Source organism: Thunnus maccoyii, chromosome 15 (genome assembly GCF_910596095.1).
Source record: "Thunnus maccoyii chromosome 15, fThuMac1.1, whole genome shotgun sequence".
In the NCBI taxonomy this organism is placed as follows: Eukaryota; Metazoa; Chordata; class Actinopteri; order Scombriformes; family Scombridae; genus Thunnus; species Thunnus maccoyii.
Window position 1 is genome coordinate 24,044,361 of NC_056547.1, and position 61,998 is coordinate 24,106,358.

The 61,998-nt window shown below is 39.8% G+C and overlaps 4 protein-coding genes across 6 annotated transcripts; 2 read left to right on the plus strand and 2 right to left on the minus strand.

Moving 5' to 3' along the window:
• Nucleotides 1-11,646: 11,646 nt before the first annotated feature.
• Nucleotides 11,647-19,901, minus strand: e2f3 (E2F transcription factor 3). The gene is made up of 8 exons (XM_042436185.1): nt 19,892-19,901; nt 19,177-19,193; nt 17,693-17,798; nt 16,654-16,894; nt 16,063-16,194; nt 15,449-15,563; nt 15,035-15,209; nt 11,647-14,838 (listed from the first exon to the last, which is right to left on the minus strand). The coding sequence occupies exons 1-8, from the start codon at nt 19,899-19,901 to the stop codon at nt 14,558-14,560; spliced, it is 1,077 nt and encodes a 358-aa protein (XP_042292119.1). The 3' UTR covers nt 11,647-14,557.
• Nucleotides 19,902-20,573: 672 nt separating this feature from the next.
• Nucleotides 20,574-23,528, minus strand: srfbp1 (serum response factor binding protein 1). The gene is made up of 3 exons (XM_042435115.1): nt 23,425-23,528; nt 22,465-22,893; nt 20,574-22,317 (listed from the first exon to the last, which is right to left on the minus strand). Exons 2-3 carry the CDS (start codon nt 22,891-22,893, stop codon nt 21,025-21,027), a joined length of 1,722 nt encoding a protein of 573 aa, XP_042291049.1. The 5' UTR covers nt 23,425-23,528; the 3' UTR covers nt 20,574-21,024.
• A 62-nt stretch (nt 23,529-23,590) lies between these two features.
• On the plus strand, nt 23,591-31,026 carry maco1a (macoilin 1a). Of its 3 annotated transcripts, XM_042435113.1 has the most exons (12): nt 23,853-24,153; nt 24,392-24,436; nt 24,831-24,972; nt 25,481-25,607; nt 25,727-25,850; nt 25,967-26,145; nt 27,232-27,775; nt 27,893-28,051; nt 28,395-28,577; nt 28,710-28,830; nt 29,008-29,182; nt 30,695-31,026. In XM_042435113.1, exons 1-12 carry the CDS (start codon nt 24,122-24,124, stop codon nt 30,895-30,897), a joined length of 2,034 nt encoding a protein of 677 aa, XP_042291047.1. In that variant the 5' UTR covers nt 23,853-24,121; the 3' UTR covers nt 30,898-31,026. The 3 variants fall into 3 exon arrangements, with proteins under 3 accessions (XP_042291046.1, XP_042291047.1, XP_042291048.1); XM_042435112.1 differs by lacking the exons at nt 23,853-24,153; nt 24,392-24,436 and adding an exon at nt 23,591-23,803; XM_042435114.1 differs by lacking the exons at nt 23,853-24,153; nt 24,392-24,436 and adding an exon at nt 24,562-24,623.
• A 3,321-nt stretch (nt 31,027-34,347) lies between these two features.
• Nucleotides 34,348-54,265, plus strand: ldlrap1a (low density lipoprotein receptor adaptor protein 1a). The gene is made up of 9 exons (XM_042435802.1): nt 34,348-34,557; nt 43,861-44,003; nt 44,653-44,765; nt 44,947-45,061; nt 48,452-48,524; nt 48,771-48,866; nt 50,833-50,960; nt 51,198-51,232; nt 53,261-54,265. Exons 1-9 carry the CDS (start codon nt 34,473-34,475, stop codon nt 53,403-53,405), a joined length of 933 nt encoding a protein of 310 aa, XP_042291736.1. The 5' UTR covers nt 34,348-34,472; the 3' UTR covers nt 53,406-54,265.
• Nucleotides 54,266-61,998: the final 7,733 nt, after the last annotated feature.

Consider the following 61,998-nt stretch of genomic DNA (forward strand, 5'->3'; position numbering starts at 1 on the left):
CACACACGTGTAGGCTTATTTATGCAAAGACATGCATGCATACACAAAGTCAGTAGAGGAGAAAGGAAATCTTGTGTACACAGACAAAACAAACTCATCCGCCTCATCCGTGCTTCTTAATCAATGTCTTTCCTCTTCTATCATCCCTCTTTCTATCTATCCCCTTTTTTTTTTCTTTTGACGGGATGGTGATGGTGGTTAGAGCTTGTCTATGCTGTCGGCCTGAGTTATCCTTGTAAAGCTCTGGGCCTGATTATCCTGCGATGACTCATCCAGGGAGAGGGAGAGGTGAACTCAGTGCACAAGAACCCAACAACCAGGCCACTGGTTACATAGCTATAAACAGAGAGAGAGAGAGAGAGAGAACTAAGAGAACTGGGCCTCAAAAGCCATCAAATAGTGCAATCCCAAACCCGTGCATGTGAGAACTCAACTAGAATGAGGGCAAGTTTTCGTCACTGCAGACACACAGACAGACAGACGTCTGTCATTTAACCGGCTTCTTCTTCTCTGCTTGTTTATCTTAGCCGAGCAAGACGGGCTCTCTGGCTATCGAGCGCCGGCGTTCTCGACGCGGTTCTCACCAAGAGGTACATGTCAGGTCATATAATTAACTTGCTAATGTAGTCGGTAATCACAGAGAGAGAGGAAAATAACAAAAACAACAGGCTGCTGCGGACAGATCTGCAGCCTGCAGGCTTTGTTGACGCCGTGAGAGCTGCAGTCGTCGGGATAAAGTTGCATAACATCCCCCCGCACAGCGTGAAGGGGGGGGGGGGGGGGGCTGACATTTAGGATCGGCCAGACGGGGGGGTCCGGAGTGGTGACAAACACATGTTGACACGCACACACATGCCTGTGCACAGACAAGCATTCCTGCTTTTTTAAAAATAATGTTCCTTTGATTAATTGTATTTGAATAAAATTGGAGTATTTGGACTATTTCTGGAGAACTCTCCAATTTTGCACATGAACACACACACATATATAATTTCATACAAGCTCTAAGACTTCTGCACTCTTGCACTTTAGTGAAGGGTTTATAAGTTGAGTGGGTTTTGTCTGCACTTGCCACTCGTAGCCTATATACTCACCAACATGTGCACACACCCTGAAGAATGTGCAAAGAAAGCATGTTCAAAATGTCAGGTTCCTTTTATTTAACTTTAAAGACTTCTGTTCTGTGTCTCCCTTAAACTTTTAAGTATTTTTTACTTGATGAGGTTCTTATGTTTTACTTTCTCCCAGGAGCACTTGCACTTCTGGTCAACTTATATTTCACTAAAGTAATATTTACTCTATTTGAGCTGAATATTTCAGGAGGCCTTCCGCTAATGCACATGAACAAACAAGCACACGCACACACACACACATATATATCTCTTGAGCCTGATGGAACGGGACTGGGCGGTGTTCTCACAGCACTAACTGTCACCACAGTGAGAGGTCAAACAGAAACAGTAACACAGCTTATATAAGTCATAATAACAGGAGCAGGAGGGAGAGAGGGCCAGAGGTGTGTGTGTGTGTGTGTGTGTGTGTGTGTGTGTGTGTGTGTGTGGGAGGGGGGGGGCAACAGATTTAGTTTGTTTAATATTATTTTTTGTTATGTTTCTTTATAATTTTCTCAATAATCCAAGAAAGCAGTGACTTTTTACACCATGACACTCATATTGCCTCACCAATGACTGATGGTCACATCATCTTTTATTCAAAAAAATACTTAAGATATTACTGTACTCTCTCAAATCAAACTGAAATTTAAAATTTTCTGTATTTTTTCTGAGAGGAAATATAAACTATTATTATACTACAGCTGTTGAGATGTGTGGACAGTGTCTAAGCTTCGAGCCTCTCGGTGGGCATTTCACACAACTGACATTCCAGGCACTGTCAACTTTTGTGATGTGCTACTGGACTACATGAAAGCCCAATACTACAACACTATACTACTGTTTTTACCCTTTTTTCAACAAGCCCATATAGTATTGGTCATGTATCATTGTTAAAGACATCTGTCCCATTCAACCTTCAACATCTGGGAGGACCCATCTTGATGGTAAATTTGTATTTCACCCAGAAACTACCAAACAAGCTAGCTAATAAGCTTCCACTTTGTGGGTGGAAGTATGTGTATTGACTGGAACCAAAACTTAACACCGGATAACACTAATGTGGGGTCACAATCACTGCAGAAACAGAAATAAAACTTAAAATTTCTTCTTTTTGGTAATTACAATTTTGACCAAATATGTACACAAGACAAGTCAAAACAAACACCAAAGTTCTCAGCACTCATTTACTCAGTAAGATCAATGAATTTTAATTTAGAGAAAATGTACTTTATCACCACATATCATCCAAGCTGTTGGACTAAATCTAACTAATTAGTAGCTGTTAAATAATTTCTGACATTACATTTTTAAAATGTCATAATACTGATCACTGGGAAAAGTAAGACCACTATCAAACTGACAGAGAAGGATGTACAGACAAGAAATTCTAATTCTTAGCGTGATATAAGAAACCCAGATTTGTGTTGCAAGAAAGGTGTTATGAAAGAGCAAAAAAAAAACAGAATCTGGAAGGTCCAAGAATGATTTAGAGAGACAGTTTACAAGGGAGGAGAAGAGGGTGAAACATCACATCACAAGAGGACAGAAGGCCAACAGAGGGAGAGCGAGGAAGAGGTGTAGGGAGAGAGAGAGAGAGAGAGCGAGAGAGGGAGGGACGTTTTCTATAAGCAGAAGCTAAAGAGGTCAGACTGCTAGTTTCTGGGTCAGAGCGCATTAAACAAGCAGCCGTGCTGAGCCGTCGTCCTCGGCCCCGTGGCGACGCAGCAATGTGGACGGGCCTCTACCAACTGTGACCACACATTAGGCACTTACTGCCAGCCATACAGACACTGCTCAGGGCGTCAACACATAAAGTTGCCCTTTATTCTAATCCACAGCATATAGGGAAACGCACAGACCTACATCTAAGAAGCCGGCAGCCAGCGTGGGGGGGTATATGTGTGTGTGCGTGTGTGCTGACTGGCACGAATGTTAACCTTAACTCTCATCAGTAATGGTCCCAGGAACACAGCTGAAGGCGTAAACATTGGGAGGTAACACATACAGGACATGGTATGGAATATATATGAGATGAGTGATTTGAAAATGATTGAGTTGTCAGCAGGGTGTACCGTATGTAGTTTATTGTAATGTTACATTTCGTAAGTTGTTTAGCCTGTGATTAGTCTGAGAAGCATTTTGGAACTTTGCCATTCAGTCTTCGTTGGTAACATTTTGCCCAACTACTGCTAATGCTCAGTGAGCAGCAATCACGCAGGAAAGAATTATACATTGAAGGTTCTTGACGAACCATCCGCTGTTAACATGAAACAAAGTGGTGTTGATGAGTTAGAGGGGTATTCCATAGATGTAGACTTCTGTAAAGTTGGGGGACTTGTGAAAAAGAACGACGAAATTCAAACAGTGGAGGCCAAGACATCTTAATCGTTAGTCCCTAGTAGGGGTCAAGCTCTGAAAATGGCTGATCCTATACTTACCATAGTGCTTTGTGTTCAAAATGTGTCTCTAAGATCAAGCTCAGATACCTTGAGTCATTTTGTCAGACATTTTTGTCAGACAAAGCTCCTCTAGAGCCACAGAAGACATTATACATACATATACATTTTCACAGGCTGAAGAGTTCTACCTGCCAATCATCTTTTAAAACTGCTTAGGGCATCCTCACACATCATCAAGCCCTCGTTGCACAATACAACAATGAGTGTGCACAATTATGATGGGAGGTTGAACCTGGAGGTTGGGTGTAAACTGATGGATATTTGTACAAACAGTCTGGGTAATTGTTGTCTAGTTTACCATTGTTTTCTCTTCCAAATGCATTTGGCCAATCAGGGGGGTTCGTTTCAAACCTGTTTGCTCTTCTGACCCTTTGCATTTCTTTCCCTCTTGATACTATTTGTAACTATGTTGTTTGTTTCCAAGATCTTAGCAATTACTTCAGCGAGTAACATGTCATCATAACAGATGAAACCAACAGCTAGAGCTATAAAGCTATTCTTGATAAAAAAAAAAAGAGCTTGTTTGCAATCATCCGCGAAAGCATTGGCAAAACAACCGTAAACAAGTCCCGGATTCAAATATGTCATCAGCGGAGTCTTGTGATCGGTTCGCACGCTCAATGTGAAAGCATCTTTCGTCAGACGGACGTAACCCTTTACGTGCCCTGCAATGTTACTGCTTTCATTCACAACACAGCTGTACCGGCATTTTCCCTGAAATGTTACTAAGGTCTTGAGGTGGGAAACTGGCGGGACGGATTTCCCTGATTATCGATCCCTGTTCCGATTCACACATGACCCCATGCAGGAAATGTTCCTGAACATTTCAGGGATAGAATGCATGTGTGAAAGGGACTTAAGTTACATCTATAGTACCTGCAGTCAAGGTTTTCTTTTCTGTGGTGATACAGGCTAATACAGGTGATATATTTTTTTTCCCATTCAAGCTTTCTCAAGTAGTGTTTTCTGTTGACTTCATGTGATTAAACCAAATTGTAATGGCACAAATGCCTCTTTGACTACTCCTGAAAGACTCCCAGTCACTTACCTTCACTGTCAGGCTAAATGTGACAGATGTTTGAGAGGCAACTACAAGAGAACTAAACATTTCACTTTCACCTCATCCATAAACTAAGCTGTGGGTAAAGAGCCAAAATATGATGATTGGGAAAAAGAAGAGAAATAATCTTTCAAGGGCAAATAATAGACCCAACTGAACTGAAAGCAGCCATTAGACAAAAGAGACAAGAGAGAGCAAGTGAAAGAGGCAAATATCTTTCCAATTATCAGCTCTGGAGCATGTTCTTAAGAACGAGCTGAAAGGGCAGGTTATTAAGCTTTAATGCATCACAGCATAGGAACCATTCAAGGCCTTCTCCCTCATTAGACCTACCACCAGCCTCGCAGCGTGTGTGCGTACGTATGCACGCACGTGCGAGTACGTGTTCACGGATAAGCACCTCACACAACACTAAACACTTAAACACTGGTAATGAGAGTGTGAGTGCTAGCTAGTCCGCTTACAGGAGGAATAATTGCAGATTTAGCCAACAAGGGCATTTTCATTCCCCTGTATAGATGGGATTAGTGCATATACAGAAGTAGGAGTCACATTTTCCTAATAAAACCACTCAACAGGAGAGAAAATGCTGTTGGAGCCATGCCCAAAGAGTGTATACAATATGTATGAAAGCATTTGATAAATCCTTGAGCAAAAGAGGAACAAAAGATTTAATCACATTTTTTCTGGATGTAACATTCTTTTCATGAAAAAAAAGGAGGTGGAACTGGAGGCAATGCTTATAGAAAAATACCTCTGAGCAACGGTGGAACAATTCCTCATGGAATATGGGCCTGATTTCTGACTTCCATTCCTTGCCTTTTCTTTTAAAGAGCAAACAAACAACATGATGAAATTTCTGTGGATGATATATTGCCCCGGTTGATGTCTGTGTATTAGTGTGTAGTGTGGGTTGATCCTGCAAACAAAGCTAGAATTGATTCTCCTTATTGAAATCCACCACATAATATCTGAGGGAATCCATCTGCCCGTAAAGCTTTCTTACCCTGCATAAATAAAAGGAACAAAAATCAGGATGGAAGTGGACATTGGGAGAAAGGAAGAAGAAAAACAGGAGCCTCTCTGGAAAAGAAGGCACCATTTGGCCCACGTGTGAAGCTACTTGGTGTGCTGGGACTATTCTCAGCCAGGCGCCACCATATGAACACATTAGCAGGACAAAACACCGTCTAACATCCAGTCCAAGTCCCTAGGATCAATGAAGAAGTATTGGCTGTGGTGCTTCTGCTCAGTCAGCCACTAACTCTCCTTCTGTCCATTCCTGCATCCAGTGATCATCACCACGTGTGCACACTGTGGCCCCGAATCTGATGAGGATGATTTTCCGTAGATGGGATGATTAATGTCCCTGCTCTAAGATGCTGAGTGAGATTGATGCTGCCCGCTATCCCCTCCATGCATAATCTTTCATCCTTACAGTAAATATGACACAATGTCCATATGCACGCGAAAACAGCCTGATTACAAACAGCTTGCAAGCCCTAGTCCCTTTTAATGATTACATCCAAAGGCACTCTCTCAGTCAAACGGCTGTTTCCCTTAATGAAATTAGCCGTTCTCACTATCTGCCTCCTCTGCGCGCGAGGTAAGGAGTTTCCACAAGGGTCAGTCGGCTAAGTAACCCTCGTTAAGCAACTCTAATGCAAATGAGATGCAAATCTGGCTAAAACGGAACACTGGTTAATTTGGCCTCCTGACATTGCAAACAGTCATGGGGGGATCTAATGCAAATTACATGCAAATGACAACTGACGGTCTTTGTCTCTATTGGCTAAAGGGTAGGAGCCTATGGGTTCGGGTTCACGTCTGGTTTTGTCTATGCAAATATTTGATGTATCCAAGTGGAACTAAAGAAGGTAAATACCCACTGGAGAGGGGTGGAGTGGCAGGGAAAGGTTCACAACAGGTCATGAGGCTGTCATCACAACAGCTGAAGCATTATACACCCACACCATGCAGCCTGGTTCAAGAGAGGAAAAATACAAACCTCAAACCAGAGAACAAGAGGGAAGTAGAAATTACATTCCAACCGCTCCACATTTACCAAAGCCAGGACCCAGCTGTGTGTGATCCAGCCAACTCCTACATCATCTGGAGCGAGGCCTCATATATTCACTTCTAAGATCGAGCCCTGTAAAGCCCACATATAAATATGGCAATCTGACCAGAGTCGCATTAGCACTTGACAGAGGGTGAATCTAAAGCCAAAGCCTCCTGTGAAGAGGTCAAACCTTTGTACAGACAAGCCCCTAAAGACCATGTGACACGGGAGAATCATTTTCTTTAATGCTCAGTCCATACGCTGACCTACATTATGGATTCCTGCAGGCAGGAGCAGTTCATTGATCCCTCACCATCCAGAGGTGGAAAGTAACGAGTGGCAGCTTCTGCTTTGTACATTTTCACAGCAACTACTGTTTTTCTCCTTTGCTGTCTACACTAAAATACTTTATTTTACTTGAACTTTGAGCACCTTCTCAAAGTTTTACTTACTTAATTTTACTAACATTTTATTTAATTGCCGTTCCATTCCTTCAAACTCTACATCTTAACAGTAAATATCCAACAACATGTCAACAACCTCACCCTTATCCGACAGCACTCCGCTGCAGCCCTCGATTGCCTGAATTTGAAGGACACAAGCACTGTGTCCTCCATATTCATCTGCAGTGTTCAGCATTCCAAAGTCCACAGCGCATTGGTCAACTTTTTCTGTGATGTCAGGGGAGCTTTAAGTGACATGACAGTGAATCCTCTGTGAACTGTCTCCTTGAGGGAGGAGGAGCAGTGTCAGCCTCCTAGCCTTTAGTTCTCTGAAGGCTACCCTTTTAAAAGTGGCACAGCTAAAGAATGAGTCATGTTACCTCAGATAACTTGTACTATACTAAACTTTGTTGATGTTCATACTACAAAGGCAAAATCCACAAACATGGGCCTGCGGTGAGCTAAATTATCCCTCAAAAGAGTATCAGTGACAGCATTCAAATTATATGATTTCAGAGGAAAATACTGAAGAAAAACTGAAATATTTTCTTTTAGAACTGTGTAGTTTTCTATGACTTTTATTTGGAGCATATCGTCCTCTTAGATCTTACATCTGTGCAATTTTTTCTTGTCAACTTTACTGAACTTGATCATGCAAATTTGCGCCGTTGGTCGACAGCAAACTGCCTCGACAGTGTCCAAAATGGAGGAAGAACCAGGCATGCCACAACCACATGGCATGTGCCCTTGACCACCAGACCACAGGAACGCCTCACCTAGAGAGCAACTAAACAACCCGTTTAAGCATCAACATCTGGCATTTACATATTTAAAAAATGCTAATAAAAAAAAAACCTTCCGCCTCCACAGATATGCGAGGATGACTAACAATCCCGCACAGCTCTTCAGAGCTGCAGTGTTGCTTTCTCAAATTTGCACAATTGGCCAGTCGTTGCATGAAATGAGTGTGCTTGTAGGATTGTCTGTTTCAGGAAGTTATAAAAATGACCAGATGCAGCAACCACCAGTAATGACATTGGGAAAGGTGTGTGTGTGTGTGTGGTTCAAAAGCTGTTCAACGACCCAAAAAGTACTTGGATTGAGGCACACTGACCCCCTTAGTTCAACACTGTAAAGTACTAACTCACCACTCTACTGTATGCTAATTTACGCCACACACTCTTGATCTCTGCCAGTTACAACTAAAAACTCTCCACACCGCAGAGTAGATAAGTGTTAGTTGTCTTGATAGAGGACTGTTGCCCAGATCGGGGAGAGAACTTCACATTGCCTTGTACATTTTGGGTGTGGAGTACAAGGCAATGCCACAGAATTTTTTTTTTTTGTCTAAAGAACATCAACACGCTTTTTTCCGGGGGAAAAAAAGCTAAGTCTAGCATTGCAATTAACATCATAAATCCAAACTAAAAAAAGAATCAATTGATATGACTGTACATAGTTTACCAACTCAAAAAAGTCTCCCTAATTACTTGCAACTTGAGACCAAGACTAAAGAAACATCTCTCCTACATCCCAGTCCATCAGTACTGATCAGGCTTCCACTGAAATATCTACCGTTTAGACTGCAGTTACTTATAAGATACTAAACAAATGTAGAGGCGTGCCTGCAAGTGCTTTTTTGCATGTTCTGTACATATATACCCAGAGGCCATCTTAGTGAGACTGCACAGCAAACAAGTGCACCTATCTCTTTTTGATATACTCTACACACCATGAGCTACGGGTGATGAATCAAACTACTCCTGTCCTACTCTCTCACTATTCATTTCATTCATAAACCCAAAATATTGCAGAGGCAACCGATTGGCCGGTAGCGCGGTACGCAAAAAGACGGCGTGCTCTCGGCAGCCAATGAGAGGCGAGTAGTACGCTCTCTTCCCTCTCTCTCTCTCTCTCTTGCTTTCATGCTCCCTCTTTAACCCTCTCTCATTTTTTGCTCTCTGTCTCACTCCCTGCCTCAGTGCATTACAGCAGTCAAAACAACAGGCTGGCTGAGGAGAGCGCAGCGTAGAAACAAGTGCTATGTTTTGGGGGAGAGCGGACAGCTGGACAAGCCTATCAGCCTACACTTTCAGAGTGGATTGCACTTGTTTCTAGTCACTCCGAAACCCCCCCTGAGAGACTGGGTCTTAAGTGGTGACTTAGTCCTATGTCGCCCTTTAAAACCAGCCATCTGTGTATTTTGTTCAGCGGTTTAAAACTGCCTACTGTACGTCATTTGATTGGAGGTGACAAGGAAAAGCACTCTAAAAATGAAACTTCATTGACCGATTGATCGGCTGATTGACAGCTATATTGACTGATCTTTAACTGAGCCCTCTTGAGACAAGAGGGAGTTGACGTCAGGCCTAATTCAATATGACCCAATTCAATATTCACTTTGTTGTTGTTGTTTTTTTTTCCATTTGCAAATCTTTGTGGCACAGAGAGGACAAAAAAAACAACAGAAACGCACATGAATCAATAATATCAGTGATCCAGTGACTCCATGAACTCAAAGTGTGTGTGCCAGTGTTTGTGGGGAACTGGGTTGATAGGGTCTAAATGGGAGTTTGAGGTACAACACTGCCATCTATGGACAGGTCTGGATGCTGCAGGCTTTCCACCACCCCCCCAATGGATTACATCATCATGTTGAGAGCGCTGATGTGTTTTTATAAGATGCTGTGGCTCAGACAAAGAGAAGCAGGGACGGAGATGGTTGGATTTCTTTTCTGGGTGGATGTAAGAGAAAGTTTTAAATTAACATATGAATACACTTAGAGCAAAAAGACAGCGGAAAGTTCACATAAAGCTTTTTTCTTATACATTTTAAGTACATTTCCCATCTATGACCTCTCAAAATACCAATGGATCAATCATCAACTGCATCAGAAGTGTGTAAGAGTAGAGGAATACTTTCCTTAAACCCTTGCTGAAAATGTTAAACACACACTGATCTTCTCTTTACTAGTGTGTCATCTGGGAGTCTTTTATGTCTGTGTGCTGAATGTTCATAAATTTGAATGTTAGTAAGATGGATACAGTCAAATTATAGTAACCAATCAAGTATTTTTCACATTATTTGTCAAAACAAGGATGCTGTCCAGGCAACAACCAAGCTTTTCACCCAACTAGTCTCTTGTTTAACATCGACTGTATGCAGATGACCTGAAGGTAAACAGGTCAGCAGATCCAATGATGTTAATAAAACTTGTGTTTTTAACTTCTTCACTGTTCTAAATAGGTGATGATGCAAATAAAAGGAATCAAAAGGTATGTGACTTGCTCTCTTTTCTAAAATACGTTTTCATTCAGTAAACTGAGCTGGTCTTATAATTTGAAAGGTTCCCTCGTCAGCCCTAATGTCAGTCACATTTTATGTCTTCTGCGACTTCATTTTAATGAGCGGACTAGCCGTCACACCACCATGTGAGCTAGCGTGTGCCCTGCTGAAGTGATGATGATGATGATGAATACACTGAAGCTCATAAGGTGAAGTCTTATAACTGAAACACCACCCTGCATGTGGGCGTTCAATTTTAGGGAAGTTCCAAGAAAAATGAGCACAAAAAGCCTTTTGACAACTTTGACATGACTGAATGAACGTATCTTTACTGTTACTTACATGATTGATGTTAAATTCATAAAAGTCAATTCCCAGAAAGAGACCGGTGACACCTTGTTTCAAAACATCACAACCATGTGATGATACAGTTTATCAGGGATGCTGTGGGATCACACTGCCTCCTAGTGTCTCTACATATATTGCACTAAGGTCAGCAGGATATCACTGCATGCAAGATAGGAATGAAAGTTGTAGAACACTTTAAGATGCTATTTTTTTTTTTTTTTATGTGAATTTTACTGAATTAGCACTGCATAGCAAACACACTATTTCGGTGAGCACCAAAGTGAAGCACAGAGCATGTAGCAAGCCAGAGAGCATGGAGCTGTCAAGCTGCTACATCTTGGCATGCAATTTGGAACACAAATAGACAACACAGATTGGTGCTGTAACAAAGCAAGGCAACGGATCTCTCCCAGCTGTAATCTAGTCATGTCATATGATTCGACACATTCATATAGTCTTATTCTGCAATGTCTCCAATCTCAATTCTGCAAATGTAATTTGGAAGGTTATACTGTAAATCTGTTACTTGCTACTGACTTCTTGAAACAAAAGTGGTCCAACTGATAATGGTACGGAATATGTCAATTAGCTTTGAGATTACTATCTGAACATAAACCAACATCTATAAGTCATTATCATTTACAACAAGCCAAGTATGAGACCATGAAATACATTTTGTATGTTGAACTGTCACCGATATTAACTACCAAACTTCAATTTGCCTTATTTGAGTGTTCCAAATAATCACCCATTTGTCAACAACTCATTGTAATGATTTACAGCTACTATGTAATGACAATAATGTTAGATCAACCCATTATAAGTTTGCCTATTTACAAAGTAAAATGAACATTTGCAAGTGAAAGCAACACATTCTTGTTTGGTGGATTTATTTTTTTCTTACCATATTAAGTAAGACATTTCTGAAGTTTTGATGGACATTTGTCACAACATTGAACATTTTTGCAAGTAAACTATTAAAAAAAAAAACAAAGCAAAGTAACCCCACACCCTTGTATTGCAGTAGTAGTCAAAAGTTTGGACACAACTTCCTGTTCCCTTGAATGAGAGAGTGTGTCCGGACTTTTGACTGGTACTGTACGTCAGTTAATCACATCTGATGAAAACAATGCTGGATAAACTTTACCACACGCGTATCTTCCTAGATGTTTTCCACTTACAGTATTGTTCAAAGATCTCATCACACAGAGCTGTAAGGCCTTTAGAGTAGACTGAAGAACACAACTAGCTTAATGAACAAGGATGTCCATATCTCAGAAAGATAAACAGGGACCGAGTGGTGACTGGTCTAAGACGTAGAGTATTGCAGCCTTACAGATCAATGCAGTATGATCAAATACTGCATTAATACTGCAATACGAGAGTAGTGAAAATCCTAGCTTTATGGGAATTTCAAAGTACCAGTGACAGACCAAAGGACAAAATGAGTAACAGTGAGTGAATATGTCTGAGTTCACGAGACCATGGCAAGCCTCCTGGTATTGCAGTTTGATACTCAGTACTTACTTTCAGCAGAACCAAGGAGATAAGTTACACAGAAGCCATTTAGCCCTCAGGATCTTCTAAGTGGAAAAGGTGCATAAGGCACAAATTTGGAGCAAAGCCACATCCATTTAGATACACAGAACTACAATACTTAGACCAAGAGGAAGTCAAGTAAGTATGAATCTGGTACCTAATTGGTTTCACATTTTTAAGAATGCTCACAGTTTTTATGCATTAGTTTTGAAAATAATGTTACCCCAGTACTTCAGAGTTATGCATATTCATAACTTACCTATCTCTTCAAGACATTATGGACCTTTTCTCTCAACCTGTTCAGTTATTTGTGGCCTAATACCATACTGGGGTAGATGAAGCAATGGTTTCAACAGCTGTTAGCTGTTCATGGCCATGGTCGATAATAATTACTGAGGAGGGCAAACATGGCAGAAATACTCATGTGTAAGGCTAGCATTTTAGACCTGGTGCTGTCTTCATTTGGTTTTGAGGAGGAATGAGTGACAGAGAGTTGTGACTGGTATTAATTCAAAGATAAGAGCTTTTTTTCCCCCCTCAGCTTTACAGTAGTTTCCTAAACACTGACTGTCACTCAATCTTCGGTACTCATTTCAACTGCTTAGCTGAACATGGAAGTTAACATATATAAAATCATGTTGGTCAATTTACAAACATGAGTCATTACATCCTCCAATTCTGATGACAAAGTACATGTTCACAACACATGTCCTCAATATTACACCTAACTAATTTGACACCGTCACAGCTGTGCTCACCTCACAAAGACTGCCATAGTTTAACAGTTCTCTGAGAATGATGTTTGTATATTTGTAACAGTTTAGCAGTACTGCAGAGAAAAGGCAAGTCAACATTTTCAGAAGTTCAGTGTATCATCACTTGACATTTTTATGCTGCTTCCGAGCAGCATTAAAGAGTCAGAAGACAGCGTGTTCGTACCTGAGCAGATTACTTTCTGAGATGTTTGGCATCTCTTCTTTTTTTCTAATTATATAATGGAGTATTGCCACAATATTTTAGATAAAGCACTGCTATCAATTTAGAGATTAGAATGGTAAAATGTAGAACTATGGGGACATTCATGAATCATATGGTGGCCCTTAAGGACAAAACACATACAAAAGCAAAAGCACAAACATTAAAAAAATGCCCTCCAAATAAAAAAAAACTACAAATACTAAAACACATACAAAAGTGAAAACACATTAAGTTTTTTTTGTAGTATTTTTCCTTTTGTATGCAGTTTGTTACTTGCAGCTGTTTCTTGTTTTGGGTGCATTTCCCCGAATGTTTGTGATTTATTTTATGTATGTTTTGGTATTTGTTGCTTTTCTTTTAATGTTTGTGTTTTCAATTTTGTATGCATTTTACATGTCGTAGCATTAATGGATTCTGAGCGCATCTCCTTTCGCTTTTTTACGGGTTTTGTCCTTAAGGGCCACCACAGAGTCAACACTTCATATAATATATAAAACTAAACTTCTAGTAAATGTCTCTAGAGCCTTGAGAAAACTATATGTGGCGCAAAGCCTGGATTCTGACAGACTGATTTATGAGCTGTAAGTAGCAGCAGCAACAAGACATTTCGGTTTTTGCATATCTTTGCAAGGTGATAACTCACCCTCTGTAACGAGGTATAAACTTTATCCAATATTCATATCTTCAATGACGCAAGGAAACTAAGACACAGCATTACATCATCCGCTGTTGTACCAGTTCCCGTAAGCACAACACAAGCAGAACAGTGTCAAGGACGACTTTGAACCAGCTTTTAATGCAGGGAACATCGAATACATCTAAATGCTAAATGAGCATAAATCTTCAGGCTCTGTCGTGATGGTTCCTTTATGATTACAATAAAAAAATAATCCATTTCATCTTTCCAGACCATTACCAGAGGATGTTGTGACATTACTGACACAACACTGTTGGGTCAAGAATAAGTCCTGTGTTGAGACACGGACTTTGGAGAAGGACACTTAATCCCACAAGGACTTCCAGACATGTAACACCTTAAAGCTCTGACAAGATCTCTTTCAAAATAGCAATTCCAATAACCCTACTAAGTGATGCTTCTAGGTAACAACGTCCTCCACATACCTGAGCGTCAGTAAATCCCAGTCACATCTTCCAGGATAGGCAAATGCAAATATAAAAAAATGTCTGTATTATAAAATATCCAATGTATCCATTTGCGTCACGATGGTCATTGCCTCCAAAATGGCTGAATTTCCGAAACACCTTTTCAGAGAAGGGGCATGTCCATGGGCAAATGGCCAAGGTCAACAGAGGAGAAGAGGTCAGTGATGCCCTCATCCTCAGCCAAGCTCAGGACGTACTCTTCTCCATCAAGAGAAAAGGCCAGAGGTGGAGTGAGGGTAACAAAGCTCTGCTGGTCTTCAGAGGGGGATTGGAGGGAGGTGGGCAGGGGAGACACAGGGGTGACAGTAACCGGTGATGAGTGTTGTGTCAGCTGGGAAAGCGGACTGGAGATACTATTTACATCCGAAGTATGGTTAGCATAGTCTGGAAAGATAACGGGAGACCATTGGTAAAGTGGAAAGATGAGTGAATGTAGGCCTTAAAACACTAAACAATACTGTGCCAACAATCTAATAGTAAGGTTAGAGAACTGTCATTATAGGAGTCCTATTCTGTGGCAGCAAAACATCCCTTTTCATGCATGACTTGTCTTCAATGGATCCTTAATAACGAGGCTCACCTTTGGAAGACACTTGGACAAACGAGGGGGATACAGAGTTGTTCCCATTGGTGGACGAATTAGACTGGCTGTCATTGGCCACAGAGCCATCTGTGGCCTCCATAGGGATGGGGTCATCAGAGCAGAGGAACACCTCAATTGGCCCCTGAGTGCTGCTGAGGTGGACCTGGAGGCTCTGAACATAGGGCAGGTAGTGTTTTTATTCAATGATCTCTGAGCATGAGCTAACAGCAGACATTTACAGAAAACTGTTTCTTGATAGAAGGAAGCAACAACAGGCTTTCATTTCAGCCAATGTTGGACCAGTGCGTCCAAAGCAATTAACCTCTCTGAAGTTTGACCGAGATTTCAAGATATAATATTGAGTTTCATTACCAAAAAAAAGATGTCAATTAATAGTATGTTAAAACATACCTCTCCTGGGTGTGGCACCTCCAGTTTCGTCTCTGCTGGGGCTTTGATCACAATCACAGTCTGTTCTTTCAAGCTGGGAATTGTTTGAACATCCTCGTAGGTCAAATAGGCAAATGTGATCCACAAGGTCAAGGAAGATAATCAACCTTGATCTAGAGTGTTTGTGTTCAACTGGGGATTAACTCAATGACTTATCACAACAGTAACACCAAAAGCTACACATCAGCACCTGACTGCCACAGGAGGCATTAATCTGTCCACTTCACATCGACTCCAGCCTCTGTGATGGTTGACACTACTGTCCTGAGAACCAGACATTCTTTTACAACTTAGTGCTTGAGCTGGTCAAAGGACACTGGCCTGCCAGTTTGTCTTACCAATACCAGCAAAACTACTGGAATACAATAAGAGAATGGGTGCATTTTTATTGATTCACCACAAACCAAAGCTTTATATGCCCAAACTGAAAAGCTCATATCAAAAATGCTTGAAAAGTGATCATTTGGGAAATACACTGAGTTCTCATATAATCCAGCTAACCCAGCAAAATGAAATCATGAGTTAGAAAAGGAAAAAAAGAAGAAAATAAAGATGAAATTCCAAAAAAAGGATATCTGCGACTGTGGCGGTCTTCACACATCTGGTGAACCTGCCACTTACAACTTTGGATCAACTCATCCAGCTTCCTCTCCTCTTCTATGAGAGCTGTTAGCTCTTGATCTCCGGGTACATTAATTTGACCACCCCTGTGCACACACACATCCAAACAGCCAAAACAGGATCAAAACAATAGCAAACATTGCTCAAGACATGCACAAATTAGGAGTGGACTAGAGGAGATCAAACTTTACAGATTACCATTTAGACATTTGATGATGCCTTAATCTGAATAATAAGACAAATGGAAGAACTAAAGAGAACAATAATACTAACTGCACATAAAATGATACAATTAAAATTAAGTCTGAGAGCCAGCGGCTGAGGGAGAATACCAAGTACCCATCAAAAGCTGTTACCATTATGGCTAACAAATAAAAAGATGCATCCAAGTGTGCAAATATCGTTCCGCATCATCAAAAATATTTCAAACGTAGTATAAACTGCTATTGAATTATAACCTAAACATAGTAAGTAAGATAAAACAGTCACAATGTGGGCTCCTTTCTGAAATGCAAACACTACTGACAACGCCAACTTATACTTACAACCACTCAATGTAGTTTTTAGACTTCTTTTTGATGAGCTGGATCCCCTCCAGGACATTAGTGACATCGTAGACGCGTCTCTTGGGAGCATTGAGCTCCTGGGCCGCTACGTTTAGGTCCAACACCCCGTTAGCAGATCGGCTAAGCAGTTCCGCAAACCTCTGCGTCAAGAACCCGAGCGAGGTGTCATAGCGCGACCTCTCGAACAGGGACTTACGCGCTATGGAATTGGGGGCGGAAGCTGTAAAAACAGGCGGGGATTGAAAATGTTTCATTTGTGATTGTTTCTATCAAGATTCTTTAATTATTCCTGTATCTATTCTAATATGCCATGCTGTAGTGTGTATATTTTGATTATATCTCTTCTACCATTTGCCATTCTTTGGTTGCCACCATCTCTTCACCATAAACTCCCTAAATTGATTTTAAACGTATTTTTCATGGAGAACATGGTGTAGTTTGGAGTTTCTATTTAGGTGAAAGTGTCATGTAGCAGCAAAGATTTTGGAGGAAAGACTTAAGTAAAAGTTAGGAAACTAAATAGGAACCATACTCCAGCTGTCCATCAAAGAGGCTAATGTTTAAATGGAAATATGGCTCTCAAATGAAAAAGAAAACATAAATAGAAGAACTCTTGGAAGGAATGTGAAGTATTTCAAGAACAACACTGAGAAATGGTGCATATATAGTGAATTTCAATATACTGGATTCAGCCATGGAAAACAATTCAGCTAACCAGGCCGTTCAGTTCAGCCACCATATTTTGAGGATATGTGTGAGGCGCCACCAACCACCACTCGCTATCACAACTTCTCACCAATGCTTACACACTGTTGTCGCAAATACGACAACTGTCACTACTGCAATGCAGTGTGTTTGCTGCTTGTGAACTCTCAACATTTGTTTACATCATGGTCCAACAGTTTGATACTAAAAACTGTGGAGGCGCAGACTGGTTCATGGCAAAATTGACCATTCTCACTGGCACGTTTGACTACTGAAAGACCGTATTCCAAGTCATTACATTACAAAGTCTTACTCTTTCCTCCTGTGTGGGACAGAGAGGGCTTCTTGGCTTTGGCGGTCTTGCCACCATCCTGAAGTTCCTGGGGGTCACCGGCTTCCAGCTCCAGCCTTCTCTTTGCCTGAGAGAAAAGAATTTTGCACAACTTGTTAGATAGCAGTGTGTAAAACACTTCACATGTCAACATCATGCAACTCAAGACTTTTAGTTGGGAATTATCTCACTTAATTCTGTGGCTCAGTGGGCAGCCATTTTGGGCACTAAAGTTGTCATGTTTTCATTGTATTAACTTGTGACTTGTAATTAGCAGCAGTGAATATGTATCTACATGATATACTACGTTTATCTTGTCATCTGGAGCTCGTTATTCATAGTTATTGAGGATTGGAAAAGAAGCTAGCTTCCCTCCCCCCTGTGTTTAGCTAGTTGGAGCAACATCTCCCCATCCCCCTCCCCTGCACACCCAAGGCCTACACAGCAGTTTGCTTCTGACGAGAATGAACACATCACAGCTTGCAGTCAACTGCTTACCAACGTGTTTTCACAGAAACTCCGCTGTTAAAGAGCGCTGTCAACGTGTGTGCCGCTCCAATATCAAAGTGTGCAAAAGTAGGTCCCGACAAGGCGCGGCGTGATGATGCCTCAGCTCAAGGTAAAACACGAGGAAAGTCACCGGAAATACACAGATGTAATTCACCTTCAAAATAAAAGCATGTAATTAGCGTTTACTTGTCTTATTTCCAAACAAGTATAATAACACAATAACAAGTATTTACTACAGTAAAAGTACCAATACAGCAGTGTGAACATATTCCATTACAAGTTAAAGTCCTGCATGAAAAATCCTACTTAAGTAAAAGTACATAAGTATTATCAGCTTGATGTAGTTAAAGTATTGCAGTAAAACTAGTGGTTTGGGCCCTCTGCTTGATATGTTGTTATATTTTAGATTATTAATAGTGAAGCATCAGTGTTAGAGCAGCATGTTACTGTTGTAGCTGCTGGAGGTGGAGCTAGTTTAAACTACTTTATATACAGTTAGCTAGTTTAGTCCAGTGGTTCCCAACCTAGGGGTCGGGCCCTTCCAAAGGGTCACCAGATAAATCTGAGGGCTCGTGAGATGATTAATGGGAGAGGAGAGAAGAAAAAACAAAGTTCTGATACACAAAACTGTTTTCAGTTTTTGGACTTTTTCTCTAATCTTTGATTTTTGGTGAAATATTGGATCATTTGAACATTAATGAAATGATAATTACAATATTTCCTTCTGAAATGTAGTGGAGTGGAAGTATAAAACAGCATCAAATGAAAATACTCAAGTAAAGTACAAGTACATCAAAATTGTACTTAAGTACAATACTTGATTAAATGTACTTAGTTACTTTCCACCACTGAATACAACCCCCATGAGGACATCATTATACCTGTAGAATAAAACTTATAAATAACAGAAAACAGTGAATTATTGTAACACTGTATCAATTAACAATAAGACATACCTTTTTCTGACCTAATTCTAGGTAACAGCAAGATGACACATTTTGACATGGTTCAATTTTTTGTATTATTTAAATCAGCATGGTGTTGTTTTTCACTCTGCAGAGTATCTGTCATACAATTATCATACAAACTACCTTATTGTTACATAAGGATATATGTGAGGCCTAAAAGAAGTCGTTTTTCTATGTTCCAAGCCCACTAATACAAAATATCTGTAGTATTACCAACTTTCCATCCGTTTAAACTAAATCAAAATCATATTTGTTCCCTCTGTCTACTTTGATTGACATGCTTTTATTCTGAAAACAAATCGGGCGCTTCCGTTATATCCTCGGTAACCTCCGGCCACATGACTGAAGTTTCTCCATACCACTGGTGCTAAATGTCTCTGAGGGAATACAATGTCCTCATGTATGTGACCGGGTGGATAATTTAATCATACCCACACGTTGATATCTGCTATCAAGCATCCAACACAATCTGAATAATGAACCTATCGAACTTGCTCTGTAATGTCAATTATAAAGAGGTGTTGTCAGAAAACGTTGTTTACAGTCGCATTAACTGTAAGAATCCAGGTTAAATAGCTGTTGTTATGTGTACATTAACAGTTTGTCATTGACAGTTGTATGGTAAAGGGCTTCAACGACCACCTGACATGTCTACATTTTTAATTATTAAGTAAATATTTAGCATCGGGTTAATTTAGTTTACCTGAGCTCATTCGCGGTTAGATCTCTGGCCGGTCCCGGTCGGCTCGGAGAACCGGACGGTCTGGTTCAGGTAGGCCGAGGAGCTGACGGTCCGGACGGTCGAGCTGTTCTCGGAACAAGCTGCGGTATTATCGACAGAGCTCTACAAAGAAAACCTTCTTCTCACCTTGTCCCGCAGGCTCGACTGCTGTTACTCTGCCAGTTTGTCATTTACAGCTTGTGGAATATGTTCAGGGCCGTTTCCATCTCTGTTTTATTCATATTATGTCCATCAATAGCGCAGATGATGAACATGATCATTTCACGTGACAGGTAGCCACAGCTGGTACAGAGGATATTCTACGCGCGAAACTCGGATGTCGCGGGATCATTTTAAACCTGATTTGCATGTAAACCACTATTCGCCAGTGCTTCTGTACGCAACAGTGTGTACGTGTTGACGTAGCTGTAGCCGACCAATGGCCATAGAGCTCTGCAACAAAGTCATGAGCAGTATTTGTTTCTTTTCAACTATGTGCTGCATTTCTGTTTTACCTGACTGAAATAAAAACATGTATTATGCAATTATGGATAAACTTTTTTCTGAGAATAAAAAGGCAGGAAAGAGCAATATAAGCCGTTACTATAATATACATTTTATAGAATTTAAATAACTAATAATGAAACGACGAAATCAAAAACAATGAAAAGTCATCTGGTTTTTAAGGATAGTCATCTGTATCACTGTACATGAATTACATAGAATGTATACAGTAACTCGGCCCTAGTTAACATTATAAGCATTAGAAGAATACATGGATTATGACAAGTAGCACAACTGTGAACAGGTTAAAACATTAAATAAATCAAACAGTATTACTTCCCAAATCCACACTTACAAAATTTCAATATCACTATAGCACATCCACATTACTTGTTTCTTAAACTGTTGTTAACTCATAAACCTATATAGTAAAAAGTTTATATGACTTGATGATGCATTTCACAGTTTAGAATTTAATTGTTTGACATTTTTCTATTGACGTTTCATATAAAAATCTCAGCTGTTTACTCCCTACAAAACACTGGCACAAGCTTTAAGTCACTCAACCACATGTATGTACATGACATTAATAAGCAAACAAAAAAGTAGGTTCAGTCATCATCGTCAAACTTGATCTTCTTCCCTTGGAAGGCCAGAATTTGTCCTTGCTGCTCCTTTCTTTTCTTACTGGCCTCCCAGGATGGATGCAGTGCCTGTTGTGGTGCTTGTTGGGAAAAGACACCTCCACCCCTACGATCATTCTGTCTTGTACCATCACCTCGCCCTCGCCCCCTACCTCGCCCCCTCCCTCTGCCGGCCGAGGCGAAGCCCCTCTCCTGCGACTCATGACGTCCACCTAAATCTCCTGCTGTACCGTCATCCTGCTTTTGGAACTTGGATTGTTTGCTAAAATCTCTATTTAGACCACTGCCAGGCTTCTGTTTCCCTTGGCCCCTAAATTTATCCCCACCTCTGCCTGCACCTCCACCCCTACTGGACTTAGATTTAGACAAGGAAGAACAGAAAACAGACTGAAGCTTGGTCGCTTTAGACTTCAGCCTGGCCTCGAGCTCATCGAGTTCGCTCTGGACCTGGTCTGAAGCTTTCAGTTTTTCTGTTGAAAGCTCTTTCACTTCATGCTTCTTCTCCTCCCCTTCTACACTTTTCTTCTTTTTCTTGAATTTGCTCACTTTTCCCAAAAAGAAGTCATCATCGCCGTCGCTCTCCTCTGACTGGGACGACTGCTTGTGGAAACGTTCCTCTGTGCTGTCATCAAAGTACTCTTTCTCTTCATCGTCTGACTCCTCTAAATCACTCTCTTCCTCATCTTTCTTTGTCTGAAGCACCTCAGGACTCAGATTGGGTTTCTTTTCTGCAGTTTGACTTTGTGGGTTATTTTTCTCAACATCCTTTACTTGACTATTTTTTGCTGATGCTGGTCTCTCACTCTTAGTCTCTAGCATTTTTTTCTTTTGATCATCACCAGCATCAGCTGAAGGAGTTTTTTTCCCCATGTCTTTTGCAGGTTTAGCAATAGTTATATCTTTTGAGTTTTTGAGAGGGCCATCTCCTTCCTCACTGTCTGCCATTTCCTTCTGCTCCACTGCGCTGTCCTCCTCCTCCTCCTCCTCCTCCTCCTCCTCCTCTCTCTTTCTTCCTCCCCTGACTGGTGACTGCAAAGTCATTTTTCCATCTTGATTTTGCACCCTCTTTATATCTCCCTGATTTAGTTCCTTCATTCTCTCCTCTTTGAAGGCGTTCACAGCAGCCTTGATGTCCTCAATCTTCTTGCTGAACTGAGGGTGGGTGGCGATGCGTGCTACAGCCCGGTCAGAGATAGTTGACTTGGGGTTTTTACACACCTGTTCAAAGTTGAGATTCTTCTGTAAGGCGGTCTTGGTCACCTGCAAATGGGGGAAAAAAAATCTGAATCATTTTTATCCAATTAGACATTTCATGTGTTTCCCTATTTTCGAAATCTGGAAAAACTTTTTCAGTCATTTGAATATGTATTGATATTTGCAGAGAAGAAAACAGAACTTATCAAGTACCAGGTCTGGTGAGAGAGTCTTCATCGCATGGATCTCCTCCAGCAGTCTGGCAGCTCTCCTCTGGTTCCTCTCAATATCCGTCTCTTTCCCCTTCTTCTTCTTCAGGGCAGCAATCTGACGTGTCAGCTTCCTGCTGGTCAGAGCCCTCAGCCTCTTCACTTCTTTTCTCATCTTCACCACCTCATTGTTGAGGTTCAGGACCCCGGTCTGCTTTTTGTCTTTAGGTTGAACAGGCAACGGAGTCTTTTTCTCAGTTTTATCTGCGGTCTGTGGCATTGCTTCTTCTTCTTTTTCCTCATTATCCCCGCTTTCTGCTTCTTTGTCACTTCCATCTTCCTCTTCTTCTGCTTCTTCTTCCTCCACCTCTTCCACCTCTTCTTCCTCAGCTAACGACAGCATTTTCTCTACCTTGTCCATGGTATATATCATCTGTTCAAACAAACCCATTGTAGATCAGCAAACATGGTACAATTAGCCTAACTATAACTCAGTTTGATCAAGGATGCTGGAAATCACAACATTAATTAACATATTAAAAAATAAAGCTTTGTGGCTTTTATCGCATATAAATCCGTATTATCCTTATTCTAAAATCAATCCTCTTATTACTGCTAGGAAATAAAACTAACATCCACACTGCTCTGTCTGCATTTTCCCCATTCAAAACCCCAAAATACATCTGTCAACCGACGGACTACATTTTCGAAATGTTATGACATTCTGTAAAGTGATGTCGCAGATGAATACACTTGAGACGAAATACATGTCTGCCAAGGGAGCAAAACTTTAAATACCTGTTCGAAACTGCAAAAACAAACGTGGTTGAGTAAGCATGGACAACTCTGACCATGTAAAGTTATGTCTAAATAGGTTTATTTTACGCTCCAGCAACGGTAAAGTAACAAATTCCAGACCGTTAAGTAAAATAAGAGCTTTATATCACGTTATATTCGCACTTACCGTTATTGAGTCGGTATTAAACAGAAAGAAAGAAATAAACGACTCCACTCGCAGTGAGCAGCCATGTTTCGTACGCCTCCTAGGACGGCGTCATGACGTCAGACGTTGGCAAGGGGACGCAGCGTGTCGTGAGAAAGGGGAGGGCCTTCCGCGGACTGTTTTTATTTATTTCTTTGTTTCATGTGCATAAAACAACAACAATGGTGGATAATTGAAGAAGTGTGAATATTAGGATGAGCGAATGACATTTCCCGACACAACTACCAGACCGATATTACAAGTGAATCAACAGGGGGAGGATGAAGCGGCGCAATGCGGACTGCAGCAAACTCCGACGGCCGTTAAAACGGAACCGAATCACCGAGGGTATATATAGCAGGTACAGACGGGCTGGAGGGACGGTGTTGTGTAACAATGGCGCCTCTCTGCATATGTCAAGACAGGGCTGCTAGCCTTTGAAACATTCATATTTATGCACGTTTTGCTTTTGAGCTACATAATCAGCTAAATGAACATGCCCGCATATTGTTAAAATTACAGGCCTAACGTTACTTATGTGGCATCTCATACATGATTTGTTCCTTGCTAGCTAGTTCAATTCAAATTCTGGCTAAATTCAAATGAAAGGTCTCAGTGAGATTCTGTGAGCGTCCAGTATGAATTGTACACACATTGAACACATTTCGGTGGAGTGGATATGCCTGCAGATAAAAGAGACGATATTAACTTGTGAGAATAATATTGTTCAAGCTTGAAATGACAACAGCAACGTTAGAGGCGCTCGTTTTGAAGTCCGGGGTGACGCCGACGGCGGGGCTCTCACCTGTGCTTTGTCTGGCAGAAGTCTGAATATGAACACGCCAGAGAAAAATAATTATCACCTAAGTGGTCGGGTCTAATTGGAACATGTAAAGCGCTCATATATTTGTGGAGATTAAATATTAAAATAGCACACCTGTTTCTACAGACTGATTGATGGCAAGTCAGAAAAAGGAAACCAGCTGTGCACAAAGTAACATGTCCAGACATGACACTGTACATTTTTCTGTCTTTCTCCTTTAGATGTTCAAGATGAAACCATTCTATATATTCAGTTTCTTTAAAAGTAGCAACATAGTGTAAGACTTGTTAGGAATACCTAGACTGAAATTCATGCTCACTGCTATGTTCATCTGCCTTAGTCCTTGTAGGAACTTGAGGTGACACTTTCTGTATGTCACACTGGAGATATGATTCTTATAAACACCAGACTGTTTTATAAACCTTTTGTCCAAATTCCTGCCATGATACCATCCTAAATCCATGATAATCCCTGTCTACTAGTAGCGTTTTTGTCTCCTTCTGGTGTCTCTGTGTTTTTAACGTTTCTCTCCATATTTTCCTCTCTGTCTTGTCCTTTCCTGCAGTACGTTCCTGTACCTGAAGTTCCTGGTAGTGTGGGTGTTGGTTCTCTTGGCTGACTTTGTGTTGGAGTTCAGGTTTGAGTACCTGTGGCCCTTCTGGCTTTTCATTCGAAGTGTCTACGACTCCTTCAGATATCAAGGACTGGTAAGATCCTGTGTGTACATGTATACATGACTTTGATGCTGCTTTCTGCCTGACATTAAGTTGCACTCTGGCCTGGATGGCTGGGAGTTTTCTGATAGAAGGGAACACTTGAAATATACAAAACTGGGATGTTACACCCTAAGCTGGAGGTAGTCAAGAGCACATTTGGATATTAAATACAGTGCATCTCTAATCCACATGACAAATATTCAGTAGCCTATGTTCTGTAGCCTATGGATGCTACAAAGAAACACTCAAAATCAAATAGTACACAAGTAGCTAAGGTAGTTTCATACTTGTCAAACATGGATAGTCATGGTAATGGTGGATGAGGAACAGACAGACAAGGTTTGAGTGTGTTTGACAAGTTTTTGAGTGAGTGTGTATGCATGTTAGTGTGTAAGTGTGATACAGCCATGTGTGTATGTGCACGTTTTCCAGACCAAAAACACTTTATTTCTGCACATTTGTTGCAGCATATTTCCTCTTTTCTCTCTCCAACACTCAGGCATTCTCAGTCTTCTTCGTATGTGTGGCGTTTACATCAGACATCATCTGCCTCCTCTTCATCCCCGTCCAATGGCTGTTTTTCGCTGCCAGCACCTACGTATGGGTCCAGTATGTCTGGCACACAGGTTAGTCCAAGCTTTGAGTGGATTCATTTTATGTCTGCCAGCCAAATGGCCCCTTTCACCTCCAAAAACTGCTGATTTTTTGATTTTTTAAATTTTTTTTTTGTGTGTCTTTCACACAGAGAGAGGAGTCTGTCTTCCTACTGTATCGCTGTGGATCCTCTTTGTGTACATCGAAGCTGCCATCCGCTTCAAAGATCTGAAGAACTTTCATGTAGACCTGTGCCGACCTTTTGCTGCTCACTGGTAAAAGTCATTTGTTGTCATTTATAGTCTTTTACTATCCCTTTTATTCCGATATACTTCTATTTTTATTGCCTAAAAAAATAAGTTTACTCTCAGTGCTTCTCTTCACCTCTCAGTATCGGCTATCCAGTGGTGACTCTGGGCTTCGGCTTTAAGAGCTACGTCAGCTACAAGATGCGACTGAGGAAACAGAAAGAAGTGCAAAAGGAGAATGAATTCTACATGCAGCTTCTACAACAGGCTCTACCACCAGAGCAACAGATGCTGCAGAGACAGGAGAGGGAGGCAGAGGAGGGTGAGACTCACACACACATAAAATACAACATTTATTTCAATGCTTTTTGAGAAGTAAGTACATTTTTTGAAAGTAAAACATTCAACAAATATTCTGTAGAACGAAGAAGTAGCAATGACGATAGAAATAGTCCATAAAAACTATGAATACTCACGGACAGGGAACAAGGATGACAGTGGTGTTACTGTCTGTATGATGGGATGTAAATATTAACAGATGAGGTAACATGTGCTGGAATTTGCATTTATTGATTTAATTTAATCAATTCAGTGGACACATTTCTACTGCAACATACAATCTGTGTTCTCAACCTTCTCCTGTCTGACATGTGATACAATAGGTAAAGATGTATTTGTGTAAGTTATATTTTTCCTTTTTGAGTATATTATAATGAAGGTTTGCAAAATGATTTATAATTTTTTTGTAGTTAGGTTCATTTGGCATAGACCACGGTTAAAAAAAAAAAAAAAAAAAAAAAAAAAAAAGCTACATTATTGCGTTTTAGTTCTGGTCAGGTTTGTGTTCACACTGATTTATTACAAATGAACCAAAAGTTGTAAACATGAAGTCAGCTGGACAGGTAGGACACATTTATTGGACAATATTAGTGACTGTCCAGTAAATGAATAGTTGTCCTGCTCTACATGGATGCATGCTAGGAAATCAAATTCTGGTAACTGACAGCAAGACATGCAGGATTTTAATGAACCTTATGTGTTTATTTATCTTCTCTGGTGTCACAAAGACATGATTGATTATGAGCATTAATAGTATAAACTGACTGGAATCTCATAATAAAGGTAAACAGTGAAGTGTCTTGAATTGTAAGATTTTTGGGGGGGTTAGGTCTGAAGATTTTGTTTTTTTATGTCGTTAATAGAAAACAGGGAATTATTTATTTAACAGCCTGCTGGCACAAGGTTGTTTATGTACCCTGTCAGGGTTATTCTCTGTTTTGTATCAGTGGCCATCATTCAATCTTTGTTTATGCTCAAATATGTTTTTAGTTTGTTTTGGAATTTGGTTAATTCTGTCTTGTATATTTCTGTATATCCTCTAATGCTGCCTTTGTTTGTTTTCTTCCAGCTGCTTTAGCTAAAGGGATCTCAGAGGTCGAACCCTCAGTAATATCCCAAAACGGAGCGCCTCCTGGCAAGAAAAGCACTTCAGTCCCGTTACCAGAACTGGAGTACCGGGAAAAAGGGAAGGACAGTACCGCGAAAGAGCGCGAGGGCAAAAAACAAAACACAATCGGAATCAATAACAACAGTATTATACACGCACTGGACTCCAAACTACAGGAGACAGAGTATATTGAGAACTACGTCGGGACAAAGAGACTGAATAACGACCTGGCAGGAGAAAACACACACGCCGATACCAACACACACTCTGCTTCTAAAGAGGAAATGGGGGGAACGGGAAAGAACTACAAAAATGCCAGCGGAGGTGGTGGCAACATTTCCAACTCATCTCCGCGCAATCACAGTTCCACAAACGGGAGCGTCCCGCCAGGTTCCTCAAGCAGTAAGAATGAGAAAAAGCAGAAGGGGGCAGGGAAGGGTCAGAAGGACCCAGTGGAGAACTGCATCCCCAACAACCAGCTGGGCAAGCCGGACGCTTTAGTACGGTAAGAGACACACATTGTCATAGTGTGTCAAACACCTCTCTAACTCTTGCGCTCATCCCCTTCCATAGTGTAATGGAATAACTGTTATCATGGCCCTTTCTTCTTCTTTCGTCAAAGGCTGGAGCAGGACGTGAAGCGTCTGAAGGCAGATCTTCAGGCTAACAGACAGTTGGAGTCAGAGTTGCGGAGTCAGCTTTCTTCTCTGAGCAGCCAGGACCGCAGCCTTCGCTCTGAACTGGGCCAGCTCCGCCAGGACAACGAGCTGCTACAGAACAAGTGAGTACATGTGAACAGTGAAAAGATTGGACATCACACAGTGACACTGACAAACGTGTTATAATAAAGGATGTTGAGGTAGATAGCTTGTTATTGAGGAACCGTGTGATGCTTTGTAGGTCTGTGAGAGGCGTAAATGCTCCCCGTGCATCCCAAAACCCTTCCTGTCTGGCAAAAAAAAACCTCAAGCTGTGGATGTGTAAATTGCATTAAACTGGAAATATAAAAGCAGGACTCAATCTCATTTAAGGAAACAATCCAAAAGCTCAATGTTCTGTCCCATATTCAGTGCGAAATGTGTTCATCTTATGATCCAGCCTTGTCGATTACAAATATATTTTAGGCTCCACAGTGCCGTCCAGGCCAAGCAGAAGGATAAGCAGACCATCTCCCAGCTGGAGAAGAGGCTAAAGGCTGAGCAGGAGGCTCGGGCCTTGGCTGAGAAACAGCTGGCTGAGGAGAGGAAGAGGAAGAAGATGGAGGAGGCCACTGCTGCCAGAGCCGTAGCTTTAGCTGCTGCCACAAGGTATTTATTAGACGGTTATCAGGAAGTTTACCTCTCCTAAATAAATACAGTTTGAGTGAATTAATGTATTTCAGTGGTGGTTGACATTTTTTTCTTTTTCAATTTTAAAAGTTGATCTCTTCTCTCTAACAGAGTGGAGTCCACTGATTCCCTGCGTGGTCGTATCAGAGAGCTGGAGACAGAGTGCAAGAAGCTCAGCATGGACATGAAACTTAAGGAGGAACAGATTAGGGATCTAGAGGGCAAGTGTCAGGTAAGACTGAATAGCACAACTCATTTTTTTAATGAGATAAAGCTTTGGGTTTGTGATTTTAAGCTCTCACGCTTATAATAACTTTTGGTTAGTTTAAAATATACACAGGAAGCTGGGGGGGCGGGGATGTATCTCATGTCTCATTCATCTTCTTTTTTCCTATGCTGTCACACGTAGGAGCTGCGGAAATATAAAGAAAACGAGAAGGACACAGAGGTGTTGATGTCTGCGCTGTCAGCCATGCAGGAGAAGACACAGCACCTGGAGAACAGCCTGAGTGCCGAGACCAGGATCAAACTGGACCTCTTCTCTGCACTGGGGGACGCCAAGAGGCAGCTGGAGATAGCACAAGGTACATGCTGACTGTAGGGATGCAGTGATTCACTGATGTCACAATGTCTCACTCTTAAAACATCCTTTAATGCACTTTAATGCAAGTACTTGAATATTGAAATGACTTAAAATGCCCATCCCTAGTTTATAGTCCAAAGCTCTTCAATGAAGCACGTGAAGCAAATTTACTTGTGCACAACAGAAGAAATTATTCATTTAAATACAAACCTAATGTCTGTCTGAAAATGCCCTTAGTGTGCAAATGTTTTGGTTACACAAAAATGGCGAGAGGGTTGTTGAGAATTGGTTTCTTATCTATTCTTGGCAGCCATGTACCTTTCAGGCTGTTTTCCATGCCACATCCCCATGGGATCATGATTACTATTCACTACCTTTTGTCCCACCACATTCAAAATGATTTAAATATGGATGACGGCTGCTTGTTTTGTCTGCTTTGTTCACACAAAAGCTGTGAGAAAAAAATGAAATTATTATATTAAATTAAGAGTCTCCAGCCACGCGAGAGGTAAATTCATGTGATAATTCCACAGGGTGAACACTTCACTGCTAACAAACGCTGAATATAAATATGCTTCTTTTTTTTTTTTTTAATATTGACTATGAATCATTCCATCTTAGACATACAGTTTCACACATCTCCCTCAGCCCTCTTCACATATTCAGAAGATACACTGCAAGAAATCACAGCAGTGAAATCTGGAATTATTTTTAGCCATATTAATAAAAGTGAGCCAGCAGCCACAATACCAGGACCTTGAAACTGATGCAGCTAAATGGAATTCAGCCACCGTTAATTTGATCATTTTACACCTGTGCTTTTCCTGCTGTGACACATCCAAATGTCTTCAGTGAAAAAGGGTCTATTAGCTGTATATCGTGCTGCTGAAAAGTAGAAGAGGGCCTTTTTTTTCCTAGCAGACATTGTAACTTGTCATGAAAAGCACCAATTTTGTTGAACGATAGCTCAGCTCCATTAAGAGTCCCGGTGAGTCATTCTAGCATGCACAGATGGAACGCGGTCATTATTGATGTTATTAATTACACCTGAGCTTTTCCTGCTAGGAGTGTGAGAAAGGTCTAGAATGTGATGACAGTATAACAGTCAACTAATACTACACTATACTAGCAGAATTAGCATGTTAAAGAGTGACTTGCTGTACAGTGTTTGGATTTTTGATTTTTGCATTAGACATTCCTGTCTGGTTTTTTTATCTGTTAACAATTTCCAGAAAATGTTCCAGAAAATGTATTATATGGATATATTGTGATACAAAATTACATATACAGGGATAGAGGATTTTACCCATATTGTCATGACAACCTGTGGTTTCTCATGCCATCCAGAACATTGTCTTTTTTCTGTAGCCCCCTCCACAAAAAAGTCAACTACAGAACAGCACCCTCAGAGTTGTCAGAGATTCAGCATGCAGGGGCCACTACAGAACACATGCCCTCCCACTCTGCTCTTACGCTGTGATACTAACGTCTTTGTTTCCTCCGTCTCCTCCAGGCCAGATCCACCAGAGGGAGCAGGAGATCGCAGAGCTGAAGCAGAAGATAGCAGAGGTGATGGCAGTGATGCCCAGTCTGTCCTACTCGTCAGACGGCAGCAACCTCAGCCCCGTCACCCCACATTACTCCTCCAAGTTCATGGACAATAGTCCCTCCTCCCTGGACCCCAACGCCTCAGTCTACCAGCCCCTCAAAAAGTGACTCTGACATCCACACTTTCGTCAGACAGAACTTTTTTTCGTTGTTTCGGTGAAGCTCTCGGTTCCGGTTTGGGTTATTTTGAGTTTACCAGCCCCTGACAGTTTTTGCACTCTTAATGAAACACATACAGACACAAAAACATAAACACAGACACACACCGTGCACACAACCCCTCCATACATATGTGTATTTGGGTCCTTTTTTTGGTTCTATTATGAGAACTATTATTTTGAGGGGTGTGTACACAATAGGATTTTTTTTTGTTGTTGTTGTTGTTGTTGAATTTTGGGATTTAGCCATTAGACAGCGTGATCTGATTGAAGGGGGAGAAAGGAACACACCATGTGTTGGCCAACTGTCTACTAAAGAGCCATCATGCATCGCTTCATGTCAGTCTTCTTTTAATGTACAGTATACGAGCCCCCCCCCCCCCCCCCCCCCCCCCCCCCCACAGCCATATTTTCTTCTCTAGTGAATTGACACCCAATTTATGACAAGAATCGGCTTTTCATGGTGTTTAACATTAAGGCAGAAGACATGTTTTCAGTTCAGATTTGAATTTGAAGCTCACCTGTAAAGTAAAGCCCTTTGAGAGATACATGAATGTAAAACTATTCATGTTTTGATATCACCTTTAACTTAAAACAGTGATTGTTTGTAATGTTTTAGTTCAGTTATGACAATGTACATTTTCTTCTAAAAAAAAAAAAAATAGTGATATTGAACAGATAAATGTTTGCTGTTTTCCTCAGATATTCCAACACAGTTTATTCTCTAAATGCTGGAATTGTGGATTCTCCAGGATTATCAGTAAGTGGATGAAGCAGATGTAGTTTTGTCCTTTTTAAAAAAAAAAAAAAAAAAAATGTTACAGCTAGATTCGACCTGGCACTGCCAAAACCTTCTATTAATGTTCACCTGTTTGCTGCAGACACCTTTTCCTCTCCCTCTGGACCAAATTAGAACCCGTTAGGCCATATTGTTCACTGGATTTAAATGATGTCTAGGTAACTGGTCGTTACCATTATTTGCAGATTTTACAGTGCCTTGCAATTTCTCTTTTTAAGATGCAGAAACCACATATTTTGCAATCCTGGGATCTAAAAGCATCAAACTTCAAAGCAGTCTTCTCTCTCTCTCTCTCTCTCTCTCTCTCTCTGTCTCTCTCTCTCTCTCTGTCTAGCTCTGATTCACCAGGGTTTCATTTGTGTACCAGCTAACGATTGCTCACATTCATTTCAATTCAGTATTTGAAGGCTAAAACAATTAAGTGTCACCTTGTATATCAGACATGTTACTAACAATCACAATATTACAGCTTTAGGTTTGTCTCAAAGGGAAAACATAACACTGGACATGGTACATGTCATTTCATAGTGACACAGTCTTGGTATGCCAAACATTAACCAAACTGATTGTCTATTATCATGCCCTAGAGTTGGCATTTAGTTGTTTACAACAATGTACATTAACTTACTGAGGAATGTTTTCTTTGTTTATTTCATTTCAGTTCTTAAGTGCCAAGTGTTGATGTTTGGTTTCCATCCATACTTTGATCGATGTAGCTAGCATAATGTTTGCAGAAGAGTGCTGTTCTTTTTTTTGTCATTAGAACATATTTGGATGGTGTTGTGTTTACAAGGTTCTGGGCTGATCATGGTGAAGCAGCAGGTGGTCAGTTGGACTGATTGTGTTATTCACACATTTATTTATTTGTTACAGACTTTGATTGAGTGGCGCCTCCTTGATATTTCCCATCATATTCAGTTGATTTCCTATATTTTCTACCAGGAAGGATTCTGTGAATGTGTTGTGTTGGAAACGGTTACCCCTGAACCATTTGACCATGTTGTGATGTCATGTTGCCTACCTGGAAAAGTATTTTTGTGGATCGCTCTGGCGTTGTGAATTCAGTTCTCAAGTTGCTTTTACAAGTTTGTGTAGAAGGAAGAGAAGGTTTAAAAAAAAAAAGTGCTTTGTTTTATCTTTTCATTGTTCCACCATGTTTAATTTCTTTACTCAAAGTGATGGTGGCTGTGTCACACTTTTCACTTTGACCATCACTATTAAAGAAAGTCTTGCTGGTGGCAATGCAAGCTGTTCAGTCTGTGTACGTGTCATGATCTGTGTGTCTGGTTCTCCTGTTTCTGGCACTAGTAAGAGGCCAAGATTTTACCCCAAATCATACAACGCTCTGATGATGGTGTGGTCCATAGCATTTAGAATATTTAAAAAAAAAAAAAAAGAAAGAAATACATGTCAGTGGATAAAGTAGAAGAACCTTATGAGCGTTGTTACTGACATGTTTTATTTTACTAAAATAAGTGCAGGTGGTCATACTGTGATTTGTCCCAAACTGATAAATCAACAATTCAGACAGTATAGTATGTAGGCCACATATGTGCAAACAAACCTTTCCCTTTTAATTGCTAGATATTCTCAAATCAGAATTTGCATATATTACAGTTAAGCTAACAGTTCACACAAATTTTAAGCCATTAGTTTATCTAGTTGGCACCTCCCAGATCTGCAAGCCAGCTACATGCATTTTGTTGACATCCTCTATTTAAAACCTTCATAGAAATCAGAGGCAGAATGTAGTTCAAGTCTGGCCTGATGCTGCATTCAAGTGCTCCTCGTGAATACATATTTCTTAGTTAAAAATACAGTGACAGGTTGCATTCGGTTGCTGTTTAGAAGACAAAATGAAAAAAGTAAGCCATTTTTAGAAATCCTCAAGCCACAGAGCTGCCACACAAGCTTTTAGTCTATCACAATAGATTGATGTGAACTAAAGGTGACTATTTCCACTTGTTTGTTTTTGAGTTTTGGGAAGACGAGTCATAAGTTGTCATTATTCACAAAAGTCACGTCAGTCACATCTGAAAGTTAAAGAAAGAAAAGATAAACATACATTAATACAAATTAAGATTAGAAACTGCTTTTTTGTGTTTTAATTTGTGGCTAGTTGATGTCATACAGTAGATACCTAAATGTTAATCTCAACATTCGGGTCGCCACATGCTGCATTCATGTGTACGGAAACAATGTCATTCTAAAACAACTGTCAACAATTTGGGTTGAAAAAACTTGAATGTGTTCTAATATGAAGCTGCCAAGCCAGTATAACTTAAGTTTATAGACTAATTGAATCCTTCCAAAGCAGTGTGAGTTTTTTTAATAACAAAGGGTCACTTTGACTCATTGATACAAAATGTTTGACACAAGAAAAAAAAAATCCAGCTCTGATATGACCACAAACTGTGATGACATTTGCTTAAAAACATCCACAATAATAGAACGTAACTGAATAACTTAGTGACTTGTGTGAACGGTATTTTTTTTATTACAACCACCTGAAAGCTAAGGAAATCACATGTCCCATGTGACCCGAATGCAGCATTATTTGTCTGTTGGGCTCATTCACGTGAGCTGACCTCTTAAATAGCGGGATTTCTGACAGCACTGGAAGGCACCACAAGTCCATCCTCCCCATCAGCAGTCTGGTCAACAACATTTTCCCTGGAAGACTCACCAGCAAACTTCACCGACTCTCTGCACTTTTAAACACCGATATGGATGCCCTCAAGTCGGCTGGGAGAGCTATTATCCGGAGCCCAAGTATGGCGAAACAGTCCTGGACTGCCGGCAGACACAGAAGTAAGAAAAAATGTGTTAGCTTGCGAGGAAAATGTAGGAAGAAGAGTGTTTTAAAACTGGTTGCTACATTTCCCACTTTCATCGTGCCGAAGTTGACTTTTTGCCGCTGTGCCAATTTTACCTTAATTAGGAAAATTACCAACGGTCGGTAAATATTATATCTGTTAACTAACTTTACCTAAGTTTAGAGTTTTGTCTCAAAAACCAAACATATCGAAATGTTGACAAATGTTGCCGACTGTCGCAACAAAGTTACAAAGATGAAGTTTGACATCTTTTTTACTGTAACTTGCGTAGGTACGTCACAGTTAGTTTGACAAAGGGACAATGCACATAAAATGCTACCTTAACAAGCCATTTTGTTTTCTTAACTGACTGTTTTGCGGTAAATATGTTAATGTTTTTCCTGTGAAGATAGGATAACTGTTTGTCATGAGGTTTATCCTATTTCAGGAATTTCCCGGAAATAAATGTTATTTTGGAGCTAGGCAGACTAACGTAAACCACATCACCGTCAAAAAGAAACAAGAAAACAGTCGACATGGGTTTTTTCCACTCACCCTCAGTGGAATATTTGCTTCATGTGTTTTTAAGAAAAAAAAATTCTTACTGCATTGACCCCTAAATAGGTTAATGCACGGTTTTCCTGATGTGGCCAGTGCAATAATTTACTTTGTTATTTTTGTTATTTTTGTAGATAATCCCAGTTCTCCACAATGCCTCTTCATCCCATCCACTCTCTCTCTAAAGGAAAGCAGAGGTCAGGGTCAGGACTAGAATTTACAGTGATTTTTAGTGCCTTGCTCAAGGGCCCTTCACCAGTGCAGAAGCTTGCCCACACAGCAACATTAACATGAAACTCTTTTAAGGCCACTCTGGTGCCCATTGTGGGACTCAAGGGCCACTTTGTAAGCTAAATCTCACTTGATCTTGGCTGTAAAGTTCTGGCGGAATGACCGGCGAGCTTAGAGAGCCTGAAAGCTCCCTGCTCGTAACCAAGAGGGCAAGGCAGGAATGCTGCAGGTCAGTCGGTGCATGGCCCCCGTGGGCTCGAGTTCAAGCTGCTCTATTTTCAATTCCACCAGAAAAGCCATTATAAAACATAGGGTCATTAGATAAAACCGAGTGGATTACGTAAACATCCCCTATTACTGCATGTAACCTTAGTAGCTTACCTGGAAAAATAGCAATGCATTAGGAATTTGAGATACGCTTTTACACGCACACATGTTTCCTTCCAGGACATTTCTGTGTCAGTGAATAAGGGGCAGATGTTGATGTTGATACTTCTGCACAGCTATCAGTGGCTGCGGTTACATGGGCCAACTATTTTCTATCTAAATGTAATTAATCCAACTGACAATTCCTATAAGTGATCTCTTAATAAGATGGATAAAATTTGATTTGGTGTCCTATTTAAATGCTCAACAGTAAATAATCAAAGTATAGTTGTGAGCGACATACACATTACCTGCGTAGAGCATGCGGCACCATTGCTTTTATATTGAAGCAACACTTGTATCATATTACTTGCTGATTTTTAGAGAGATTATCACCAAATTTATGTCTTGTAAAAGTCATAAACCAGCCCTGTTGCCAATGTAATGAAACCTCTTTTTAGAATCAGCTTGTTTGTTGTGACTGAGATGTTTGAGTGAGGCGTTTTGACTTGAATTAGGCTCTTACTCTGATAGTTAGAGGAATTAAAAGCTCTTGGTAAATGCAGTTACTGACCCACTTGTTATAAAAGTAGTGTATTGTAGTATAGATTACAGGGTCTCCTCTGGGCTGCAGGGCACACATTCCTCACCAGCACTGACCCATATCACCCATGCCAGACTTCCAGGTCTGACTCTGGCCTACGGGACCGAGTCGAGATCAGCCTACATTTCCATCTATTCGGGGACTGATTTTAGACCAAGGACGTCAGGTGAACGCAGCAAACCTTGACCAGTAGAGCCTTGCACTATTTTACGTTGATATTGCCTTTTAATAGAGCTCAATAGGCTTAACTACTCCTCTTTGCATATCTGCACACTGTGAATTTGCATTTAATGTTCACCTTAACAACAAAGCTATTCAACCCTATGGGCACTGCCCCATTTGAAATGGCAAGGGCCTCTCAGCTCCTTACCCGCTTCTCTGCTCTTCCTGCCATGTGTTGGTCGCCCTAGACGACCCACACCGGCACACTGCCAGTGTCAAGGACCAGCCAGAGGGTGCTTGTCTGCAGCAAAGAGACTTTTTCCAGGGACCTCCTCAAATGAAGGTGCATGCACTGTGCACAGTTAGGCAAATCACTGCCAGGATGGGAGTATTTCTACCCCATGATGAAGCAGTTATTTCACCAAAATATGGCACTCTATTTGAGCTTCGGCTCTGGTTATGTCTTCCTTTCCTCCTCTCTGCCTTGTGAGAACCAACCGTGTGCATGTAACTCCCAGTTAGTTGTAGTCAGACATTCCTCTATCACCCACTCAGTCCAAAAGCAAAGGTTTCCAAATTTCTTATTAACCATATCAAAAGGAAGAAAAAAACATGTTCTCTCAGGAACATCAATGAGAGGAAATAGAGGCACACACTGATTGTAGAGCTGGGTTTATATAATAATAATAATAATACGTAACCACTGGTTGTTGTGTTTGGCTGTGTACAGTGAAAGCACAGGTCTTTGTAGGATGTATCTGCATTATTATGAAGGGGATAGACAAACTTAGAGATTGTGGTCCAGTCACTCCTGTGTCAAGTGACTTAGTCAGATGTGTCTGATTTGTATTGCAACAGTTATGGAAGTTGAATTTTGTTCTGTTTATGTGCCTCACGCTACAGGCTGATGGGTGAACTCGGGGCTAAATGCCTCTGAAATGTTTGTTTAACTTTACGTCTGGAGGGACTTCCGCACTAACACACGTTATCACTTATTTGTTTATATTTTTCTGCATCGCTAGAAAGCCCGACATCCACACTCAAATGAATTTGGATTCCTTGAAACCTGGTTTTGGAGCTGTGTGGATGTAATTCAGTGGAGCTGAAAGAAAAGTTAAATGGTGGCAAAAATTGGGTTTTAAAAAAAAAAGGTTATTTGGCACCCAGTTGTAGAGTGATCCTGAGTTGTAGGGCCACAGTTGGCGGTTTCCACAGTGATTCAGTGTTTGGTGTAGACACACAAATCAGCCCCGATGTGAATTGCCTGTCAGTTGGGCCCTTTTGGATCAGCACGTTTCTTGTCACAGTGTCCAACCAAAAGCTTTTTTTTTTTTACACTTTGATGCATGAAATGGACACTTACACTTCACTGCTGGGTTTGATGGATGACTAAGAAGCTGAGGGCTAGGTTATTCTCTTTTGTTACTTCTCTCCGTGTCTCTCTCTCTCTCTTCTGTAAGACACTGCCATCAGAAAAATCTATTTTTTTTTCACACCCAGTAATTATTTTTCTCTTCCTGCTCACTGATGGTGAGGATGACTTGTATTTACAGTAGGTACGCCTAGTTTTAGTTGGTCTGAGTTGTCACACATGCACACAGCTGTTTCCTTTCGCGTGTTGCTGTTGACCTTTGATCCTAAAGCCCTCTGCATTCTGTGGTTGAGTGGTGCCTGGTACGTGGTGACTGCCTGTTGATGTTTTTTCAAAACAGTCTTCATCAAAACTGATCCAAAAATAAGATATTGGCTTCAATGAAGGTTTCCTTCTGACTATTTAGTGCAGTGTGGATGGATTTTACTGAACAGTCTGTAAAAGTTGCCATGAAACCCGCTTCAGTTAGTCTTAAAGAGCTGTTAAAAGAATGAGACTCTTTTGGGTTCAAGCAGAACGTTTTATTGATCCACATGTTGTTAAGTGCAATGTCGGTGAAGAGGCAACAACATAGAATATTGGTAATTTTTAGAATTTTACTAATGAAATTGATAGATTTCAGTTGCATCAGTGTGTGCTGGTGTTATGTGTTTGCTGGCAGTGCCTAACTCAGTGATGTGGTTCAGTGATTCTGTTTAACTGTAACAAGTGTTACATCACTTAAAGTAACAATTAAGTCTAGTAGACAAACATTCATATCAATGCTAACAACAATGTCATATATTTAAACAATTCCAGGTTTCACCCACCTCATCCTATATACTTGGAGCTTTGCATCTTTCAAAGTAATCTGGACCAAAGTTCACCCCTTTGGTCCCGACTGAAATATCTCAACAACTATTGGATGGATTGCCATGAAACTTTTTACTGATATTCATGGTCTCTAGAGGTTGAATCCTCATGACTTTGGTGAACCCCTGACGTTTTTTCCAGTGCCACCAACAGGTCAAAGTTTTCATATATCCAATGAAATATCTTAACATCTACCAGATGTGTGGGCACAAAATCTTGTACAGACATTCATGGTTCTCAGAGGATGTATCCCTTTCACTTTGGTCATCACCTCACTTTTTCTGCAGTGCCTCCATGAGGTTGACATTTATGGCTTTGAGCCAAATGTCTCAACAACTGTTAGGTGGATTGTCACAAAACTTGGTACAGATATTCATGTCCCCCTCAGGATGAATTGTAACAATTTTGGTGATCCCCTACCTTTTCATCTAGTGCCTACATCAGGTCAAAATTCATATTTGTCTGATACTTTTTTGTGACCAAATACCCGTGAAACTAACAGCATTTCCATTTTGTGTTTTGTGCTTATTACCAAGTGTTGGCATGGTAACACACTAAACTATGGTGGTGAACACAATGATGCGTATACCTGCTAAACGTCAGCATATTTGCATGCTGACATTTAGCTAAAAGCACTGCTGTTCCTAAGTAAAGCCTCACAGAGTTGTTAGTGTGGCTGTAGACTTTTTAAGTCTTGTTGTGATGTAGCTGTCCCTCAGGGCTTTCACAGAAAAGTGCAGAAGGACATCTTGTATGTGTTAAGCTGGAATTTGTTAAGCATGTGGCATCCTAAAATTATAACGCAGGTTTTAAATTTAGTTCCATTTCTGCAACGGGGGGTTTTCATTCAGATGTGTAAAGGCTGTTTCATTTTGTTGAAAATGTTTTGGCATAAAAATGTCAATACTTTAATATAATTGATTATGGCCCTCAAAATAATGATTTCATTTCAGCAGCTCCAATCCCCCATCAGCCTTTTAAAAACCTCCTTCATTTGCAGTGTGTCTGCACGTGTGTGTCTGTGAACATGTGTCTGCATGAGTATGTGGTATGCACTGCATCCCAGCGGAGGCGAATGCTAGGAGGATGAATTTCTAGGTAATGGTGATGTTTTTCTGCTCTTGCCTTTCCTAACCCCTCTCCCCTCCTTTTCATTCTCTGAGGAAATCTCTGTAAACACAGTTAGAGGGTCAGGGCCAGCCGGCACCAGACAAAACTGATAAGAAACCACATGGAGGTAGCAGCTGTTCCTTCAGCAGTTACAGTTTTTATACTCCTCATTCTTTTTCAGTGTGCTATTGTTTTATTTCTGTGAAAGTGAACACAAAAGTTGAGACAGGAATGCACTTTTGGAGAAACATCTGCGGCCTTATTTTGGAGAGATCTGTTGTGTTGCTTTCTAAAAAGGAAAACCACTTTTCCTCTTATCACAGTATGTCAGAGTCCATGTATACTTGCTCCTAAAGTTTATTGTTGAGCCCTATAAGTTGTTTTTGGAGTTGAAATATTTACTTTACATCGACAGTACCTCTGACCTAGATACCCTGTTTTCCCTCTCCACTTCAGGGAGCAGATGAAATGGCTCAACTTTAAGTACAACGTAGGCTGTTTACATTTCCTCTGATTTGTGTTTTTCTCAAGCTCTTTAAATGTTCTCACGACTAATGTTATTTATTTTGGAACATAAAATAGGCGGGAAATGCAGGCAAATCTTCGCATCTCATCTCAAATATTTGCTGTTTTCAACTAGAGGAATGGGTACAACGAGAACGTTTCCTGTTGATCAATTAATTGACCCACTTTTCTCAGAAATGTTTTTTGGGAACCTCCGGGTTGCAGAGAATGGAGTAGGCATGTAGTTGTCTAGCTCAGAAAAGGCATCGGATCTGCTTGAACAGCACAGAGCAGCGCCAGCCACTGACTTTAAGACGTTGTTTGCAAATCTGGACACCAAGCTGGACAAGATCCAAGCTGTAGTCTCAGGCCAGGGACAGCGTATAACTGATCTCGACTCTAACTTGAGGCTACATGCTGTGATAAACTCTCCGATGTGGAGGGGCGAAGAACATTCGTATTATGGGCTTACCAGAGTTAGTTGAGGGTGCACGCCCACTGCCTTCTTCTCTCAGCTTCCTGTCGATGTCTTCGGCAGTCAAGTACTCCCTCCCCCCCCCCCAATGGAGCTGGACAGAGCCCACCCCAGTCTTGCACCCAAACCTGGCCCTCAGGACAGGCCGTGTCCCATTATCATCTGCTTCCATCGATATCAGATAAAGGACTTGTACTGTGGCCACAAGCTCCAATTTCATGAGGACTACGGTGCAGATGTTTTGAAGAAGCAGGATGAATACAGGAATGTCATGGCTGAAATCTGTGAAAGAGGACTCTGACCTTCTCTCCGTTTCCGGGCCAAGCTGCACGTCACTCTCCAGAGTGGTAGGAAGAGGTGGTTACTATCTGTTTCTGAAGTTACCAACTTCATCCAGAACTCAGGGGAGAGCCCGTCCATTCCATCATAAATACTAAGCAATGGCACACGATTAGTGACATTCTAGCCGTGCCAAGATGGACAATCTGATATCTGTGAGTAAATAACTGTGAACAAACGTCCTGATTATCTCAAATTGGCCTGCTGGGCTTGCTGTCGTGTTTTTCTCTCCATGTCTTATTTTGATTATTTCAAGTTAAAGCAAAAATTAATGTTGTTTTTTTTTTTTGTTTGTTTGTTTTTTGGTGAGCCTCCTAACTCAGGGAAATCATTGAAGTTAAAGGTGCAATGTTTTTAGGGAGAATTCAAGTTAACCTGCAATTCAGTGTTATTGGTCATTGGGTGTATTTAGTTGTTCAGCTTATGTCATCCTGTTTTTATAGGGTGAACTGTGGAAAATCTTACAGATAGGAAGTAAATTCTTGGAATGTTTGTTAGAAGACCAGAGGGGTCTTTCTGAATTTGCTGTTTAGAGCAATATGTGCCATTGGGGTTTTGGATTAATTGGGGGACAGCTGACAAATTGTTGTTTGTATCAGATATGCGGAGATTTAAAAAAAAACAACAAACAAACAAACATTCCTTTTGAGCCCTCTAACATTATATCAGATAAAAATGGACGTTTTATTATTGTTTCAGACAAACTTAACAATAGAGAGGGGATTTCAGTTGTTACTTGGATGCAGTGTTAGACCACTCCTCCAGCAAATCATTTCTTGACAATTTTAGCCTTTGTGATCCATGGCGGTTTTTATACCCTACAGGAAGAGAATACTCTTTCTTGTCCCACGTCCACCACACCTGTACTTGAATAGATTATTTTTTTGTAGATAATTCATTAACTTCGAACCTTAAATGATGCAGTTACAGAAGTGTTATTGTTTCAGATTTCTCACCCATTGTTCTTCTACTGGCCTCTCCAGATGCTAAGTATGCAAGAAAGCATTGGAGACTAGTCTATTGCTGTTCACAGCTGAGTTTTCTTACACACATCTCTAAAACCTTTTTAAGCATCAATAAAACACTGGATGTGTCCAATAAAACAGTTTGCGAGGCCATGAAAGCACATTTAATAAGTGAAAATATATCATCCGCAGCATATAAAAAGAACTGTTCAAAGCAGAAACAAACTGAAATTGTCAGATTTTAAACATTGATGAACAATATGCAAATTCCCCCTCCTCTGAACTTTACAAGGAACGTTTGAAACTCCAGACAGAATTTAAACCTTCTTTCCTCTCACCAAGTTGAAAGTCAATTAATTCAGAGCAGAAGTAATTTTTATGAACATGAAGAATGAAAAGGCAGGCAAACTCCTGGCTAATCAACTGCATGTGTTGAGAGCAACTTATTTCTGGAGCACGGACAGATAATGAGTATATAACATCGGATCAAAAAGTCAGCACTGGGAAGTTTAGAGCCTTTTACTCAAATTTATATACTTCAGATTGTACAGTAGACTTAAATGTCATGGAAAATCATCTATTTGCTCCCTCAAAGGCTGATGGCGTATTTCAGATTTTGCACAAAAAAGGCTTGAAATACTTTGGTGTTCTATTTATTTATAATCATTTTGCTTGTTTTTCTCAATTGACAGAAAACTTTGGTATCGCCAACACACACTGTTTTAGCTTTTTACAAGTTAGGCATTACATAACGTGTTTAATATCCCAGTTTCCTCGTAAAGCCCCAGTCAGTCCAGGTGACTTATTTCTCTCTGTCAATCCCACATTAAAAAGGTATTATGTTTATGTTTAACCTTTACAACCTTATTTCAAAACTATACTGCCCCTCAATGGTGGCTATAAGAACTGCTTGGGAACAGGGCATAGATTCTACATTTTACAGAAGACACATGGGACTCAATCCTTAATCAGATAAACTCCTCTTCCATGTGCGCACAACATGCAGTTTTGCACTTTAAAGTAGTCCATCGCATCCACATATCTAAAAGCAAATTAGCTCGAATGTACCCTGATGTTGACCCTACATGTGATTCGTGTGAAAGTGCACCTGCCTCACTCCTTCACATGTACTGGACATGTCCCTTTTTAGGTAAATTTTTAACAACAGACTTTCATTCTGTCTCAGAAACCCGTTGCCACCAAATTGAGCCAAATTCTCTGAGTGCTATTTTTGGCATTGCTCCAGACTTGGATTTGACTAAAGTAAAACTGAAAATGTTGGCTTTTACTTATTTACTGGCACAATGAGCTATCTTACTTAAGTGGAAGGATTCTGCCCCTCCTTCCCACTCACACTGGATTAGAGACATTATGTCCTGCATGTATCTAGAGAAAATCTGTTATACTACCCAGGGAACAGAGAGTACATTTTACAAAGTGTGGCGCCCCTTCTTGATGACATATTTTGAGAAACCCACTACAGTAATCTCTGAGTAGCTACCCTTTTTTGTTTCTTTCTTTCTTTTATTTTTTGTTATTTCTGGACCTATTTTTTCTGTTACTATTACTATATTTTCCTTTTAGTGTGTGTGTATGTATGTGTATTTTTATTTATTTATTTATTGAAACAAAGCAAAAAAAAATGCAATTACTCTATACATTGAACAAACACTGACGTCCACATTGAGTACTTGGTACTCATGCCCATCCCTGATAAAAAGACCTATGAAAGAAATGTTGCTGTTTTTTTTTGTCTGCAGAGCTTCCAGAAAACTGGACCGACACAAGAGAGACCATCTTAGAGGGCATGACTTTTAACCTTCGTCACCTCGGCATGACCCTCGTGGACCAGCCCAAGGGAGAGGAGCTATCAGCAGCAGCAGTAAAGAGAATTGTCGCCACAGTGAGTGCTGACAGTGTCCCTCAGGATGTCGATGTCTTTCAGTCAACACCATAATATTCATTTGTTACTGATGCTTTAATTACTTTTTACATACAATTTTATACAGTTGTCCTAAAAAGCACTATACCTGCTTTGATTTTTTTTTTTTTTTTTTGCACAAAACTTGTTGCCATTGTTGCATCAACTCACCTCTTGGAAAATCAATACTTTTTCAGGACAGCTTGTATTTATCCTGAAAATCACATCTGGAAACTCATTTGATGGTTTTACATATGTTTAATAAGCATCATGCTTGCAGAATATCCTAACTCATATAGAGCCATATCATCTTTTAGTTAAAAGTAATAGCTTTCCTTGAACTCTGTTGCAACAGCAAAAATGTTTTACAAATGTTTCTGCTGTTGTTTTACTGTTTTGCTGTTTTAGCCATTATGACAGTTAAGCCCAAGTTATTAATGAATAAGGTATATTTGTCCCCCCTGTGGATTTCATAATGTCATAATGTCATGATATATATGATAAATGTCTTAAATTTTACTTTTATTACTTTTATTACTTACTCTATGAATTGTACCAGTTTCCCTTAGTTCAACATACTAACATGCTATTCACCCATTTTCTTCTCTTTACATTTGTTTCCGTGTAACAGGCTAAAGCCGGTGGGAAGAAGCCTCAGAAGGTTGCTCTCAAGGTTTCTCCTCAGGGAATAGTCCTGTACGACAGCTTGACCAATAAACTCCTGGAAAATGTCTCCATATACAGGTGTGTGCAAAGCAGCACATAATACCATTTTCCTGTGGTGTTGCACTCATGAAGCTGCTACCTGCAAGTCAATGTGTGCATTTCAGTGTAGTTGGCGTGGCACGTGACCCACTTACCTTGTGAACACTGTGCTTGACACCTTTGTATGTTATGTGTCTAACCTGTCACCTCTGGCCTGCAGAATATCCTACTGCACAGTGGACAAACTGCATGATAAAGTGTTTGCTTATATCGCTCAAAACACCCTCAATGGGACCCTGGAGTGCCACGCCTACCTCTGCTCCAAGAGGAAAGTGGTAAGTAGTGTGACTACAGGATCAGTGTTTTTATGTTATATTAAAGATGAAGATTAATAGGGATACAGTGAAGTGATTTTAATTCAGTCATGATTAGCTCTCTATGCATTTCTAACTTGCTGAATTTACAGCCCTTTTCTCTGTCATTTAAGGGGATGTAAGCATGTCATCATTTATCCTGTAACTGTGCTCCTCTTAGTGCATTTCTGACACCATAGCTTTCCCTGCACCTCACCCCCCATCCTGAAGAGGAAACCCTAGAAGCCAAGCTCCTCAAGCCATCTGTCATCTTCCTGTGTCTTCCTGTGTGTTGAAAAACAGAAGGGCACTTTTCCTCTCATCTTACCTGCTTCCATGCTTATCCCTTTTTCTCCCAGGATAACATGATAACACCCCTCCTTCCTTAATACTTGCTTCTCTCTCATCCTGGCTCCTGAGATCATGCTGATGACCTCTTGCTGTCCTCTACTATAGCAGCCCTCCAGTCCCAGCACTGGCAACTTTGATATGAATGTTGAAAATAACTTGCATTGTCCACTTCTCTAATTGGCCCTTTACTATCAATCTCCATGAAACTGATAAATGGTAGATCACCGTTACTTAAATGTTTAGATTACCTTGTGTAATGGCTTTATACATTCAATTACGGCACAGTTAATGGCATGTCTAGCTGATGTCTATGTTGACATGTTTCGGAGGGACTCTGCTACCTACAATGAATCAGGCACTCATAACTTTGACACTTAAAAAAATAAGGATCCAACAGTCTGTCAGAGTTATAGAATAATATCCCTGATAAATTGTGATGCAAATATATTGGCCAAAATTTTGGCTAAAAGGTTGGAACAGGTTGTTGCATCCTTGGTTCAGCCAGACCAGGTTGGGTTTATTCGTATGCATAATTAGGCTGACAATATTAGAAGATTTATTAATATTATGTGACATGTGTGAGAGAAACAGAATCCTATGGCTGCCCTCTCTCTAGATGCTGAAAAGGCATTTAACAGAGTGGAGTGGCAGTACCTGTTCTTGACTTTAAAAGCCTTTTGGATTTGGCAATACCTTTTTACTATCTTCCCAAAGCAACTGTTTTTACAAATGGTGACATTTAATCATACTTCAACCTGGTATGAAGAACATGACAGGGGTGCCCTCTCCCCCCACTTCTTTTTGCCATGGCATTGGAACCTTTAGCAATTGCTATTAGTCAGAATTCAAACATGTCAGAAATTACTATTGGCTCAACTATTTATAAATGAATGCTATATGCCGATGACGTACTGGTCTTTATATTGGACCTTCAAGTGTCAATAAAATCTCTCCTAGAAACTATTGATTCTTTCTACAAATTATCAGGGTACAAGGTAAATTGGTCCAAGAGTGAAGCCCTACCTTTGATATCATACTGTCCAAAGACTTTTTCTTGTAGGCTTTCAGTGGCCACAGAAGGGAATCACAGAAGGGAGTCTTGTTTCCACCTAAATTATCAGATTTGATTAAAGTTAATACAGAACCTCATCTAGAGTTTTAGCACAGATATTGAAAGGTGGTCACCACTTTATCATTATGGGGAAAGCTAATGTCAATAAAATGAATACCCTTCCAAAGTTCAGTTATATTCTTCAAGATCTCCCGATCTCAGTCCCATTACACTATTTTCGAAAATTTGAGAAACTTTGCAAGTTCCTGTGCACTGGCAAACTACCTCATCTTAGTATGAGTAAATTACAAAAGCCTATTGACCAAGGAGGGCTTGGACTACCAAATCTTTTACTGTATTGTTATGCTTTTTGCCTGAGACATCTGGCCCAGTGGACGCTTCCCCTTGAATGAGCGCCACCATGGTATAACATAGAGAGCCATACATGTAATCCTCTTCCTCCAGTCAGCTACCTCTCAACTGCCTGATCCAGTGAATATAAATTACATCCAATTATCACATGTCTGAAGTGGGTGTGGGACAGAGTATCAAGGCAGATTATAACTTCAGTCCATATTTAATACCTCCCCAAGTTTGTGGTCAAACCATAAACTCTGTATTAGTAATTCCTCATTTTATATGGAGGCTTTGGTTATATTGTGGTATTACAACGGTGGGTGATTTATAGATTTATATAATAATAAAACTCTGAAGATACATTCAAATTATTTTTTTTCTATTGCATACATTTGGAGAAAATGTCCCTTATGAGAGACTCTCCTACAGGCACATTAAGTAAACACGTATGTAAAGACATGGCAAAAGTTCCTTGATCATATAAATGGTTCTTAAAGTCCGGGCGTTGATTTCCGCTGGCAAACATAATTTTGTGCTTGTATTCATTATTTTTACCTGCAATTATTATTTATAGTTTATACAACTGCTCAACTTTTTTTTTCTGTTGTTGCTGTGGTTGCTGTTGGTTTTTTTTGTTTTTTGTTTTTTTTTAATTTATCTTTGATTCTTTGATGGTTTATATTTGCTTTTGATTGATAATATTCCATCAACTGGTCTGCCATTATTACAGTATGGGCACTCATATATGCTAAAATTGTGTATATAAAATGGAAGATCAATATTTTGTATACTCTGTCAGTGCTCAACTAACTAACAAATTGCTGATCGTAAAAAAGAAACAAAAGTGCAGCTTTGAGAATATTTGAAACAAACACCAAAATTGTGTTTCCATTTGCAAAAGAGCAAATGTGTGCTCCAAAAGATGATTGTGTTCTCGAAACTCTTCATATAATCATCAAAATTGCAATATGGTGATTAAAAAAAAATACTCCTCACTATCGTTTATCATCATTTTTACTACCATCCATCAAATCATAAGTTCACACATGCAGTCATTCAGTGGGGATACAAGACTGAAAATAAAATAAACAAAAAATTTCAGGCAGTACATTTACTGCTGAAAATATATACATTTATACATTTGTAAAATGTACATTTTCCAACGAAAAAAAACCCCAACAAAAGCAACCAAAAACACTTCTTTTTTTTGTTTTGAAATACATGCTTTTCCTACTCTCTTTTCATCCATTCTTTTTAGCAAACATCCTGTTGTGTCCTTTTTATATGTAAGATTTATTGTAGAGCCAAATGTTTTGGACTTTTGCATACTTTCACACAGTAAATGAACCAAAAACTGGCAATACCGTCAGCACAACAAGTGCACTCAATGTCTGCTCGTGTTTTTGCAAACCATGTTTTCATTATGTGAAAAGCACCAGAAACCACTAAGAGTTAGTGAATGGATTTGAAGATGTGATCACTTCATTTGTAGACTTTGCACACATATGACAGAAGTGCTTGAAATTATTGGAGAAAAACTGTAAGCAGGTGATGTAATGAAATTCCTGTCTGCTGTGATCTGTTACAAAGTGTATTTTTCTCCTGTTCTCCAGGCTCAGGCTGTAGCTTTGACAGTGGCCCAGGCCTTCACAGTAGCTTTTGAACTCTGGCAAGTGGCCAAAGAAGGTAGGAATCACACTCTTCACTCTTCCAGTCCTGGAAATGACACACACACTATCTCTAACACCCCCACCCACCCAAACACACACACACACACACACGAGTACAATCTATGGAGGAGTTGTTTTTATCGGTGTCTGACACTGCTGTTTGTACTGAATCAGCCTTGATGTATCAAGGACATAGATATCGGCTGTGAACGGGTCTTGACCTGCTTGTGTTATGTCTTTGTACATCTCTTCTCTATTCTAGAGAAAGGGAAGAGAGTCAAGTCAGGTTCAGCTGGAGAGGCCAGCAGTAGTTCCCATTCAGAGAGATCCAACAGCTTGGGGAGCCTGAAAGGGACAGGTAAGAACCTAGACAAACAAAAAAGTTTGAGCCACATTGACTTTTTTTTTCTTTTCCTTTGTCATTGAATTATTTGTTAACATTGTACTTTAAGTCCCCCAATTTTGCATTTATAAGCCATATATAAACATTTAATAAAGGTTCATTACCAACTATAATATAATTGTAAGCAGATGTAAGGACATTTTTAAGTGTTTGTTCATGTACAGTATTTGTTAACAGTTATAACTTCTCTTATAAGGACATGTTTTGTATTATGACAGCTGTGTTAACTTGCTACATTACCATGTTAATGTTAGCATTCAGTTCAAAGTAAAGCTGAATCTATGTACAGCTTAGCCAGGAAAGCTGAGTTAACTCTTACAATTTAAACCTGACAAAGCGGGTATTTTTTGTTCTGTGACCTTCCTTAATTTAATGCCCATCTATGGGGTGGGGACACAGGGACAAAACGTTAAAAAGATTTAAAAGCACTCATACAGACAATGTCCAATCCATAATTGAACACTTACACACAATCCTTACAAATATGGAGACAAAATCTGCTAACATTTCTTGTCTTAGACATTTACATTATGGACATCAAAAACCTTAAAGTGCAGCAAATTATCAACAAAAACACAGACCCAGTGCCAGTACCCACCTACCCTCATACCTCTAACACCATGGCTGCAGAAAAGAAACCAAGAATAATTAAATAGATCAATAAAAATAAACAATGCAGTTGTGAATATATTTCTCTAGTATTTCATACATGCATGAAAAAAAAACTTAAGGGTTGGGATGAAACCTTTTTGATTTAGCACCTTTCTTCTGGAAGAGCCCTGTGGCCAAATTTACAGAGATCATATTATGCCCCTTTCCCAGTTTAATATTTTCATTTTCATGGTCTATTCATAAACATTTGCTTGCTTTTGTGGTCAAAAAGTAAGTAAGTAGGTAAGTAAAACTTTATTTATATAACACTGACATTGGGACACAAAGAAAATAGGACACAAAAACCGTGAAAGACACATTCAAGAACACATACAGACATCTCACACATACGAACACAGCAAGCATAGCAGTCATCACCCAGAGCACACACTTGAATTTATGAAATGTTATGAGAAAGCCATTCTAAAAAAAAGTAGGTTTTTAGGCGTTTTTTTTTTTTTTTTTTTTTTTTTTGAAACAGTCAACAGATTCAGCTGATCTGATGGAAGTGGGGAGATTGTTCCAAAGTCTGGGTGCCAGGGCAACAAAAGCACCTAGTTACAGCTGTACAAGCCATAGATGCAATCCCTCTCTCTCAATCTGCCTGAAACAGGCTGTTTTGTGTCTGCTCAGTGCCCCTCTCTTCTGATTTGCTGACTTTTTTCTGAGTCACACACACCCAGGCCAACCACAGGTAATGGATTGTAGCACACAGAGAGAAGAGGAGAGGAGAGAAACTAGCATGACCATAAATTACAGCAAAAAGTAGCGGAAACTCTCATGCTGAAATTAAACAAGTGCACATAAATTAGGTAAATAACATAAATAAACATATTGTTTTTTTTCAGGAGGGGCAGGGGGTCCCAGTAGGAGAAACGCTGAGCATATAGTTGTGACATCACAACCTTACAGAAGTCCAAACGGCTGGTTTAAAGGCACAGTTTCTGAATATTGACTGTGCACTTCTCCGTGGACTGAGCATTTTGATACTTTAACAGTATTTATAGAGCACCTAGACCTGCTTTATAATCAAAAAGAAATGGAAATCTCCCTTCCTACAATATGTCCCCTTAACATTTTTACACCAGTAATGGTAAGAAAAAAAAAAAAAAAAAAAAAAAAGAAGTATGTTTTCTTGCATGTGATGAGCATTACAGCCTCTAGCATAGCTACAGACTTTTAATCTCGCACACAGCTTCTTTTACTTTTAGTATACACAGATCATCTGTGTAAACTAAAACACTAATGGATTGTCCCTCTTCCTCACAAGATGTTGCCACAGACAACCTGCTGGACTTTGAGGACAGTGTGAACGTGGTAGTGGAGACCAACGGGAATGTAGAGGAGGATCAGCTGGACAACCACAGGCCTTCTGAGACCAACAACAACCCTGCCTGGGTAAGATCTTCACCTCTTGCTCTATGTTGCTAAATATAAAATTGGAATTCACAGTCAGTTTTAGAGGTCTTAAAAATGTTGGTTGTTTCTTTAAGCACTGTTTTCAGTGATTAGCCAGCCTCTGCTTACAGGCAACCACAATGAGTCTTATACTGTATATAAGAACGACTTGACATTGTTACAACATTCTCTATTTCCCGAGGGTGTATTAAGCCAAGATTCTTTTTTTTCTTGCAGGAAATAGAAGATGGTTTGGATGAAGCCTTCTCCAAGTGAGATATTTTTTACAAATATTTCTTCTATTATATGAAATTAATCCTCATTGATTCTCCTTGCTACTTGTTTGACATAAAATCCCTCATCACCAAAATCTGCCTTTTGAAATTCCACAGTATATGGTAGTTTATTCTTATGCTGCTTAGCTCTACAGTGCCACTCACTGATGATTTGTGTGTACTGCACACTGCAAATCCTCCAGTTCCTGATTATATAGAAAATGAGGAAATATTTGGGGGGGGGGGGGGCGGTAAAGATTGTCAGTATGATCAATGAGAAATCATTTGGTTTGACAGCAGAGCTTTAAACTGTCCTCAATTTATTTGTTTGTGTCTCCAGCTGTGCTCTGGATAGCTATGGTTCATTTCCAGGTAAAGTTGAGTGCTACTATCAACTGTTCCAAGCCTTACTTAGTGTAGTAGTCATAATTACTAACCTAACCTTAATCCATACCATCATATAATCAACCCAACAACAGTTTCACAGTTCAGTCATGTAAGTCTTGGCTGGTATCAATAGTGTGAAATAGCTTCCTGTGTCTTTTATTCCCTCCCAGATTGAATAATTGTTGACTGGGTTCAGAAAAGAAGTATTGAATTTCAGTTAAAGTGAAAAATGTCGTCATCTCTACCCATCTCATCCTCACCATAAATTTCTTTTTTTCTGATAACCATTTCTGTGAGATATACAGTAGTCTGTGTTTGTCTGAATGGTCTGAAGCAGTGGGAATAACGTGACTCCACTTCACAGAGAGGGCTTTGTTGTGCAATTTTTGTGTTTGTGGAGCAGTGGGTCACAGATCACACCATTTATCCCATGCGACTCGAGTAAGCTGAAGTAATCCTGATGACCTTCACCCAGATTTGTATACATTATTATCCCCAAGAGAAAGCCTGTTTGAAGCCAAAGCAAGGGACATAAATGGGAACAAATCAAGGTTTTGGTTATATAAACATGTCTGGGAGGCTGAGCTGCTGTAGAGGCAATATTACAATCAGTAGCTGACCTAAACATCAATGGGAGGAGCTAAGGAGCAACAGATAAACCTGATGTCCAGGAAAGAAGTAGAGGTTGGGGAAGTACTGTAGGTACAGAAAGACATCAAGCTTTCCTGTTACTATCTAAAAAATGTAGTTAATCAGGCCTGTATGCTATTATCTAGATAAACTAGTTAATCAGCTTGCTGGACTTCTAAGAAAATGAATTTCTTGTTCCATTTTTTTTTTTTTTTTTAATTTACTCATTTATTCATTCGATCCCCCGGTAGTTTGTCTTTTTTAGGGTAGGACTTAAAACTTTTTCTCATCTTAGGTTTTTATTTTATTTCATTCTTCCTTTGTAAGATGTATTGTTAAAAATGTATCAGAGCTTTATTTTTCTCCTCAAAACAAACAAGTACAGTCAATCGGACAGATATGCCAGTTTTGAGAATTGGAACAGATATTGATCTGTATAGTCATACAACTGTCCCTCTGGAAGTATCTGTATAATAAACATCATGATTAGACTCCCAGACATGTGCATTATGAATTCTCATGTAGCCAAAAAGCTGAATTTGTCATAACAAATCTTTGGTTCCTTTTTGTAAAACATTTTAATAACACTTTCCCTAGAAAGGTTTTTGATATTGCAGTAAAACATGTTCATTATTTGGGCCTCCTCTCAGTCCTATAGTCATTATAACATTATTCTTCTGTTCTTTAAGGATAGAGCAGGTGATGTTCTTTATCTTTTTGCAAAAAAATCACATAAATAGACCAATATCAACAATGAATTGATTACCTCGGTGAACATGGGCACTGTAGTTTATTTTGAGTGCAGATAGTAACTAGTGCACTGAATTTGTTTAAAAAAAAACAAAACAAAACAAACATCATATATTTATGAGCTATTTTTATAGATTTTAAGTAGGAACTAATGCTGGGTCACCAAATATGTTTTTTGTGGGATTATTTGACAGCAAAAAATGGAATAAAATCAGCCTTATTCTTTTAAAGTTTAGAATTATTTATTTGTCTCCTCAGACTGGCAGTGTCGCGTACTAACCCCCAGGTCCTGGACATTGGGGTGACGCCCCAAGACTGGCTCACTGAACCCGACTGGGACAGCACCAATGGAAACACTCCCAACAGCCTCAGCCCGTTTGGAGATGATATCTTCAGCTTCTGACCACCACCACATATCAGAGAGAGACAACAATTAAGGGGAGGAGGGGTGTCTTTACGTCTTCTTATGAATTAACAAGGCATCACTGTGTGTTTAGATGAGGCTACAGTAAGTCCATAAGGGAATCAGTGTAGAACTGTGAGATCAAGTTTGGCCTCTTCACCTTGTTGTTGCACTCTTCACATGGACAATGCTTCCCTCTTTGTGGAACTAGCACGGGCTGCTGGCCCTGCACACCAAAGCAATAATAGCATTCCTTAAGGTTACTACATCTCTCCTGTTATTACACTGCAAACATCCCTACAAACATATGTTCACTCAGTCAACTTATGTCAGCATTTGTTGTCCTTTTGTTTACTTTAATTTCTGTTTCAGTAGTTTTGGTATCATAATCAGTGTTTTGTATATCTGTCTAGTTATAATTTATAGTTTTATAATTATTTTTTTTATGGATGAAGACAAGAGTAGGATTTAATACAAACTGATGTACAGACTGTATCAACAGGCCTTTAACAACAGCAGGACAATCAGCTACACTATATCTTTAAGTTAAAAAAAAAAAAAAAAGTGATTGCTCAAATAGCAGTGAGGATTTGGCACTAGCACCGCCTTGGATGTAAACTGAAGATTGATTATCAGATTTTAGACATAAAACAATCTAATTGTATTTATATGAAATCTTTACCCCAGCTTATTCAAGACATGTTACAGGCGTTACTACTTCACTGCAGTGTAACAGTGCTCTCTTGAATGAAGCCCAGATATGTTCACATACCATTGTGACCATTTCAATGTACACTATAATCTACCAGCATTATACAGAATTAAAATATATTCATGAATAAAAAAATGAATCTTTGTTATATTTATGTAATTTATTAAGATTACAATGCCTGGAGTCACATACCAGCAGTATGTCAAATATGAAGAAGGAATGTACTGTTGAAGATCATTCTTGACAGTTTCACTACAAGGTCCATTTAGTAGCTGTTGTGGAACTTTCTGTCATTTCAAAGGTTAAGACTGGATTTTCAAATGTAGATTGTAAGAAATAGTTTGACATTTTGAAAAAGCTGCTTTGCTCAGCTTAGATTAGTTTAGCTTAGCAAAGAAAACTGGAAACAGCTAGCCTGGCTCTGTCCAAAAATAAGGTAAGCAGTACAAAAACATACTGTAAAAACAACACATTGTGGTTTTATGTGTGGGGGGTAGTATGCTGGATTATTTCTTGGCTGAGAGCACTAACTTCCTCAAATGTGACCAGTGGATACTCCAGAAAGTCACTGCTCCCAGCCAAGAAATAGTACCACATGTTACCTAACATTAAACTAAAACTTGTTGTTTTAACAGCTTGTTTTTTTGTAGAGATTAATCAAATGAGATATAACATGCTAATTGGTGAGGTTGAGTAAGTAGGTAGCTGGTAGGCTGATTTTGTTACATATGGACAGAGTCAGGCCAGCTGTTTGCCCCTGTTTGCAGTCTTTATGCTAAGCTAAGCTAACAAGCTGCTGGATGTAGCCTTACATGTGTCAATCTTCTCAATTAACTCTGGGCAAGAAAGCAAATTAACGCATTTCCCAAAATGTCAAACTATTCCTTAAAGCCAACATGGATGGAAAGTCTTAAAAAACTGGGCAAACTTCATCTGCTGCTGAAAATTATATGATGGAAAGCTGCAGGACACATCTTTTGATAATTGGCATCCTTGTCTGGTACCTCTGTGTAGGTTGACTATCAAGATATTTGTCCATTAGAGATTACAAATGCTGAAGGTGTGTTATATTGACTCTTAATCCAATTGATGAAGTAGGAGCCAAAGCCAAAAACGCTTGAAGGGATTGAAGAAAAAAGGTCAGCCTCCCCTGTCAAAAACCTTTTTAGCATCTAGAGTAATAGCAGGATGTTTAATCTCTGTATCAGTTTTGGTTTTATATAGATGATTTATGTTGAATGATCTTCATGTTTTCTGAGGAATGTCCTCCTTTGATGAAACCAGTCTGATGCGGGTGTGTAGTGCTTCCGGAGATATCTTCTATTGATTTGATGTTAGATTTTTCAGTTTGTTGTTTCAGTCGGTTAGCCAATAGTTTGCCAGTTTTATTACCAAATTGTTCATACAATATGTTGTTATTCTACCTCTTAGAACTGCTTTTGCTGTTTCCCAGAGTGCTTGCGATATATCAGGGGTACTGTTGGTTTCTAGAAAGGATGCCCATTCTGGTTGAAAGTATTTAATAAAATCTCAGTCTTTCAGGAGTGAGGTATTGAAGCACTATCTATGTGGGGAATATGGGTGAATTCCTCTTAGTAATTTGAGGGTGATAGGAGCATGGTCTGAAATAATGATAATGTGGATGTTGGATTCTTTTGCTCTATGCATGAGTGAGTTGTTGATCAGAAAATAGTCAATGCGAGAGTGTATTTTGTGGTATGAGGAATAGTAGGAATATTCTCTATTGTCTGGGTTGTGTAGTCTTCAGATATCCATCAGTCCACATTCTGACATATATTATTTCATTGTTGATGAGTAGTGGAAGGGCTTATGGGAGGTTGAAATACAGGAGCGATCAAGATCTGGGTTCAATACAGAATTCAAAAAGTGTGGTAGACACGCACATCCAAAAAAGAGTTTAAACAGGTGCTGGACCAAAGAAACAATGTGCAAAAGAAAGGAAGAGCATGTAGCTTGAAACGTCACTTGTGGATGTCCCACTAAACTCCATCTAAGGGAAAAGGGAGCTACAGTGTGCGGACTTTCTTCTTTCATTTGTTCAAGACAGAGTTAAAATCACCTCCTAGAATAATATGGGAATTGGGAAAGTTGCCTAATTCTGAAAGAGGGACTGAGAGAAAGTGGGCGTGTCAGCGTTGGGGCTGTAGATACTAGCTATTGTTATACTGTGTTTCTCAGTGTTGCTGGTGATGATAATGAAACGTCCTTCCAGATCAGTTACAGTTGATTTATGGCAATATGGTGTGTTTTTGCTAATCAGAAAGTGCTAATCATGAATTGAGTCGTAGGTCTGGCCAATCCATCTGGCCTTGAGTTTCCAAAACTCTGCCTCTGTAAGATGGGTTTCTTGTAATAGACAGATGTCTGATTTTGTGTAGATGGTTCAGTACTTTGGCCTTTTTGCAAGGGAGCGGATTCCTCTTATATTCCAAGTTATATTCAGTGCCGATGTCATGATGCTACTGGTGTTGATAATGAAGAAAAAGGTTGCGCAACACAATGTGTGGAAATCAGGATTATGTAAAGTGATTGCGTGAGAGAGAGCTAGTTAGAGTGAAAGAGATGAAGAGAAAGAGGTGGAGCCACACAAAAGAGATAGAGAGAGAGGCAGTGGATTGGGATTGGTAGGTATTTTTTGCTGAATACGGGTAAAGGGAGAGAGGGGTATAGGAAAGACAGATAAGTAAATAAGTACAAAAGAATACCAAATATATACAGTACTGTGCAAAAGTTTTAGGCACTAAAAGTAAAGTGAGAATGCTTAAAATATTGCTATAAATTTTTTTAATTTATCAATTAACTTCTTACAAAGTTGAGTAAACAGCAGAAACTTAAATGAAATCAATATTTGCTGTGAGCAGCTTTGCATTTAAAACAGCAGCAGTTCTCCTCGGTACACTTGAACACAGTTTTTCATGGTAACTTGTAGGTAGGTTGTTGTAACCATCCTGGAGAAATCTCAGGTGTTTCTTCATGTAATCCCAGATTGACTCCATGATGTTGAGATCAGGGCTCTGTGGGGGCCATACCATACCATCTGTTGCAGGACTCATCATTCTTCTTGTTGCTGAAAATAGTTCTTTATGACTCTAGCTTTATGCTGGGGGTCATTGTCATGTCATGAATAAATTTGGGACCGATCAGACACCTCCCTGATGGTATTGCATAATGGATAAGAATCTAAACATCTAGGGTGCCTAAAACTTTTGCACAGTACTGTGTGTGTGTGTGTGTATATATATATATGTATATGTATATATGTGTGTATATATATATATATATATATATATATATATATATATATATATATGCTTCAGTTACAGTCCTATAGTGGAGGTTAATATCAGCACCTTAGTAGATATTTAAAATATTAAAAATAATACAAAAATAATAATACTAATTAAAAATGTAAAAAAAAAGTAAGCCAAAGAAAAGAAGAAAAAAAAAATTAATAGTACGTAATAACCCTCTGCACAGAATATACATAAAAACAACAATTATGTTTTGAATTAGTTATTATCTCTGAGCTGTGTTTGACATCATTTAGGTTCAGAGGAAAAAGGGTAGCAAACAAAACACTATGAACTATTTACATTAAGGCATTCAGAAAGGTTCATATAGGACAATGAATTTTCATCAGTTGTTTTTGACAGGATCAATCTTTTATCTTCTTTTATTTATACAATCTAGGAGTGAGACTGAGGTCCCTAAATAGGTTGATATTGATGAACAGTTTGTCACGGTTCAGACTCACCTGATTGTTCTTGGCCTTGTTGGAGTGAAAAATGAGGAACAACACTTTCCTTCTGTCCATTATCTCCTGAGGGTACTGTTCATTTATTCCAAAGGGCGTGTCACTTGGCCAGACATCTCACCAGTTCCTGCTGTTTAAAATGTTTGAATTTTGCAACAATGGGTCGAGGTCTTCTTGGCTCGCTGGAGGATGAGGTGAGTGTCTCCACATATGATTTTCTGCTGCCCAGGAGGTGAACTATGGACAAGGTCATGCTGGATACAGTCTCATTGGGGAGGTTTAGTTCTGTTTTGAAAAAGTCCTTAAGTAGGTCCTCTGGGATTTCGTTGTCTCTTTGATTCCGTGGAATATTTAATTGTCTCTGATTGAACAAGTTCGTAGAGCCATTAGTGTCTCCTTCATGGTGTCATATTCTTAGGACAGTTTTACAAAGCCAGCAAATAGTGTAGTGACTGTGTTACGTCCTTTACTTCAGCTTGGTACATTTTGGCGGAGTTTTTGAGCTCCAACACCTCAGCAAGTATAGAGTCTAGCTTGTCCAACTTACTTAGCTGCTCTAGGTACTTCAGCTTTTCCTCAACGAGCGGGATAGTGCTGTGTTCCGTGTCTGTGAGATGGGGAGTTATAACATCTCCCGACTGGAAAGCCTTTTCTTTTTTGATGCCGGTGGTCAGTCATTTGAAAATGGGAATGGGTCCTCTTTGTTCATTTTTGGAGCGCTGGATTGGGTTACGGTGGGATCTAAGTTTGTTGGGGAATCGCTCATGGCTGCTTGGGTGCTGCCTCTGGATGTTATTAGAAAATTTAAAAGAGAACCAAAAGAAAAAAGTCATCCAAGTCCAAAGTTGTTTGCTGCCCCAGCAACTCCAGTTTGGTTTTTCCTGTAACGTTACTATGGGAGCGATGTAAGAGCTCAATCCATAAGATTTTAACTGCTTTTCATTTGTTTGACTGCGTTAGCCTACTCCATTGCCTTCCTTTGGCACACTGTCACATGAGTGACATCAGTATACACCGTACCATCATCTCAGCATACATCATACCCTCAGCATATGTCATGCCCTCCCATTATCATTGTCCCATTATCACCATTACTTGTTGCACTTTTCAAAGAACCACTCGCCTCAGCCATACTGACGGCATTTCAGGAATTAAAACCAATTCACACCATCATGAAATCAGTGTATATGCCGACAACATCATGTTATATCTAACAAATCCACTATTTCCTCTCCCACCAGCTTCATTATATCCGACACTGGACAAATAACTCTGCTGGCCATCTGTAAGGATCTCCCCATTCAGCATATTGCATTCATAGATAAATCAGTCAAAACCCACAGCTGCTTCAAATTGAACACTATAAATACCACTCTCACTGCCTGGTGGAAAGCATATGATATACTTAACCTCAAACTACAGCATCTCCTTCTACTCTCACCCCTATCTGGCATCCCTACATATTCAGTGGCAGCTCTCTATACCAATACCAATAGACAAATGGACATCAGATTTGAATATACATCAGTCACACATCAATTGGTAAACCATATACAACAACACATTCTCCATGTCATACAACTCAAAAATTCAGCTAATTCAATACAAGGTCCTAAACAGGCTACACATCACCACTCACAAAAAATCTACCATATGGGCTTCACAGACAGCAACATGTGCACACACTGTCCCACTACAATAGACAACCACTTCCATGCATTCTGGCTATGCACACCAGTTGGATGGTTTTGGTTGGATGTCATGGGAAAGCTGTCCGAGATCTTCAACCTCAGCGTCCCGCTCTCCCCCTCCATCTCTCTGTTAGGTGATCTCTCCTCACTTACAATCCCACAACATCTTCAAACTTTCATCTTGGTAGCATTAACTGTTGCCAACAAAATTATATTACTCAACTGGAAAGACAGAACAAAATCATCAATCAACCATTGGTTCAATCTGTTAACAGATCACTCAAACTTAGTAAAAGCGCACATCAACCCTAAAGGACAGTCTGATCATGACCTGGGGTGGCTGTGGCTCAGGACATAGAATAGGTGGTCCACTAATCGCAAGGTCTGGTATGGGCCCTGGCTCGTCCAGTCTACATGTGGAAATGTTCTTGGGAAAGATGCTGAACCCCTAATTGCTCCCGGTATATGAGTTTGTGTGTGAATGGGTGAACGTTGGCATGTGTTGTAGAGCACTTTGTGTGGTCAGTAGACTAGAAAAGCACCACATAAATGCAGTCGATCCCATTCCATATCCCATTTCTTTCTACACTGCCTCACTCACTCTGATCTTCCCAACCCCAATATGACAACTCAAAATAACCCACAATATGCTTGCTCAACACTGCCCATCATGACTGGTGCTTTTGTCTTGAAAATACTTCTGTTATCCACCTTTGGTAAAGAATAATGAAAAAGATAAAGAAAAGAAAAAAAATTCGATGATGGCATGGGGGAAAGAGAAAAGAAAAAAAAGGATCTTGTAGTGAGATTATTTTCAACTATTCAACTATTTTCAACTATTGTTGGAATGGAATTCAAGTTATTTGGAATCAAAGTGAAATGGAGTAGGACTGTCATATGCAAGGATCATCCCAAATGTCTTATGAAGCCCCAGACCACCTGCTGTTTGATGCAAGTGTTTGGATTCCTGCATCAATTTCACAAGTAGGGGTCTCTATGGTCTCTATCTTGTCGTCATGGTTAAAAGGTTATTGTGTATAATCGCAGTTTCCTCTGTTTTCCATGTACAATTTGCTCCAATGTTTCTGTTATCAAAATGGGCTTAAGTCAACTTCTGACAAGTGTTTATGAGGTGTTTTCCGTATTTTGTGCTCACTTTTGGGACACCCTGATCAGTTAATGCCCAGTAGTGGAGAGAAGAAAGTGCAGTTTGTTTTACCAGCAGCAGAGGGCAGCCCTGTATTTTCCAATGAAGTGAAGACCACACAATACCATTAAGATGACTACTATCCTGAGTCTCTGACAGTGTTGTCACATATTCTCTGGACTAAGGTAGTCATTCGTACTCTCCATCGCCAGACAATGATGTTACAACATGTCTAATTCTTTCTATTAAGAAAGAATGCTCTGTTGTCCTAAATTCAAAATGACAGTGTAGGTCAACAGATGCAACTTTATTAGCTCTGAGAGGTTGTCATAAGGAGGAAAAACCAAAGGATGCTTTGTTTCAGACTGGTCTATAAACCACTAGTGAGAGGACATGATGGCAGGAGAGGAAGACATAGGCACTTGGGTTTAGCGTGTCTGGCTTCCTCATCACAGCTGCCAAACACACTCACACACACGTTCCTTGCCACGTTCTGTATTCGACTCGTGTGTGTGAACAGGACTCTGGAGGGCTGAAAGTCACGCGGTCTCCCCCCTTTCTCTCTCTAACAGGCTCTGGCTCAGTGAAGCAGGGGCTTTTTTACAATTCGTCCTGACAAGCTTACTTAACCACCTGCATTATTTAACAGTCTTTCCTCAAAGGGAGCTCCAACTCTCTGTCTCACTCTCTATAAGTTTGATGAAAGCATGCACGCTGAGATACAGCCCAGCAAAAGTCTCCTCTCTGTCAGAAAAGGGACAGATACTGTAGGCACATAGACACTTAAATGGCAAAGAGGGCTAAAGTCTCGAAGTGAGTTTTGGCAAGGTCAAGTAGTTGAGAATGGATAAAATCAGAGAAATGTCAGATATATTTACAGCAAACTGTTTGACAGTCCCATTTCAAACCTTCTGGTTTTACATTTTGTGTTGGAATACTTGTATTGAGTCAGTAAAGTGAACTAAAATTCAGGCACTTTCTGCATGTTTCTTCATCTGGCCTGTTTAACTTGTGAGGAAAAACTTCACTTCTTCACTTTAAACCTGCATTTCCTATTCAATATACAGAGAACAAATAACCTCCAAAAGAAAATTCCAGCAGTATTCCTCCTCATCTGCAGATTGTAAGGCAGAGAGAAAGAAACACATAATGTGAATGTGTATGATTGAAAGAATAATTCAACACTGGGAATAATGCTTATTTGCTTTCCTGCCAAGAGTTAGATGAGAAGATTGATATCACTTTCATATTGGTCTGTTAAATAAGAA

Coding starts and splice junctions, on each gene's coding strand:
- maco1a (XM_042435112.1), top strand. CDS start 23,724: ATGAAGCGGCGCAATGCGGACTGCAGCAAACTCCGACGGCCGTTAAAA. Junction 25,851..25,966: donor CGACCTTTTGCTGCTCACTG/GTAAAAGTCATT, acceptor TTCACCTCTCAG/TATCGGCTATCCAGTGGTGA. Junction 29,183..30,694: donor GCAGCTGGAGATAGCACAAG/GTACATGCTGAC, acceptor CGTCTCCTCCAG/GCCAGATCCACCAGAGGGAG.
- srfbp1 (XM_042435115.1), bottom strand. CDS start 22,893: ATGATATATACCATGGACAAGGTAGAGAAAATGCTGTCGTTAGCTGAG. Junction 22,318..22,464: donor AGACTCTCTCACCAGACCTG/GTACTTGATAAG, acceptor CCCCATTTGCAG/GTGACCAAGACCGCCTTACA.
- ldlrap1a (XM_042435802.1), top strand. CDS start 34,473: ATGGATGCCCTCAAGTCGGCTGGGAGAGCTATTATCCGGAGCCCAAGT. Junction 45,062..48,451: donor TCTGCTCCAAGAGGAAAGTG/GTAAGTAGTGTG, acceptor CCTGTTCTCCAG/GCTCAGGCTGTAGCTTTGAC. Junction 50,961..51,197: donor CCAACAACAACCCTGCCTGG/GTAAGATCTTCA, acceptor TTTTTCTTGCAG/GAAATAGAAGATGGTTTGGA.
- e2f3 (XM_042436185.1), bottom strand. Junction 16,895..17,692: donor GTCCCACACAGGAGGAAAGA/GTAAGACTTTGT, acceptor CTGTTTTTACAG/CTTCCGCCCCCAATTCCATA. Junction 15,564..16,062: donor GAAGACCGCCACAGTCGCAG/ATATCCTTTTTT, acceptor CTTGTGGATCAC/ATTTGCCTATTTGACCTACG.